This window comes from Hyperolius riggenbachi, chromosome 8, assembly GCF_040937935.1.
Source record: "Hyperolius riggenbachi isolate aHypRig1 chromosome 8, aHypRig1.pri, whole genome shotgun sequence".
NCBI classification, from domain to species: Eukaryota; Metazoa; Chordata; class Amphibia; order Anura; family Hyperoliidae; genus Hyperolius; species Hyperolius riggenbachi.
The window spans coordinates 150,041,882-150,113,970 of NC_090653.1; the positions used below are offsets into that span (position 1 = coordinate 150,041,882).

General features: G+C 43.0%; 1 protein-coding gene across 1 annotated transcript; it reads right to left on the minus strand.

Annotated features, from left to right (window-relative positions):
- Window positions 1-10,888: 10,888 nt before the first annotated feature.
- ZC3H12B (zinc finger CCCH-type containing 12B) lies at window positions 10,889-55,452 on the minus strand. The gene is given in 7 exon segments (XM_068247531.1): window positions 10,889-24,347; window positions 25,933-26,039; window positions 29,241-29,475; window positions 37,107-37,246; window positions 43,244-43,724; window positions 43,727-44,065; window positions 55,370-55,452. Coding segments are annotated over 6 exon segments (2,568 nt in total). The 5' UTR covers window positions 43,899-44,065; window positions 55,370-55,452; the 3' UTR covers window positions 10,889-22,914.
- Window positions 55,453-72,089: the final 16,637 nt, after the last annotated feature.

Below are 72,089 nucleotides of genomic sequence, written 5' to 3' on the forward strand. Positions count from 1 at the left end.
AGCCCGGGCAGCGAGCAAGGGGAAGTTTGGATCTCAATAAAAGGCGGACAAGTGGAGGTAAAAGCAGGGAGTAAGCGGGCAGTAATAGCACCAGCCTATACACCAAGATGCGGGAGAGAAGGAAGTGGACAGCCACCAGCGAGTGGGGCAGCATACCGAGGGAAGCTGCTATCAAACAGAGTAAGGGGATCAGGTGAGTCATGGCTCAGCCCTCCAGATGACATGTGCCTGTATTTATTCAGCATTTTCAGTGCATGTACACACAATTAGGGAATACTGGTGCTGTCTCTGTGAGTGCCCGCCCCCTTTTCCACAGCGCCAGATTCAGACTGTAGCTAGCTGCATGACAGTCTATTATGTAGTGGGCTGTGCAGAAGCTCCAACCACCCTTTCACTCCCAGGCTCGCATCTCTGGTTCTCAGCAACAGCTGCAGTTTGCCTTTTCCTCTCGGAAGCACAAGCTAATACAGGGACAAGTGACATCCTGCTGACACCAGTGGTATGCCAGGTAAACGGCCCCCTCTTCCTCCCCTCTCGCTTCCACTTGTCATTTTCTCGCTGACCAGCTTTGATCTCTGCTGCTGTTATCTCTGCTCACACCAGCAGCATCCCTCCTTCTTGTCTTGTAACCCTTCCACTGCTGGTCTTAAACTGATTACTCACCTAACTACGTAGAAAAATGGATCACAAAGACGTCAACAAGCGTTCTCCGATTGATCTTCCTGCCGGCTGGTACATGCGACGATGGCACACGAACGCAAACAAGAGTTCAATAGATCTTTCTACTTTGCGCAGGAGTTGTTGAAGTTTAAAGATCTGATCCTCTGTTTAAGACATTGTCACTGCGCATCTCAAATGTTTTTTATGTAATCGTGCTCCTGCACCCATGTCGTGATACCGAAACGATCACTTATCACTAAAAAAAAATCACCAGATGTCGGAAAAATTGTGTATTGGATACGGGCCTTTAGCTTTCTACACTGTCACACAGGTCAGGGCATCCTAATCATTCTGTAGCCATGGCTACTTAAAGGGACTCAGAGCTCAGTAAAAGGCAAAAATGTATACATACCTGGGGCTTCCTCCAGCCCCATCCACGTGGATCACTCCCACACCGCCGTCCTCAGTCTTCTGCAGTGTCGGCACCGGGACCCCGCTCTGCCGTCTGTCGGTTCCAGTCTACGCAGGAGAAGTGTGCTCTTTGTGTATCGCTCCAGCAGCTGCCAGAGAGATACATAGGGGGCGTACTTCTCTTACGTCAGACTGGCTCCGACTGATGGAAGTGCAGGGACCCTTTACCAGCGCTGCAGAAGACTGAGGATGGCGGCGTGGGAGCAATCAGAGCGGATAGGGCTGGGGGAAGCCCCAGGTATGTATACATTTTTGCCTTTTACTGAGGTCTGGTACACTTTAATAACAACTTATTTTTTATCTAGGGGCATAGTGGCTATTAAATATTTAATCTGATGAAAAAATGCATATAAATCGTGCGCGTGTGAGGGGTGCTGTTGGTCGTGGGGGTAGGGGGGGGGGGTGGCTGGTGATAGTAGGCCTAGGGCGGCAAAAAGCACAAATCCGGCCCTGGGAATATGCACAAAGGAAGGCTGATGTTTTGCAGATTGTGTTTAAGGTGGGGTTCAAGGAAACTGCGAAGTTTAAAACTATGCCAGGTTGGTTACATCAGAGATTGAGAGAGTATTTCACGAAGGATTCTCAGTGGTATGCTAATGCTGAGACAATGCGTATGATCTGTTTTCATATGTTTAATTCATTTTGTTTCTAAAACTCTGTGTTTTTATTAATAGGTAAAATACATATGATGCTGACATTCTGGTAAAACATCAGGTTTATTCATAATATCAAATTACTGGATAAGTTCAGCTCGCCTTCCCTTTGGGGTTGGAAGGGTTTGGGCTATGCTGAGGTTTAAAAAACAAAAAAATCTGAAACAGTCTGTATGCATGTTGGATTATTATAGCTCTGCACAAATGAACAAGATGACACATCATTGCATTCCAGCGGTTCTGGAACTGTGTTTAGCTTCTAAGGGCAACAATGGTTAATTTGCATATATTCAGCAGTGATGCACTGGGAGACATTTTAGAGCTCACTCCAACCTGAATTATCACAAATACTTTCTGTTTTAACCACTTCAGGACTCAGCCTTTACCCCCCCTTAAGGACCAGCGCTGATTTAGAAGATCTGTGCTGGGTGGGCTCTGCAGCCCCCAGCACAGATCAAACAACAGGCAGAACGACCAGATCGCCCCCCTTTTTTCCCCACTAGGGGGATGATGTGCTGGGGGGGGGGTTGATCGCTCCTGCCTGCGTGTGGGTGGCGGGGGGCACCTCAAAGCCCCCTCCACCGCAGGATGCCCCCTCTCCCTCTCCTCCCTCCCTGCCCCGGAGATCGAAGGCTGCACAGGAACGGATCTGTCCTGTGCAGCCTCTAACAGGCTCCTGCCTTTCATGTGACAGCGATCGCTGATCTAGTACAACGCTGCTACTGTTAGCAGCGTTGTAAAAATGTAAACAAAGCGGATTATTTCCGCTTGTGTTGACATTTAGCCTGCGAGCCGCGATCGGCGGCCCGCAGGCTATTCACGGAGCCCCCCGCCGTGAATTGACAGGAAGCGGTTTCCTGATTAATTAGCCTGCAGCCGGCGACACAGATGTGCGTTGCTGGTCCTGCAGCTACCACTTTGCCGACGCGCGTTATGAGTGCGCGGTCGGCAAGTGGTTAAGAAAACAAACTTTTGTTTTGCATAGCATTTTAGTAAGGGGGCTTTTAGGACCATTGTAGCCCCTTACACACTCCAATGAGTTCTGGGTCACCATGAGCTTGCTGGTTAGTCTTTAACTCTGGGAAGGGTTTCACCAAAATATCAGCAATACAGAGCTCCCTGATGATTCGTTTGTGAAAAGGAAAATATTTCTCATGGGAAAGGGGGTATCAGCTACGGATTGGGATGTAGTTCAATTCTTGGTTACGGTTTGTCTTTAACCACTTGAGGATCGTGGTGTTAAACACCCCCCCCCCCTTGTGACCAGGACATATATTACTAAAATGGCCACTGCAGCTTTAAGGCCGAACAACTCAGCACATGAGTGATCTCCTCCTCCCCCCCCCCCCCCCTTTCTCTGATCGCCCCCCAGGTGTTTGGTTTTTTTTTTTTAAACATTTATTTTATTAAATTTTTTATAAAATTTGCTTTTTTTAAATTTTTCTTATCCCTCCCTCCCTCCCCTGGCCAGCCAATCACTGCGATCGGCTGTGATAGGCTTCAAGTAATTAGACGGCGATTGCCACTCGGAGACTAAAGGCGTGGCGGGGCTCCGCAGCGTACATGCGATCTCCTGCTAGCCCCATAGACGGCCGTGGAGCGGTCCTGAGGCTGCCGCACTGCTCACGCCAATTGGTGTGGAGCAGTCGGCAAGTAGTTAAAGTGATATCAAGCAGTTGTTATTTGGTCAAAAGAGCAACATAGATCTGAAGACAACATTGGAGACTCTATTATGGAAGAAACTCAGCGACTGAACTGCGATCGGCTGTGATAGTGCTTTGCTCCCGTCTGACTCGAAGTGCTTGCAAGGCAGCCAGTAGAGCACACTCAGTAGGCAGTAGCCGTGTTAGGGAATGTTGCCCAAGAACTCCTTACTGAATAGGTGCAGGCTTACTGAATAGAAAGAGCTAAGATTGGCAGGGCCCTTAACCAGTACACCATCCATGTATCTATCCCAAGATGATGGTAGTACTGCACATCTGAAAAGACTTAAAGCACTTACAATGTCAAAATAGTGAAAAAAAAGTGAAATACCTTTCCAGATTCTTGATCTACAGAGGAAGCCATCCACGCCCTCCCATTCATTTCATCTTGTCCCCCGCTGTAATACCGGCCCCTCCAAGGGGTATTTAACTTTTTTCAATATTTTGACATCGTAAGTCCTTTAAAGGACAACAGAAGTGAGAGGAATATGGAGGCTGCCATATTTATTTCCTTTTTAAACAATACCAGTTGCCTGGCAGCCCTGCTAATCTATTTGTCTGAAGAACACCAGAAACAAGCATGCAGCTAATCTTGTTAGATCTGACAATGTCAGAAACACCTGATCTGCTGCATGCTTGTTCAGGGGCTATAGTTAAAAGTATTAGAGGCGGAGGATCAGCAGGACAGCCAGGCAACTGGTTTTGCCTAAAGGGACTCCGAGCCGCAGCTGCGATTTCGATCGCGAAAATAGAGAAAACTAAAAGGCGTGGGGCGACGATTTAGGGGTCGTCAGAAAGAGGAGAAAGAGAGCTTTAAAATGATATCCATCTTTCAAAAGTTACATTGTATTACACAGGACGAAATCGCAGCCGCGGCAATTTCAATCGTGAAAATAGCGAAAACTAAAAGGCGTAGGGTGGCGATTTATATATCATTGGAAAGAGGAGAAAGAGAGCTTTAAGATGATATGCATCTTTCCATAGTTTTTGCACTGCTTGGAGTCCCTTTAAAAGGAAATAAATATGGCAGCCTTCATGTCCCTTCAGTTGTCCTTTTAGATATATATTCCACAAGCAGTACAGTCTGAGTAAAGTGCTTTTGTTCTGTTGGGGTGTCAAAATAAACTGCTACTAAGGTGCTATTTTTATAAATTCTCGGTTCTGCCAAGATTTTGAAAGAAAGTCCTTTTAACTGAACATGTATGATGATGCGATCAAGAAAAACAAGCTTATTGTGTGGTATTTTTGTGATCGGGGATGGATTGAGACAATTATCCACTTCCCGAGCGTCGCATGTACAAATGGCGGCCGGGAAGTGGATCCCGCAAGGACCGCCGCATGTACAATTGGCGGCGGTCCTTGTACGGGCATGGGTGGAGCGATCGCATCATTCGTGACGCGATCCTCCGCCGGGGACTGGCTCCGCCCCCCTTGCGCTGTAACCCGCCGGCCGTTCAGAAGCGCCGGCGGGTTACTAGCACCTGGATCGCCGCATACAAAGTGTATAATACACTTTGTAATGTATACAAAGTGTATTATACAGGCTGCCTCCTGCCCTGGTGGTCCCAGTGTCCGAGGGACCACCAGGGCAGGCTGCAGCCACCCTAGTCTGCACCCAAGCACACTGATTTTCCCCCCCCCCCCTGCCCCCTGATCGCCCACAGCATCCCTCCGACCCCCCCCCCCCCCGCTGCCCACCCCCCAGACCACTGTTTGCACCTAATCACCCCCTAATCACCCATCAATCACTCCCTGTCACTATCTGTAAACGCTATTTTTTTTATGCAATAAAACTACCCCTGCTCCCTCCTGATCACCCCCCCACTCCTCAGATTCTCCTCAGACCCCCCCCCTGTGTACTGTATGCATCTATCCCCCTGATCACCTGTCAATCACCCATCAATCGCCCCCGTCACTGCCACCCATCAATCAGCCCCTAACCTGCCCCTTGCGGGCAATCTGATCACCCACCCACACCAATAGATCGCCCGTAGATCCGACGTCAGATCACCTCCCAAGTGAGGTGTTTACATCTGTTCTCTACCCTAAACACCCACTAATTACCCATCAATCACCCCCTATCACCACCTGTCACTGTTACCCATCAGATCAGACCCTAATCTGCCCCTTGCGGGCACCCAATCCCCCGCCTACACGCTCAAATTGCCCTCAGACCCCCCCTTATCAATTCGTCAGTGCATTATTTACATCTGTTCTTCCCTGTAATAACCCACTGATCACCTGTCAATCACCCATCAATCACCCCGTCACTGCCACCCATCAATCAGACCCTAACCTGCCCCTTGCGGGCAATCTGATCACCCACCCACACCAATAGATCGTCCGCAGATCCGACGTCAGATCACCTCCCAAGTGCAGTGTTTACATCTGTTCTCTACCTTAAACACCCACTAATTACCCATCAATCACCCCCTGTCACTGTTACCCATCAGATCAGACCCTAATCTGCCCCTTGCGGGCACCCAATCACCCACCTACATGCTCAGATTGCCCTCAGACCCCCCCTTATCAATTCGCCAGTGCATTATTTACATCTGTTCTTCCCTGTAATAACCCACTGATCACCTGTCAATCACCCATCAATCATCCCGTCACTGCCACCCATCAATCACCCCCTGTCACTGCCACCCATCAATCAGCCCCTAACCTGCCCCTTGCGGGCAATCTGATCATCCACCCACACCAATAGATCGCCCGCAGATCCGACGTCAGATCACCTCCCAAGTACATTGTTTACATCTGTTCTCTACCCTACACACCCACTAATTACCCATCAATCACCCCCTGTCACTGCTACCCATCAGATTAGACCCCTATCTGCCCATAGGGCACTCAATCACCCGCCCACACCCTCAGAACGCCCTCAGACCCCAGCCCTGATCACCTCACCAGTGCATTGCTTGCATCTATTCCCCCCTCTAATCACACCTTGAGACACCCATCAATCACCTCCTGTCACCCCCTAGCACACCTACCCATCAAATCAGGCCCTAATTTGCCCCGTGTGGGCTCCTGATCACTCGGCCAAACCCTCAGATCCCCCTCAGACCCCCTTCCGATCACCTCCCCAGTGCATTGATTGCATCTATTTTTCCCTCTAACCACCCCCTGAGACACCCATCAATCACCGCCTGTCACCCCCCTAGCACTCCTATCCATCAGATCAGGCCCAATACAACCTGTCATCTAAAAGGCCACCCTGCTTATGACCGGTTCCACAAAATTCGCCCCCTCATAGACCACCTGTCATCAAAATTTGCAGATGCTTATACCCCTGAACAGTCATTTTGAGACATCTGGTTTCCAGACTACTCACGGTTTTGGGCCCGTAAAATGCCAGGGCGGTATGGGAACCCTACAAGTGACCCCATTTTAGAAAAAAAGACACCCCAAGGTATTCTGTTAGGTGTATGATGAGTTCATAGAAGATTTTATTTTTTGTCAAAAGTTAGCGGAAATTGATTTTTATTGTTTTTTTTTCACAAAGTGTCATTTTTCACTAACGTAACAAAAAATAAAATCTTCTATGAACTCGCGGAATCGGAAATTGGCATTCCGACCATCCCTAGTTGTTGATCTGTTATGCACGCCCCCCTCCAGGCCCCTCTATGCACACTCCAATGTGTGTTATTTAGATTAGGCAGCCTCTCTGCTCTCTGATATCAGTGAGAGCTGCCTCTGAGGCTGACCAGGGAGAGAGCTGCATATAGAGTGACAGGCTGGTTGTTTCTTCTGAGCCTGCAGACTCGAGCAGGCTTTTTACAGCTTGTAAAAACAAGCTGTAACCAGGATAAATCATCCTGTGAGGCTGTGAAATGAGCTGCCTGGACTGTCACATGCTGAGCAATCCCAGTAACAGGTAGAGTGCTCGAGTCTGCAGGCTCAGAAGAAACAAACAGCCTGTCACCCTTCAGTGGATTAGAGCTGCAGCGGGAAAGAAGCTCTGCTGACATACTTCCGGTTTTGGCGGCCATTATTTTTGTTTATAAGCAAAGTTTATAAAATGATGCTTGATGCGGCAGGAAGCGGCAAAATTATGACAGAGGGTAATAGGAGATGTCCCCGAACACATAGGTATGGTTTTTTTATGCTACATTTTTTAAATACAGATTCTCTTTAACCTCTTGCCAACCGAGTCACGCCTATGGGCGTGGCTGGTGTGGCAGCCCCAGGAACGCCGATTGGCGTAAAGTCCTGTGGCTTTGTTTTGCAGGAGATCGCGCACAGGCTGTGCACGCATCTCCTGCTTGGGGGGCGGAGCTCCACCCCACCTTCAGTCTCCGAGCGGCTATTGCCGCTTGGGAGACTGTTAGACGGCGTCATCGCCGTCTATTTAAATGTACAGCGCTGCGATCGGGGACACAGCTGTCCCCCTGGGGGACAAGAGAGCTATCGGCTCTCATAGGCAGAAGCCTATGACAGCCGATCGCCGTAATTGGCTGGCTGTGGGGAGGGAGGGAGTGAAGTTATTTAAAGAAAGTGTTTATTTTTTTTATTAAAAACACTAACAATAATATTTATTAAAAAAATAAATAAAAATAAACATGGGGGGAGTGATCAGACCCCACCAACAGAGAGCTCTGTTGGTGGGGAGAAAAGGGGGGGGGGGAGAAATCACTTACGTGCTGTGTTGTGCGGCCCTGCAGCTTGGCCTTAAAGCTGCAGTGGAATATTTTACTAAAAATGGCCTGGTCACTAGGGGGGTTTAGCACTGTGGTCCTCAAGAGGTTAAGGATGCGGCTGCAGCCTTGATCAAGGTCAAGCAATCAATTTTGTAAACTACATGGCCCGTCAACAGTAATTATGTACAGGTAAAATACACAGTTGGAACAGTCTCACCATATCCAGAGGTATAGATGGCAATAGTGTGCTCTGATCATTGGTCACCTTGAGATACCCAGCTAGCCAAATAGCGGTGACTGCATTACAAGATTGACTGGGCTGATCAATCCTCCAGTTTGTGGTTGCTTTGACTTTGTAATCAAGATATTGCAGCTTGAGCTTTAGCGTTGATTGTGAGATGAGTTGGAAAGTCATGTGATACCTCCTGATACCCTTGGATTATACATTATTTCACAGCAGGCAGCAATTTTTCCTCTTTTGATGAACTTGGATAGAGTTTTTGGATACTAACAGTCAGAAATCCTCCATATATCACCAGTGCACATGACTGGGACTCTTTTTCTGTGTGGTGATCAGTTCTTTTAAGACAATCACCTTATGGTGCTATGTTTTAGTATGTTCACCTACTTCATTTAATTAGCTTAAGGAAGTATCTAAGTTTAATTTGTTAAATATCAAAAGGATACCTTCTTTTATAAGTGGTTTGCAATAAAAGTTTACCAGGGAAACCGCATTCTACATTGAGGTTTTAAAACTTTTATGAGCTCAAAAGGTTCTACTTTGAACTTCCTCCAGACGAATAGAGGTGGATCTCAAACAAGGAAACTTTCTTTTCCTCTTTTATTCATAACTTTAAAAAAATTAATCTGTATCCTCCGAGCAAAACAAAAAAAACTTTCAGAATTGCAGTATACCTAATTTGCTTCTCCATGAAGGAGTTTTGAGCCTGATGGAGCTATACATGGAATCAGAGCTGGCTACAGTAGGATTAAACCAGCAAATAAGGGTTTAAAAGTATTTTCAGTTTCTGATTTACAGTAAGACATAAGGCCTCATTTCCAATACAGGCTTGCATTTTATAGGTGAAAATTCATGTGAAAAAGAAAGCAAATGGGGAACTTTCCCATGCTTGCATTTTTGTAGAGGCTTCTGCCTTCCATGTACAACAATTTCATCCTCGTTTGCTACCTTTGTAAAACAAATCAGATTTCACATGCAGAGTCATTGGGAATTATAATGCGCGATTCATAGATTAAGTATCACGTTCCAAAAAATGCAGCAGTTGTGATAGAGCCAATAAACCTTAAAAAACATCGATGTTTACTACATGAAAAAAACAAATTCAAATTTAATGGAAACAAAGCCTTATTGCTTACATTGAAGACGGAATTCTTTTTAAAGGAGTAGTGTAGGTGGAAAAAAAGAGTTGAACTTACCTATGTATATTTAACATGTAGGAACTGGTATAGCTTTTCACTAGTTGCTACTTTTAGCAACAGATTTTTACAAAGATTTATCAAATAATCTGGTGGACATTTCACACCAATTATCCACAAAATTAAAACTACAAACTACTAATATATGAGATGAGCAACATTAATTAACTTGTTGCAATGGCACCTCTCGAGGGGTGATGTCAATGCTCTATGATCTGCAACCAAGTAAAAGAACCCCACTTTATCAGACAGCATGTGAACAGTCAGTTCTTGAAGAGGAGTTGCAAGCAGGATAATAAAAATGGCTATATTGCTGAGGTAAGAGCATCTACCCAAAATGGCAGGTTTTATGGGGTGTTATCAGAATGATGTGATGGAAGTACAACCACTAAATTGGCAACAGGGTTATGTGCCGCCAAGACTCACTGATGTACATGGGAAGCAAAGACTAGCTTATCTAGACAATCCCACAGAGAAGTTACTGTAGTAGCAGACCAGTTCCATGCTAACCCCTGTCCACCACAAAAAGCACCTACAATGGGAGCATGTGCTTTAGAATAGTGGAGCAATAAAAAAAAGTGACCTGATCTGAGTATTTAGGTCCTCTTTTACATCATGTTGACATTATTTTGATATAAACCTACATATTTTACCTATGTAAAAAAAATAAAATAGTTAATGTACATGAAAAGGGAGGCCAATCCATGTATGACAATAAAACTTATAAAAGCACCAACCCCAGGATCACTCATACAGAGGCACGCACGCACGCACGCACGCACGCACGCACACACACACACACACACACGTGATGGGCGGCAAGTTCAGCGGGGTTATCACTCCGATCATGGTTCCAGCGTGCTCCACAGAGTCACCTTATTGCATGCCAAAAAGGCAACTAGGGCTCTCAAGACTTGCCCTCATGGCTACAGATTTAGTGATCCATGATTTGCAACTGAGGAAAAGAATCCCACTGCCACCAGTAGTGATCACCTTTCCTGGAGGATCACAGGTATGGTTAAGAAGAGAACAGCTGTGATACCAGATAGCAGTATAGATCCTGGAGCTTTTCTTTCTGTGCTCCCATCTTACCTTCTCAGAAATGCACAGGAAATAGTGTTTAATTCAAAGTTCAAAGACCCGTCTCTTGGGTAGTAATAACACTGGTTTATTTGCATTAGTTTAGCAGATTTGAAAGGATAAAGCAGAGGAAAATGTATATTTCTAGTTTATGAGAAGCAGCACAGCTGCTTACTTTTTCATCCCTGTATTTGGGAACACATCATAGTCTGGCATAAAAAAGTGCAGGCAAGTCAAACTCTTAAAACACAAATGGGAATTTATTTCATATGTGAGAAAGTGCAAGGGTGACTTTCAACTTGATATACTTTTATAAATGCATACTTTCACAGTTTGCAGAAAGGTATGGGTTTAGAGATTCACTTCTAAAATTATATTACAATAAAAATACAAAGTAGTTCACTAAAATAAAAAAGGCAAAGCATCATATTTAAAGATACTCAATATAATGAATACATAAGTGGTAGTACAGATGAACATTTGGTATCCTCTGACAACAATATTAGGACAATACACTCAAATAATTATCAAATACTGCATAACTGCTTTAATAAACTTCACAAGCTATTAGTGCAGACATACTTTTAAGATGTGGTAAACGCTCAATATTTACTTGATATCAATTATCACCTTGCCCCACTCAATATTAGATCATGTCACATTTACAGTGTACCTGAAAGCAGAAAAACCTCATAAAACTGAATACTTACCTCAGTTGTGGGAAGCCTCTAAATAATCCAGGGGATTCCCACATCTTTCTTCACCCAACTGATCCAGTGGTGGGACCCTCTGAAAATATTCATCAAGAGCTTGTTGAATATGTTCTCACGTCCGTGATCTCATCAACCTACGGGCCAGTCACACTACGCAGGCCAAGTACAGCCCTGAACAGTAGCATGGAGCTGCTCATGCACAGCTTATTCCTCCATGAACGAGCAGCTCCATGCTATTGCACAGGCCATAGTTGTGCCTGCGCAGTGTGGCGGCAGTTGTACATAGATGGGGGAATGGATGCAAACTAGTAAAGGGTTCCGGCCCAGTGGCAGAGGGGTTGAGATGGACCATAAGAGGTTTCCCTCTAAGTGGGCGAGTATGTAACTTTTTTTTTCCCCAAAGTCACAAGTTCACTTTAATGATATTTATGAAACTAAGTTTATAGAATGACAAGCAGATTTACGTCTTGGTTACAAAAATCTCCTTAGTTTGAGCTTGTTATGCATTTCAGCTATTTTAAAATGGTTAACGATCTGCCCTGCTGTTGGCATTTATGCAGAAGTATCCTTAACCGTCCTTTAATCACAAAATAGTAATTTTAAGTACCAGGCTCAAATTAAGGTTGAACAAATGTAGTTTCAAATCAACCCTAGGACTATCTTTCAAATGAAAGCAATTTATGCTCCTCCTGTGCTACAGCTATTCTAGATCTTTTACAAAGACCCCAGCACTTCATATAACATGGACAAAACTGTCCAAAACCCTGTCTCTTTCATGACCTACAGTGATGGGGGCCATACAATGGCCAATAATGCTGTATATGCCATGACCACTGAGTTACTTCACAATGGACTTTTAGACTTTCCGGACATTTTCTGACCATGTCTATCTGTATAAGATCCTGATGGACACCACTAAAATATGTTTGTGTCCAAAATGTAATAAGATCGTTATTCACTTATTTCCCCATGTTAACTTCCATCAGGAATTCCAGTAAACCCAAAATTCTGATGAAATTTAGTGTCATCAGCCAATTGCTGGCTGTACACAAGAGTTTTCAATACAAAGATGAACTCTGTGCAGACAACACAACATAGACTATGTAAACTATGTATACTTGTACTTCTGTTCCAGCAGTCCATCCAGACAGTACAGCCAGCAGACTGCCCTACCATGTTGAGTGTGGGGTGAGAAACATTCCAAGATTGTACTGAATGGGAGAGTAAAGCAATTACTCCAGAGTGCTTGTGATTCAGCAAAAATTGCATCAATCTAGTGGGAACAGCAACATGAGCTTTTTATGAAAAAGTGCATGTCATAGTGATTCCACGCTTGCATGCAATCCAAAAACCAGACTGGGTTATGTATAGTGGGAACAAGGCGTTAAAATAGTGTATGGTGGCCTTCAGACTGGATCAGTCTTACAGTGCAGTGCTCCCTCCCTCACTGATGTACAGAGTATTATAGGAGAGCAATACAAGGTAACATACAGGTACTTAACCTAGTCAGATACAAAAAGATACGTTCAGCTTTATAAGGATGAAAAGCTAATACTGGCTTGACGTTACCTGGACTTCTGTAACAATACAAAGACCAATGAAGAAATAACAAGCCTTTAATAGCCAATCATCTATATTAAATGAAAGAGTGGATTGGCTGCTACTGGAATTTGCGCTTTTCCAACCATTGCACTTTTCCAACAAGGAAAGGTATGAGGCCATGGAGGGAGGACCGGGAAGGCTCTATGCTATCCAGAGCCTTTATTCTCTATAGGGAAGTATTTCAATCATTTTTTTGTGCCACTTCATTATTGCTTTACTAAAGTTTGCCATTAGGTGACAAATCCTCACCCAAGTCAGAAATTGGACTGCTAATAATGTGTTACTGAAAAGACAAACTACAGAGGGGTGTACATGGCCGCAGCAAGTGCTTCTTTTTATTATTATTCATATTTTATTTTTTTTTGCAACTGTGTGCACCGAACCTTTTTCCCCCAAATGGAGATACAGTATGGTTAGTTGAAATTGACACCCAGGGGCATTACATATTTAAATACACTATAAAGTACAGTAATGTAAATTTTAATGCGTCTGAATGATTCATTATTCATTACCTTTTCTATAGTAGGAACAAACGCTCACCACATAACTGCAGCCAATTTCTAGGCCAGATATGCAGGATTTCTCAGTCTACAATGATCACCAATGTTTTATATTTGGACAGAACTTTAGTAAACCAGTCCCAATATTTGCTTAGGATAGCCTTCTTTAGGCCTCGTACAACAGTAGGAGCACTGTCCCCATACGGTTCTGTACAGGTCAGTCAATAGCCCACAGGCTAGTGATGCGTTTTGTTGCTATGCAGGAGGACTAACAGCACAGCACACAACGAAGCAGTAGGGGCGAGTGGAAAAACTCTGCCCTTGGCCTAAGCTCGGCCTAAATGATCTGCCAGTTTGATCTCTCGCCCCAACAAATCACGGGGATCAAAGGTCGCTATAAACAAGTTATATTGTCAGCAGAAGTGGTGCTGGCCAGAAGCATCTAGTGAGTGCAAAAGGACACCTCCCCCTCCCCTTAAAAAAAAAAAAAAGCAATCGCTGTACAAATTTACTAGCAGAAAATTCATAAGTTACAATAAGATCTACAAACCAGTACTCAATGTACACATTGGTGCCCCTTAAAATAAATCTGCTTGAGCTTAGGCATATAAATATGAATTGAGCCATAAAAATTTGATTTTTAATGAACAGACATCTGCAGATACAGAAGATTACAAATGTAGACTCCATCCAAAATCTGATCTGAAACCATGCAATGAAGAAATCATACAATATATTGGAGACATAATTTGCATGTCTTGTATAAGCGATTATCACTGAGCAAAGCTACATTGACCAAGGCCTAAACAAGACTGCTCATTGGGAGCATATGATGTGCACTGAATATTTCCTGATACAAGTCTATGGTAGGCCGGTGATTTTATGCATATCCCAAATGAGGATTCCTTGCTCAACTATCAAATTCAAGCCCAAGCGACTTCCAGGTAAAATGTTTATTTTGTGATAAAGCACATGACATAACCCATACTGCTACACATCGTTCTGTAACAGAATATGTTCTTTCCTTGCTGTAGTGCGCCAAGATTTCCTGGAGAGAAATAAAAATCACACTGCTCCCGGCCACCACTGCAGATGTATACGCAGGGTTTATATACGGGGTGCGTCTCCTGCTCCTCTGATTGCCTCATGCCTCATGCTCATTGCCTACATTTGTGTAAACAAAAAGTATCTAACTCAAGTTCGGATGCGTCTGCAAAAATCTCCAGGGACTTTAAAGCCCTGTGTAACCTTTCCAATGCTGGTCTAGTAAAAAAAAAATGCTGGTTGCATATAATATACTGTAAATAATGTTTTAGAGCAAAGTTGAAATGCAGGGTTATATTCCGCTTTAAGTGTTCTAAGCTTAAAATGAAAATCCACTTTCTATGAAATTGCTACATATTCGTACTCCACCAGAGATTTTTAAATTACCATTAAAGTTTTTTTTTATGTAGTGAGTGTGTTGATGAGCAGACCACAGTATCCACCATTATGGTCAAAGATTACAAGGAACTGCAATAAGGTTATTATTTAGTCCTTGCCTACAGTGTTCATTCTGTGATAAACCTCCATAATATGCAATTGTGTGATATGGATCATTCCATGTAGCAGCACAAGCCTTTTCTCAATTCCAACAACAGTTGTTGATGTGTGGATACTGAGGTGGTTAAAGGAAACTACATGTTGAGAAAAAAAAAATGACATTACAATTCTCTGTGCTCTGTACTGTCTAGGATTCTCACTTGGCGCTTTTGAAATTGACTCACAGCTTGTTCTAATACCATGGGCAGAGTGGAAGGAACATCTCAAGCACACACTAGGTTTACTACTGAGAGCCTTTATACTTTACAGGAAACCAGAGGTCAAAATAAACTGATGAGAAAAAATTGCATCTATCCTCCTACAAATTACTTTTTCTATAATCCTACAGTTTTAGTATGTGTATATCAGCTAAAAGAATAGTACGGTATCTCAACTGAATAATACAGCTCTTCTCATGGTCTGAGTGTTCTAAGCCAAAATATATGAACCATTAACCATTTTTATCTATCCTCTGTACTTAGAAGCTATTCTCTGCCAGGATAAAAAAAAGTTTTATGGCTGTATTCCTTATCAGGGAGGGTTACGCTATAGTCTGACTTGGTCCCAACTTAAGATAAACTGTCAATTGGATACTTGATGTTTAACTCTTTCAGGCAGAAAAAGAAGAAAAGGAACACAGCATAGTCATTTATGTGTTTGGTACTGTGCATACACATCTATCTCATTGTGTTACCTTGAGTATACTTTGAGTGAAACTGTCCAAAAGGTGCTGCACCAGCAAAAAGGAAGGCAGCTCCTCTCTTTTTCAAGCCTGACCAGCCTAATGAACCAATTACAACATTTAAATTAAAAAAATTAGGCTGGTCAAGCTTGAAAAAGAGAAGAGCTGCCTCTCGAAACGTCGCCACTTGATCCATCATGATGAGCCTTGTCTATTTTTGATCCACTGATGTCCTGCTGAAACTTTTAATTAAAGCTATAGTTACTTATTTTGGAGACTGTACTGGATCTTTCTTTTTGCGGTTGCATTTTTGTCATGTAATTCTAGTAGGCCAACTCTCTTTCTTAGCACTGTCTGGACTTTCTGGTGCAGCTTAGTTACTGAAATACCACACATCCTGTAAGGAGCAATGAAACGGTCATTATCTAGCTCCTCAGATGAAAATGCTAATTCCTTAGCTATAATATTTTCTAAATAACTTACCCAATACATGTATACTGCAAAAATCTACACATTTTTTCCAGACGGGGTATTCTGAAAGTCAGCATAACTGCCAAGAAACTAGCAATATCACAAGGAAATCAGTAATAACTGCCTCCATATCTCTTATTATGACATGTGCACATTGGGTATGTACAGGAAAGTACACATAGGCCTTTAAAAGCAATATGAAGTGAAAATAAACTCGTGACATATTGATTTCTATGTGTAGTACGGCTAATAAATGCAACATTAGTAGCACAGATGAGTCTAATATTGTTTCCAGTACAGGAAGAGTTGAGAAACTCCATTTGTTATCTATGCAAGAGCCTCTCTGAGCTCTCCGACCCAAACTCGGTTGCTGTTTACTGGAGCACTTATACATCAAAGAAACAGTCAGAGACAACTTTAGATAACATTTTTACTGCAGGGAAGTTGCAAGGGTCATTAGCTATTAATGGTATAAAATACAGAGAGTTTGGCTTGTAATTGCAAGTATAACAGAATTATGCAATGTTAAATAAAGTTGTAGATCTAAAAATTTAAATATGACTCCATTTTCTTTGCTACTGATGTTCTATTTGTTATCAGTACTAAAGATACAAATCATTACATCATAAGTTTTTCTCCCACTTCAGTAGCACTTTAATCAATTCAGGTTTTCTCCTAGGCGATATTGTCACACCTTATCAATAAAATACCTTTGAAGACACCAGCAAGCAAGAAAATACTCAATCATTTGACAGTACTTTTCACTTCCTTTTTGGTACTTTTTCAGTTGCAGAATGCTGAAAAATTATTTTAAACAGAAGATGAAAAATGATCTCTTAGGAGAAAAAGTGATTTGAACATAGGCCATATGGAGAAAGGAAGGGAATGTGTCAGCATTTTCTCTTTCAACTGAAGTGGAGTTTCACTTTAAATAATTTAGTGGAGCTCCTTATTACCATAAATGTGTACATGTGAGGTGTTAATTGTTGTGGTAAGCACTCCTTTCCTCAAAGTATCACTTACCACAGGGTAAATTGCTGCAAATGGGAATGTCACTAATAGTACACACATTACTCAGTGTGCTCAGTGTTGACTCAAGTACAAGTCAACCCCTATACTTTTACGAAGTGAGTCAGACCTTCATTTCTAGACTTGTACTGGAGTATATACACTGTATATACACCATTTTATGCTCTTAGTCATCGGTTAGTCCACATATATTCTGCAACTGCATAAGAAAAACTCTAGTACAAGTTAAAATTCTTCACAAGCAAGAAATCACAAGAAAACAAACCATATTCATAACTCACATTTAACATGTGAAATGTTAACCTAATAATTATATGTACTTATGGCAGGAATTGTGCTGCCAGTTTGCCAATGACTGATCCAGTGCAAACACACAATGCAGAGTTAACACAAAACCCAGTAACTTACTGTACTTAAGTTGATTCCATGCAACAAAATCATAAAACAAATAATATAAAATAACACACCGCATGGCTCACGGTACAAACAATTGCAAAATACTGCTACAGAAGCATTTAAGTGGTATTTAATAATGTTTTTTGTTTTGCAGTGCACATGTTACAAAATACTACAAAAACACCAAGTGCCTGTACTAAGATTCCTACGTAGGAACATAAAGTCAATAAAAAGTGTACCCGTCACCTGTAACCTGTAGAGGCTGCCATTTTGTTCCTTGCACTACTATATAGGAGAATACGCTTTGGGCTTATGTGATAAAGTGCAAGATTAAGTAACACAATCACCAAGCCAATTTCTTTTAAATTTGACTTTGGAAAACTAAAATCCAATTGCTAGCTGCTGTGGGTTACTGCATCAGGCAGATATTCTGCTTTGCACGTTAAAGGAGAACTCTGATATTTAGCTAGTGTAACAAATAAGGGTACTTTAATACTGTATATATCTTTTCAAATAAGTTAGCCTTCCATTAGTTACGGTTAACTGCAAATGTTTTTAATAGGCTACATAGTGCCTTTCTAGTCAATTGTGTACTACCTTCCCCAGAAGGTAGTCAGGTCTGATCAATTTTATCATCTATACACCAATAGGGGATAAATTGTGGCCTGAAGCAATTACAAAAAAATAATTTAAGGCAACATTTATTCCAGGCACTTTGCAATTATTCTCATATATAAACCTCTCTTTACACAACAGGGCGGCCTCCACTATATGAGGGAGATGGGTTCACTTTAATAAATATAAGACAAGTTACATCATGTCATACACAGAGTACCTGTGCGTTCTGTACATTATCTGACTCATTGCTATATACATTTATATATAGATATTTTTATATAATAAAGTGAATTTGAAAAGGTCTTGTTTCTTTATAAACTACATTGCCAAGTCATTAAGGAGTTATTTAACCTCCTCACTGCAGCCGAGTCCTGGAACTCCGCAGGCTCGAGGGCAGTGAAGTGGCTTCCACACCATGGACTACAACAACGTGACACATAGTGTCACAAACATAGCAGTGAAAAGGCATTGCTGTAACTATTCTACACTTTTTTTGTTTGTGTATATTTATATTTTTTTTAAATAAGGATAAATATATACATTTATTTACATGTACATTGTCCTCAGTTTTTAATACAATCAAGAAAAAAGATACAATTTGTATCAACAAACATAAGGTCAATTCTGGCTCTGCGAGACGGATATTTCGGCTGTCCAGTTTCGGTTCTGGATTACACTTACATTTGAACTCATTTTATATTTGAATGTCTTATTTTAAGAGACTAGAGCACTTTCTTTTATACAAAAGTGCCATACCTGTCTGTCAAAAGAAAAAAATGGACTCACATGCATTACATTAAGTAATACTGGTCTTTACTCTCTTATAAACCCTATTCTTCCAGCCACTAGAGGACAGTCAGCATCTCGATTGCAGTAAATGGACAAAGTCTATCTATATTGTAAGCCCCTCTAGTCAGTGGAAGAATTGGATCAGTTTTTGTAAGATGACAATGTTAACAGTGCTGGGTTCAATGAAGGAGAAGAACAGGAATAACACTATATGCACACATATGTTTAACTGAATGTTTCCCTTCAAATGTGTAATTTAATAGTAAATGATTGCATTCTTATGCTAGGTACACACCATACAATTTTCTGGCAGATTTACCTGCCAGATCGAATATATCCAACATGTCCGATCTGAATTTCGATCGATTTTTTTTGATTTTCCAATTTTTTTTAACTCATTTTTAGATCGATTTTCGTTCAGTTCTATGAAAATGGACCAAACAAACGATCGAAAAATCGGTCGAAATTCAGATCGGACATGTTGGAAATAATTGATCTGGCAGGTAAATCTGCTAGAAAATTATATGGTATGTACATAGTGTAATGGTTAAGGGCTTTGCCTCTGACACAGGAGACCTGGGTTCAAATCTCGTCTCTGCCTGTTCAGTAAGCCAGCACTTATTCAGTAGGAGAGCTTGGGCAAGTCTCCCTAACACTGCTACTGCCTATGGAGCGTGTCCTAGTGGCTGCAGCTCTGGCGCTATGAGTCCTGCAGGAGAAAAGTGCAATATAAATGTTCTGTGTTTGTACCTAGCATAAAATATTAATCTGTATTGGTGTCAGAAGTCTGGAGGTTTGAATCAGGTGAGTTAAAACACTGGATACATCTCAATGAAATTAGTGCTTGGCTCTTTAAGAGCCACAAGAGACATTTAAAATAAGAAATGTTTATCAGTGGTCAACAGTATTAAGTTTTGATGGAGCCTGGGTGTTTGCTTTACGGTACCTTGATTCAAAACAAAGGATTTCACCCACTCTTTACAACTATTAAAAGAGCAGCAGCTTGTGTACATACTGTATTTACATATCACTTCTAGTTAGGATGGGTAGATAGAAAATGAATAATAGAATTCAGATTCTTTGTTTATTGCAGCAAATACTTTGCCTATAATAATTTCTACCTCTTAATGACAACGTGTGTCCTTAACTGGCAGAGGAGATTTGCTGAGGGGGCTACACCAACTAAAGACTTCAGTAAAGTTGCACAAGCTGCAACCTGCTGATGTGATCATCTGTGGCCATGATTCACAATAAGGACTTCTAAACATACAAAAAGGGAAGGCAATTGATTGGCACTGCTGGAGGCTGGCAATGCCCGGTTCTCAGATACCATCCAAGTCTACCATGTCTCTTTGTGCAATGCTGCCGAGGTCTGCTCTGTCCTTGCACTGGAAATGCTTTCTGGAGGACAACGCCAGTCTCCAGCACTGGTTGGAAACTTCTGCTGGGATAGCCTTCCTGAGGACTCTCTGTACTATTTACATTTAACTGCAGTATTTGGGACAAGAATGCATATTCAAAGTTCCCCCAATACAGCTTTTACTTAAGTCTCTAGACTGAAAGTGTCTGATATGTTACCCGCAGCAACCAGTTTCTCCATTTAAATTTCCTATTGTTTACTACAAATATGAAAGAGAGAGGCTAGGTGGCCAGGGGTAAAGCAGTTATTTTATTGGAGAAACAGTACTTGTACCTCATGCTTTTTGAAAAAGTGACTAAAGTTATATGTAAGCAATCTTGGAGCAGCCGAACACACATTCTCGGAAAGCCAGAGAAAACCCTGACGGCAGCCTGACGTTCCGTTTGTTTCACAGTAAGAAACATTTAGGCAGTTATCACCTTCTCATGAAGAAACAAAAGGGCAATCAGTTCAGCCCTTCTTCGCTTTCATGAAAAACCAAAGTCGACTAAAGCCCAAAGCACTGGCTAGGGGTCGACTTTTAAAACCTTAAAATACTATACAATGGGTTTATTACAAAATTAAATAAGAGATATAGTACTAAGGGTCAGCAACCTGAGTACAGCATAAGACAACCAACAAGAAGCCCAGTCTGGCAAAATGAACTGCCATATGCCCCACTGACACATCTACATACATAAACCAACCATATTGAGCAGAAGTGCAAGAACTTCATTACTTAGTGGTAGCAGAGAATAAAGCTAACATCTCCAAACGAATCCAGTACCTGCTGGAGAGGAGTAACAATGGTAGTCACGCCTGAATGCCAAGCAACCAGAAAGGCCATATACTGACGGGGCTCATGGAACTAGATGCCTCTCTGGTGAGTCACTTCTGACATTTATAAAATTACTGAAGAGAGGATAATACTTAGCAAGGCTACAACAAGATCAGCATAACAAATTGTATAAAAAATGTGTAGTTTCCGTTTCCAGGATTATACCACAAAGAACCATTTTCAGCTGCACATGATAGAAATCTTTCACTAATACACGGTCATACCTCAGAGTCAAAAGGATCAGTAAAACTAGCTATACAAGGTACTTTATGTAAAAGAGCTAAAAATAACATCCAGCAATAGAATAAAGGTTCCATATCTTTAAAAAACTAGAGAAATCCTCATTATATGTAACTGTTGTGCAGCCTATGGTTCTAAATAATCAGCCTTATTAGGCTACAGAAGGCTTATTACATTTTTTTAATCTACTAATCTATGTGATTACTGGAACAAAAACTGCTGTAAGTGAGCAAATATTAACCCAAATGCCATATTTTCTTTCACAATGCTTGCAAATATCTTTGAATGTTATCAAGAGCTCTTACATCTTATACCACGTAGGTTATGGCATTAAATGTCAGTGTTCACCATGCGTTTTACCTACTGTGAAATGAATAAAGTTTTCACAAATCAAAGTTTCATGTCTAATGGGGTCATGCTGGTAGCCACAGCTCCAAATAAATATCAATGCATCCAACATATTTGAAAGGATTTTTTATCTGGAAGTGGCCGGGAATGTGTGCCAACAAAAGGCTGCCATGTCAGAAAATACGCAAAGCCTTTCTTTGCCACAAATTACCACATGCACTTTGCCCACCTTGAAACTTAATGGCCTCCTCAGTATACTGGGCACCAGTAAGAGATAAGATTTAGAGGCATATGGCAATTATGGAACATTAGTGAGGTACTACTGACCTGTGACCTGACATGTCAAAAACAGTGCAAAAAACTAAACTAAACCAACTCCTATCTTGTGCAAATATGATCTGTAGAACATTTAAGAACTACAGCGTGGTAATATATATATATATGAACTTTGTAAAATACATAGTGATCCAAGTGTCCAACGATGCATTGTCCTTGTGCAATGTAAACCATTCTTTCAAGCACTGACAGTAAACTTGTTAAACAACAAAAAATAACTACCTATATATACACAGCTGTACTGATTAAAACCGCAAATACACATGTAAGCATGCAATATAATTGCTAACAATATGAACAGGTGTTTTTAAGTGAACAGCTGAACTTAACATGATAGAAGCAACCTATGTGCTTTGATGACATGCTGGCATCTCCAGCATTGGAGAGACTGACTGGCCCTTCCATTCTCTTTATTAAGAATAGGAATGAGCAACTTTGCCTTCCACAAAACTGAGGTTTGACCTGTCAAACAGGTTAGCAGGGATAAATATATCTATACAATAAAATCTGCACTCTTCTGGGAATGCTTTTAAAATATTGTAACGTTCATAGTTAAAAAAAATAAATAAATTAAAGTATGTGAAGTTCATAAAGTTTTAGTGGTGGCAGGAACAAGAAAAATGACCAACAGGTCATAGGAGAAAGCTAACTGTGAAAAACACTGCCAGGTTTGATTCAGGCAACTTGATCAATAGATACTATTGTCCAGGCATAATAGGTTGAAATTAACAGTGCTGCTGACCCGATCTTAGCTTTGAAACAATAACTGCTGCAAGCTGCTGGGCATCACTCATGTGTGGGTTCTTCTCCATGACAGAGAGGACCACTGCTGGAGGAAAGATGTTGCACAGATTTTTATAAGTTTGATACTGATGCTCTGGAATAATGTGCTGTTCTCTATGTTCACTGACCATGGTTGGCCAATGAGGAGACCTCCAAATCTGCTCCATCTTTTCAGGCATACTTCTCACCATGACTGGTTCATAGCAAGGTTGCATCAGACTATTCAATGGGTAAGAGAGGTAACTATAAGTGTCAGTGGGGCAAGGTAAAGGATCCCAGCTAGCATGTTGCTCACGACACAGTGGAGGTCTTCTTTGCCGCATGGGGTTGCTTTCATAAAGACGGGAGTCTGATATGCTATCCATTCTAGTCATCACCAGTGCTCTACCAGGCTGAGCATTGGCAGCAGGGTGCATATTCTCTGGTACTGGGTAATCACCAGGACAACTGGACCTTGCCCCAACAAGTGGATGTTGCATATGTAGAGCCAAATGTGAAGAGGACTGTTTGCGTAAATTTTGCATGGGTTCCTCCTGACCATAGCTTTGAACTCGTGTTAATGCTTCATGGTAACCATGTGAAAATGGCTGCAGCCTAGTCTGTGGATGTTGTCTTTGGGGTTTCATATTATCTTCAGAACCTGGATCAGAGACACCCAAATAAAGGTCACTGTAAGAAGAGTAGGGGTCATTGCTTGTGCGGCTTAAGCAGCTGTCTGGACATGGGCTGGAATTCCTTGAGAAAGCTGCTCGGTCTTGCTCAGAAGCGTAGTAATCAGAGTTGTGCATGCTACTGATACTCAAATTAGAGAAATCACTAAGCATGGAATAATAACCATGGTCTCCCAGAGAGTCATATTTTGGGTACTCTTCATTGTAACTGACAGAATTTCCATGGCTGTTGGTGACCAGTATTGGTGGATAGTGGACACTAGTCATGTGGTCCAAAGAGGATTTCTGGTGGGAGAACTGTGATGATCCAGGCACAGGGCTGCTTGCTGAACGTGTGTTCAAAGCACTGACAGCATGACTCTTGGGAGGTGGCAAGGTTGGCACACTCAAGGCAGACACAAGTGATGGTACTGAGTTGGCCTCTGATTTGCGGGCTGCTGAAAGCCTCTGTTCTGGTTCCAAAGCCACAGAACGAATACTTGGATCAGATTGTCGTTTGGGAGCAATTCGTTTTGTTTCTATGCACCCGTCTCCCTTGGAAAGAGAGAGCCCAGTCCCACATTTCACCAATGCACCTTCGCTCATTGTCTTAACGGCAGACAGTTTTGCACTTATCCTCAGTTCATCGGCCACTGAGCGCAATGGCTGGTTCGCTCTCTCAGGATGGTAGTATTTACATTTGTGCCCATATGTGCATTTCTTCCCTACAGAAAACAAAAATATAGATATTACAATCATGCAGCACAATAACTTTTACTTTAACTTAAATTACTGACATGGTACCAAAGCAAAGATTTCCACATTCTGATTGCCAAAACTGGTCACTCCGAGCCAGTGCGCCAAATGCCTTGCAAGAAACTTACCCTTGCACAATTCACTATAGGATAAATAAATATGATACAACATAAAGCAAAAATTTGCTGTATTTTGTGTAACGGTGAAACAACACGCTGAATTTTGTCACACATTGCATCCAAATCCCCATTGCCCTACATTGGCACAGCAGGGAGACTCATTCATATTATCATGAGTGCCGCATCCATCTCAGAGACAGACACCAGGCACTAGTGGATACGTAGCATTAAAAGTGATCATTACTCAATGTCTGGACTAATCCAGCAGTATTTGGAAGTTAATCTAGTGATACTTTGATTAGTTTGTTGCATTTGAAAACAAAGTGTAGCAATTCCAAACTATGATTGTTATACATTCTTGCAACATACAGAACAGAACTAATGTGATGGTTTTATTTCCTCAGCAAAAGTGGACTTTCACTTTAAAGTATCTCTGCAGCAAACCCATGTAATAAAAATATAACACGTAATGAAAAACTACATAACAGAGGTTACCTCCAGTAAAACCCACAAGTGTTAACGTCCATCAATTGCAGAGATTGGAGCAGAAGTAATAAGGCAATGTGGAATTGAGAGCCGAGCTCCTGAGCTTTCCTACTGCTCCATCCATCACCGTAAAGAGCTAATAGGGAATCTTCCTACTGACACTCCTAGCAATAGTACAATCTGTTTTGTCATGCCATTTACACTGAAGGTAACCCTAAGGGCCCTTTTCCACTAGCGGCGATTGCGATGCTGAATCGCAAAACCGCAAATTGCTAGTGATTTTTAAATCGCTACGGATTGCCTAGTAACATAGGAATCACGGTAGGTAATTTGCACTATTGCAATTTGTTTTTTACTTAAGCGCAATCGCGCTGCAGAGCGATTTTTGCCTTGATTTTGCTATGCAGTGCATTGCAAAATCGTGATCGCAATCTCCGGGAAAATGTGGTACTTTGCTGAATCGCAATTGCTAGCGTTTAGTGCAAACACTAGCGATTGCTGGTGGTAAAGGGCCCTTTTCCACTAGAGGCAATTGCAATGCTGAATCGCAAAATTGCAAATCGCTAGGGTTTGCTACACAACATAGGAATCACGGTAGGTAATTTCCACTACCGCGATCGCACAGCGGATCGATTTTTGCCGCGATTTTGCTATGCAGTGCATTACATAGCAAAATCGCAATTGCTGGGAAAAATTTGGTCTTTGTTGAATCGCAAACGCTAGCGATTGCTAGTGGAAAAGGGCCCTCCAACTTGTACTATAGCATATCTTCAGTTTATACTGCCCTGGTTTAACATTAGGGTCTTTCTGCCAGTAGTGACCCTTTTTTTCTTTTTATGAAGACCTAAAAATACCAAAGTAAAAAAATCCAAATGCCAAGCCTACGATCTGACACCCAAGAGAACGTCAATAAATGACAGCACTGATACAATCATCGCAACTTGCTTACCATAAGGACATGGCTGCTTCTTATGCTCGGGAACAACAGGCTTTTTACGCAGGAAATTCTCCAGACTTGGGCCATGCCTCCCTAGTGGATCATCCGGAGGCATAAATCTAGGAGGAGACAAGGTCAGAGTGAGAGGAGACAAGGTCACAACAAAAAGGACTACTGTGTGCTTTCTACTCTGAATCACATTCTTTACAAGATAACAGATTCATGTTTAATGATTCCGACAAAATGTAATGTAAACGTTTTTACTTTTATCCTACATGTTAACTTTCTGTCCTTTGAGGGAAATCTATGGAAAAAATCATGACGACCACTGCTTTGATTCCATTGAGAGAGGTTCACTTGAAAGTTTATTTGAAGGTTGATACTGCACTGCTATAATATGCTGTTACTAAGCTGACCCCCAGCTTTGGCGTTCTACCACAAAAAGATGCTAAAATGTCTACAAATATTAAAAAAAAACCAAAAACTTAAGACTAATAAAGACCCTACTATCATGGCCACTCCCCTTAGAAAGCATCTTTGACAGTAAAGGCAGTTGGCTCACTGAACCGCTCAGTTATAGCTTCAAATTATAAAAAAAAAAAAAAAAAAAAAAAAAAAAAAAAAAAAGAGTACTGCAAAGGAACAAATGCGAAACCACAAGGCGGTAGAATGGCAGGCAAGGAAACCTACATCACGAAGGAAGGCTGAGAAAAAAAAAAAAAATGAATGTCTGGTTCACTGACACATTCAGTACATGGCAGGAAGTCATGGTGGAAGCCATACAAACCACTAAAAACGGCAGTATTGGAGGAGATTAAACCAATAAAAGAAGCTATTGACCATTTGACAACTAGAATAGAAGCGCTAGAAGCAAGTGCCGATGAAAATCAGCACAACATTGAGATTCATCAGCCTACACAATAAGCAGGTACGTTCCCGGTTTAGTAAAATCGATGACCTTGAAAAGAAGAATGAACAAAACAAAATTAGGGGTCCCTCATCCAAGATAGTACAAATGAATTGGAATGTAACATTCAATCAATTTTTTTAAGGTTTTTAAGGTTTAAGGTTGGTAAACTACAAAGTCCTTGCAAGATGGTATCTCATTCCAACTAGGCTGACTAAATTGGATAGAAAAAACAACGTATGCTGGAGATGCCATATAGTACCTAGATCATTCTATATGTGGTGGTCCTGTCCTGTTATACATAGAAACATTTCGCAACTTTAATACATCCTTTAACGCCATCCTGTCCTTGCTGGGTACTATGGACATAGATAATGATGGAGACGCAAGTAACCTGGCAGTGCCTGCAGCCATTGTTGCAAAACGCATCACTGCAAAATACTGAAAAGAACCAACAGCTCCTAAACTGACAAACTTGATGGACCATATGTCTGGCTTTCTGGCATTGGAGTCGGAGGACACAATCATTGACAAGCAAATAGAGAAATGGAGAAGGTGTTGGACCAAACTAATCAGCAATAGATAAAGTGAAAGGATGAATAGCGCAAAATAGGCTGATAAGTCCCTGGGAAACTAGGTGGTGTGAGACAACCAGACAAATTAAGCGCGCAAGAGTGGACAGGGGGTGAAAAAGACCGTAATCAATGGTACTTGTGGGAAGGTTTGGATATACTATGTATGAATGCTAAATGAATGAGTGATCACCAAAATAATCACAAATTCTTTCAAGCTAAGGAGCTGCACACACACTCCACTGGAGTCACCACAATTAAAAAAAGACACACCGAAGAGTAGAATTTCTCATGCGGCGGTGCTGGCAGTAGGGTATGCCTGGCAACGTCTACATAAAAGTGGCCAACTCGGTTTGATTCCCTGTGAAGGGTGCCCATTGTGCTTCAAAGCCAGTTTTCAATGCCGCGGCACACAACCATAATATGCACATTTTAGCAGAATCAGTTTCCTTGCAAGACAAAACGGAGATTGCGCCAGTATCTTTTAGGTGACTCTTGATGGGTCTTTGAAACAGTTTAGGATAAGGGTATAGTACTCACTGGTAATTTCACATTTTGCTGTTATTGTTCAGTTGTTCAGTTCGGTTGTAAGAATGGGGACTAAATTCAGTTGCAGTGGTTATTCATTGTCCATTTAAAATGAGCTCAGGGTTGTAACACAGGAGTGTAGCATATCTTTCACAGGCCAGTAAAAGAATATTTCCTATCATTACTAAATAAACATTAACTGCACAAAAGCCAATGAACTGAGATGGGAATTTCAAAGGTTTACTTCCTGCTGATACAAGGAAGCATCATATGTATCATCTATCTGCCTAAACAAGAGAATTAAATTACAAAACTGCTTATCAGTTATACAATAGAATCTCCAAAGACATAACAACACAAGTTGTTTATAGTAAACTCTGATATACAGTAGTAAACCTCTGGATATAGTAAACTCAGGTCCCAGCAAATGTCTGTATAAATATACAATGTATGACCAATTCTGATATAGTAAACTACTGTTCCTGGTCCCTTGGCATTTACTATAAAGGGATTCTACTGTAAATGTTATACAAGGTTGTTAGCTAAAGTAGAGTTATACTTTAAGACAGAAGTTCTCAACCTTGTCTGTTGGTCATGTGCAACAGGACAAAATACAAATATTGCACTGGTATCAGGACCAGTTGGCTGGATAATGATAAGCATCTAATGTAATTGCGTCTGTATACCTGTAATCTAGAGATCTTGGATGACAAAACTAGTCAAACAAATGCCATTTTTTTGTAGTTGGGCCGATTTGCACACTTTTTTTTGTTGCACGCAGCTCGCACTTTGCTAGCTGCGTGCATAACTCAGACAGGCAGCGCTGAGGGGTGGATCGAGACTCCCTCTGACGTCACGACGTCGGTGACGTCATCCCGATCATCGCCATGGCGACGGGGGAAGCCAAACCAGAAATCCCGTTCTGAACAGGATTTCCTGTTTGCTCTGATCGCTGGAGGCGATCGGAAGGGGTGGGGGGGATGCCGCTGCACAGCGGCTATCATGTAGCTAGCGCTAAGCTAACTACGCGATTTAAAAAATAAATAAAAAAATGTAAGTGCTGCGCTGCCCCCTGGCAGTTTTAATAGACCGCCAGGAAGGTTAAACCCACAGAAAACATGGGAGAACATACAGATTCAAGACATACAAACTCAGCCTTGGATTTAAGCTTGAGACTCTAGAGTTAGAAAGCAAGAGTGCTAACCATACAGTCGCTGTGTGGAACATTAAATACACTTGATTATCCTTATGTGTTTTGATACTCTACTTGAATTTTGTAAGCCAAAATCCCTACTGCAAAACGCCATACTTACTTATCATTCACAAATGAATACATAAGAAGCCGCTCTTCAATGAACTTCTTCCACTCTGGCTTCTCATTCTGGAGGTCTCTGTAATTATCGTTGGATACAATAATGCCATCAGAATCAAACGACAACTTGACTATAAAGCGGTCATCATAGCACACCACTCGGCGGCCTTGCACCCTGCGAGATGGAGTAAACACAAGAATCTTCTCTTTCTCCAGCTTCCTGAGAACCTCCTGGTCTGTAGATAGAAGAAGAGATGGTCTTACAAATAGTTGCACAATCCTACAACCTTTCACCTTCCTTTACGAGTCTTAGTAAAGGAAACAAAAATCAAATATCTGTATTACTAGTCCATGATCTATTCTGCTGACCTACTAAAGCACAGCATGAATATGTAGACAAGGTTGTTCTTGCAGAGATCTTCCATAAACAAAATATTATATCTACTCGATGTGAAATCAAGGATTTGAGATCAACACGGCTGACTAGATAAAGAGAAGTTAACTCTAAAGAATATTACAACAGTTTTGAGAGAAGGCATTTTGTTTAAGACTTTAAAAGTGATGATGCAGACTAGGAAGAAGCTGTTGGACATCTGTTCCCTGCTGTGACATATTGTGCCTGTGCTTGGTCCATGATTTTTACAATTTATTTTTTTTTTATTTTTTTTTAGATTCAATAATTTTTTATGGTCAAATGTCCAGTCTATAAAAAAAAATGTTGACTAGTGCATGATAGCCTTTACTCTATTAAACTTATGAGATAATGCAGGGAGAAATTTAAATTTTCTTTCTCTCTTTTAAAATCTAAGCATATAGACCAGGGGTCTCAAACTCAATTTACCTGGGGGCCGCATGAGGCAAAGTCAGGATGAGGCTGGGCCGCATAAGGAATTTCACAATCGCGGCGCATTGCCACCTCTGTCCGCCCCTCTCACTCTACCTTCACAGAGAGGGGCGGGGAGAGGCGGCGATCCGTGCGGCGATTGACATCAGGAGGGGTAGAGCTGAAGCTGAAAGGTCTGCCCCTTCCAGGAAATACCAGCGGATTGCTCCCCGGGCGATTTGGGGGCTCTGCGGCCCTCGTTTAGCGGCGGGGATGCGGCGGATTACTTGGAAGCACTGAAGAGAACTATAAGGAAGCTTTTGCCAGCGAGGGCCACAAAATATTGTATCGAGGGCCGCAAATGGCCCGCGGGCCGCGAGTTTGAGACCCCTGATATAGACACTGCTAGGTCGCTGCAAACACTTAGGCTGTTTTACACTACATGTGGTGTGCTGCATTTTGCTTATGATCATTTACATGCTGCTAAATGTAAGGACATCTGCAAAATAATGGAAACGGTAGGAAACCTTTATAGTAGTGCAGTCAGACTGCGATCTGTCGGTCCTGCTGGATTTTTGGAGGAGTGTGTGCCTTTGTTCCTGAAATCCAGCGCAGAATGCAATCACAAATAAAGATGCAAGGAAATCGCACTGTGTTTGCAATAGCGATTTGTAGTATAAACCAGCCCTGAATGTCAATTTTCTGTGAAGCCAACTATGATGGCAATTACCCTCTCGATACACGTACACTCACACACACACACCCTTTTCCTTCTTTAAAAATACAGATTTGCTTTACTATATGGTAAGAACAGGGAGGGGGGTCACTTTTTAAGGAAATTGTTACAAACACTAACTAGTAAAATAAAGATACAGACAGTTACCTCAGATTCTTATGCCTGGTGCACACCATGCAATATACCCTCAGGTTGACTGGTCCATCAATTTTCCAATCACTTCTGTACAACATCGATCAGAAAATTGATTGGAAACCGGATCGGACCTGTCGGAAATTATCTATTTGCCCTTGCCGAGGGGAAATTGCACGGTATGTACCAGGCATTATATCTGGCACTGATGAAAAAAAATCCTGCTTTTACCAGTATTCACAGCAGCCAAGGTTTCAAGAAAGATTTCATAATGTAATACTTACATTAATTATACACTATACAATTTCCACAAAGGTTATTTTTATACTTAATTTTCATCTTAATTTACTACTCCTCATCCATTTTTTCAGCTACAATGTATGACTTCTTATTTCTTCAGGAACATGTTCTTCATGCTGTTATCCTACTGTGTTTCTTTTGTGTAATTACTTAATGTGTTACTGTGCTGAACACATTGGAGGAAACACTACATGCAGCATTGTGACATACACCGCTGCTAGATGAATGTTATTCAGATCTGTCACGTATGACTGATGTTACACCAGCTCTCCATTAATCTTCTGTCCTGTGAATGGGATTCGTCCTCTCACATATGTATTGGAACAGCACAATTTATTACCTCTTCATTTTTAAAGCTACCATTACTGCTATTGGTAGGTTGGTATGTCTATTATTTTTAACGCAAAAGAAATACCTTAGTTAAGCAGTTAAAGCGGAATATAACCCCGCATTTCAACTTTGCTCTAAAACATTATTTACAGCATATTATATGCAAAAAGCATTTTTTTTTACTAGACCAGCATTGGAAGGGTTAAACACAGGGGTTTAAAGTTCTGTGGAGAGATATGCAGAAGTTCAGATTGTTACATTCTACTTAGTTAAAGAGTAACTGTTAGCCCCCAAAGTGAAATTTAAATCTCTATTGCAATGTTTTATTTAGTATTTAAGTGAGCCAAAAAGCCAATGCAGAACTTAAAAATCAATCTAATTTTTTTACTATGTAGCCTTTTGCCCAAGCTCCGGACGCAAAGCCGCATATCAGATACTGATGAGCATGCAGAGCATGCCTATGTCTGCCCGACCCCCCTCTCCCCCCCAGGACCAGGTGCCGATATATTCTCACAAACAGCTGACCGCTCTGACACGGAGAGAGAGCGGGAGCACTTCCAGCGCCGCCACCGCAGAGCAGCCGCCGCCGAGTCACATGTGAGAGAATCACATGTGAGAGAGATGCACGGCGGCGGCGCTGGAAGTGCTCCCGCTCTCTCTCCGTGTCAGAGCGGTCAGCTGTTTGATGTGAGAATATATCGGCACCTGGTCCTGGGGGGGGGGGGGGGGGGGGGGGAGAGGGGGGTCGGGCAGACATAGGCATGCTCTGCATGCTCATCAGTATCTGATATGCGGCTTTGCGTCCGGAGCTTGGGCAACAGGCTACATAGTAAAAAAATTAGATTGATTTTTAAGTTCTGCATTGGCTTTTTGGCTCACTTAAATACTAAATAAAACATTGCTATAGAGATTTAAAGGGAACCTTAACTGAACAGGGGGTAAAGAATTTTACTTACCTGGGGCTATTACTAGCCCCCTGCAGCAGTCCTGTGCCCTCGGCGCCGCTCTGGAATCCTCTGGTCCCCCGCTGTCACTTAGTTTCGTTTTTGACGACTCACCAGTCGCCGGCCGCCATGCGTATTATTGGACGCATACACCAATGCAATTAGCGCTATTGCAGACCACAATGCGTACAAAAATACGCGTTGCCGCATTCCGCACGCGTAGATATATAGTATTTCCCTTTAAATTTCACTTTGGGGGCTAACAGTTACTCTTTAAATGTATCTATTGAGAAATCTTACACACTCTTTGGCTGTCCTCCAGCTCCTTCTCAGTCAGAGAGAGTGAGTCACATGCAACACTTAGATACATTTATGTAAACAAAATGTATCTCTGTCAGCTTCGGATGCATCTGCAGAAATCTCCAGGAACTTTAAAGCACTGTGTAAGGCCTAGTGCACACCGAGCGGTTTTTGGAGCGATCTGCCAGCCGCATCCGCCTGTAAAAACGCTTGGCTAATGTATTGCAATGGGATGGTGCACACTGGCGGTTTGAGGTTTTTGACAAGCCGCAAACGCGCCTCCTGCTGCACGTTTGCGGTTTTCGGAAGCGTTTCGTCCTCAATGTAAAGTATAGGAAAAACGCAAACCGCTCTGAAAAACGCTACTTCAGAGCTGTTTGCCAAGCGTTTTTGTTACAGGAGGAGTTCAGTAAAAGCTTTTACTGTAACAATATGTGTAATCTGCTACACAAAAACACACCCAAAACCGCTAGGTATGTTTAGAAAACCTCTCTAAACATGCCTAGAATCGCTCTGAAATCAGCTCCCAAAACCGCTAGCATATTGCGGATCTGCTAGCGGTTTTGGTGTGCACTGGGCCTAACCCTTCCAATGCTGGTCTAGTAAAAAAAAAAAAAAAAATGCTGGTTGCATATAATATACTGTAAATAATGTTTTAGAGCAAAGTTGAAATGCAGGGTTATATTCCACTTTAACATTTAAAGTGACACTGAAGCGAAAAAAAACCCTTATAATACAATGAATTGTATCTGTAGTACACATAATAGTTAAAAGATTAGCAGCAAAGAAAAGAGTCATTTTTAGTTATAAAGCTGTTTTTCTATAACTGCATCATTCTCTAATATTTGTACTTTACAAATTACATTCTGTATTTTAAATGATAAAACAGAGCACAGCTAATGAACCTTTGAACTTCCTGGCAGAAAAACGTTAAGAAACAAGAAACAGTGAGAGACAGGTTGAGATAAGTGCTTCAGAAAATGGCATTGCTCTCTGACTAATTAGTTGGAGATGTCAGAGAAGCACTGAAGTTTCTTAACTCTTCCTGTACTGGAAACAATGAGATTCATATCTGTGCTACTAATGATTCTATCACTTAAGGTGGGCACACACGATACAATAAAATGATTCGATTTTACGATAAAACCAATCGGATCGCTTTAAAAAAAATCGAAAGCTTTTTTTTCATTCGACTGAAAAATCCGATCGGATTTCCAGTTTTCTTCAATTTTTATTGATTCGGAATGCCAGATATTTTTCTTCAATCTTTCTAAAGATTGTATGGTGTGTTAGATTGCCAATTTATTAATATACACACCCTAGCAATTTTGTCAGTATCCAATAATTTTTTATCATAATTGGTGAAAAGAATTGAACATACGTGTGTGGTACATTGTATCATTTCAAATATATGACCAGTCAGAAAAATTTATTGCAATTCTTAAATTGATCAGATATTTTAAAAAACTGTATGGTGTGTGGCCACCTTTAGCTGTACTGCACATACAAAATCATTATCTCATGTTTATTTTCACTTCAGATTTTAAAGTGACTCTGTAGCGAGACCATGCATATTAATCCATAGTTCTATTATTAAACGCTACTGTCCCAGGATATGTGTTTCTTAACCTGGCCATATTTTCTAAATCTTGCAAGTCAAGTCAACTGCTGAATGAGTGTGACAGCTAAACTTGCTGACTCGCCATGTGATTGCTCCTTACCCCCTTCTTTCTGATGACTCATGCTGTATGAAATGGAGAGCAGACAGTATATGATATCAGGAAAGGACTGACTACCCTGCAGGAAGTTTTCATATGGTTGAATTCGACAAAATAAAATATAAAAGGAAATGGTACCAGCACTAATTGTTACTGAATAAAGGGGAGGCTTGCAATCGATACATAAAGCTATGTGCTTGTGGTGGTTGGGGTCATGCTACCAGATGTCAGTCACAGAAACAATACTGTATTAATATACAAAAGAAAACCTTCCTCAGTTCACATACTGTTATTGCGTACTCAAAATATACAAGCGTATGGCAAGATAAATGGCTGGGTGACGGGACTCAAAGCCATCCCATGGGAACGCTACGGTGTTACACTGATTGGAAAACCCACTGGGCCCTTCCCAATCTGTAATGGGATAAGACAGGGATGTCCCGTCTCCCCTGTTATATATCTTATGCACGGAACACTTTGCAGAAGCACTGCGTCAAAACGTCAATATTAAAAAGGTGTACGTACTTGCAATCGGAAATCTAAATTAGCACTTTATGCAGATTACCTGCTTCTGTTTATCACGGAACCATATATTACATTACCAAACTTCATGAAGGAAGCTGAATTGGGAACTTAGGTAACAAAGATCAATTTACTAAAATCAGAAATTTTAAACATGCCCTTGCCACAGCATAAAGTTGACCTTCTGAAATCCTCCTTCCCATTTAAGTGGCGACATGATTACATAAAATATTTGGAAGTAAACATACCAACTGACCTCTCTGAACTATACAGGTTAATTTATATCCCTCTCTTTTCTACAATTACTGCAGATCTTGAACGATGGAATAAACGTAGAATTTCTTGGTTGGGCATAGCCAATGTATTGAAAATGAACATCTCGTCCTGACTTTTATACATTTTTTCAAGCTCTCAATTAATGTCCCCAGAGAATTCTTTTTTAAACTTAATAGTTCCTTAACTAGATTTCTGTGGGGAGGGATAAAACCTCGTAGCAATTTTAAACTACTTATAAGAGCCAAAGAAGAAGGCGGTCTGGGTCTTCCCTGTTTAAAACGATATCACTTGGCAGCCCAACTTCTTCTGATCATAGACATGTTCTATGGCAATTCCCAAAAGCAGTGGGTTTCTTTGCTAACGACTGAATCCCCTCTTCATCCCAAAGCACTTCTTTGGACTCAGCGACACCACAGACCAGTATCAGATACTCTCCCATTTTGGTTGAGAGAGAGCTACTCTTAGATTGGGTTAAAGTGAGGTTGGAATATAACCCCATATAATCAACTATCCCCAGCCCTTTGACAAATATTCTAGATAATATTCACTTTGGCATATTCATGAATGCCCCTTCATTTTTAGGTTGACCAAGGACAGATTGGCCTCAGATTAGACACTACTTACATGGGAGGGCCCTGGCCACTCCGGAGACCTGGGCGATGGGAGGTGGTAACAGGCACCCCCCTAACTGGCTCATAGTTATGCAGTTTCAAATATTTTATAATGAGCTACACAGATCGGGTAATATCCATAGAGATCTAAGCTTTTTTGAACAGCTCTGTTCCCTGAAAAACCCACTGGGCATAGTAGGAAGTGAAAGTCATCATTAAGGAAATCTATCCCCAGAGAAAGGAATCCTTATCATTCATCACAGTGACGAAACAGGTATCCCATAGAGATTTATCCCCTACCCTTCCTTAAGGTAGCCATACACTGGTTGATTTGCCAACAGATTCGACCAACAGATAGATCCCTCTTTGATCGAATCTGATCAGAGAGGGATCGTATGGCTGCCTTTACTGCAAACAGATTGTGAATCGATTTCAGCATGAAACCGATCACAATGTGTGGAGCTGCTGCCTGCTATACATTACCTGATCTGGCCGGCGCGACCCCCCCTGTCTCCGCTGTCTTCTTCTCCACGCTGGTCTCCGGTCCAGCTGGCTGGCTTGCTTCACTGAACTTCCTGTCCAGGGGAAGTTTAAACAGTAGAGGGCGCTTCTGCCGGGACAGGAAGTTCAGTGAAGCTGCAGCCTGGTGCGGAGAAGAAGACAGCGGAGACCGGGGGAGTCGCGCTGGCCGGAACATGTAATGTATCTCTGCTGTATTGCGTCGGTCGGGCATTCGAACGCCGCTATCGACGCACTCCCGACCCGCCGGCGATCGAGAAAAATCTTCTGCACGGACGTATCAACCGGAATGATTGATTTCGGATGGAAATCAATCGTTCTGTCAGTGTTTGCGCGACAATTTCACAGCAGATTTGATCACAGTGATCAAATCTGCTGTATATCTGCGGTAAAATCGTTAGGTGTATGGGCCCCTTTAGTGACGACTACAGATCATCAATGAGATTCAGCTAGTCAAAGTTTGCTTGCAAATATCAAGCAACCTAGAGCTAAGTAGCTGCACAGTTTCAGGCTACATGTCACTTGCATACAAACTTGCTTCATTCATCATCTTTAGTGACAACCATAACATTCTGGCATTTACCTCACCACGTGAGTTAGTGAATGTTCCATATGGCTCCAGTTAATTTTAATAATCATTATATACGGACTCTTACCTGTAATCGGGGCATCAGGTCGCGACTGCTCCTTTCTCCACGCTGGCACAAATACAGTAATATCTTTGTGGCCCTTCTCTAAAAACCATTCTACAGCCAGTTGTATTCCTCGGCAGGAGAAGACCTCTTTATTGCCATGGCTGGGACACAAGAACAGACAGCAGTATGAAAACAGTGAAACATCTACAACAATTAGGTTAACAGTATTCATGATATCCATATTTAGTACAAGAACTGAAGTTATGTTAAAATTAAACCCTGGCAACTAGATTATCAGATCTTTCAACATGTTGCTTCTAATAAAGAAGGTCTTCTTTGCTATAAGATTTGAGGACTAATGAAAAACAATGTGCAGGGTAATGCCAAAATGAAGAAAGCCGCTTCATCCTCACTGTCTATCATTAGGTTCCCACATGGCATATAGGCATGGATACCCACAAACGCAGGATCAAAGGTAGGCACAAATTATGAACTTCCTGCTCCTCTAGTGATGGTTTCTGCTATGGCTTCAGCTAATCGCATCCATCAGCAGAAGCCATCACTAGGGGGAGCCGCAAGAGGAGACAGGTCTGTGATCACTGGGAGCCGCTGGATTAGGCAAGAAACTGCCGCTAACCTGCTAGTGACACCCGGGGAGAGGAGACACGGGCGGGGAAGGGGAGGGTATAAGGTGCAGGGACTTTTTCTCCCCATTTTTTGAGGGAAAAAAAAGTGCGTTGAGCGAAGCAGCAATAGAAAACTATCTATTCATACATCAATTACAACACTGCCCACTTGTATTACTAATTTAACTTTTCAATTTAGGTTTAACAGCAATTATGCTTCTTTTGACCTCTAGAGACACCACGACTTATGAGGATTTGTTCATATTTAATCAAAAGAAAGATTCATTTGTGTGAGTTCTACTCTATTAGCACCAACAATAATTTCTTAAAGGATTAGCATTTGGGATTATAACTCAACACTGTGTGTACATAGAATTACAGTTCCTTTCAACTGGTCATATAATTAGGTGTATAAGTAAGCTACTCCTTGCATAGCTCAGAGCAATTGATTTTACTACTCACTACTGACACAGCTGGTGCTAAATGAGCTAAGCGATTGTCCTAGCACGGGCAAGACAAAACAGGGTGTGAGCAAGAATTTGCTGGATCAGAACTGGAGTTTGTACACTGCCAGAATACAAAATTCACATCAGTACCATTAAAGCACACCAGACTTGAGAGGGTTATAGAGCCTGACATTTATTTCCATGTGAACAATGCAAATTGCCTGGCTGTCCTCTAATTAATACTTATAGCCATAGACCATGAACAAGCAAGCAAATGTAATTTAAATTTAACTGAAATGTGACTAAATTTGCCACATTCTTGTTTCAAGTGTGCAATTCAGACAACTGAAGACAGAAAGATCAGCAGGATGCCAGGCAACTGGTATTCCATATTCCTCTCACTTCAGGTGTTGTAACCCCCCACAAAAAAGTGTTGAACTTACCTTGGGCTTCTACCAGTCCCCCGCAGACGTCCTGTGCCTGCGCCGATGTAAAACGATCCTCCGGTCCCCGCTGCGACTGCTTTTTGTGACTTTAATGTCGCAGGCTATACTCCGCCTGTGCGGCCCCGGATGTGTGCATCCTTGCTCCCGGTGACATCAGCAGGAGAAAGGACGCGCGTGGCCAGGGCCGTGGAGGCGCAGCAGTTTTTGACATTAAAAATGCAAGAAGTGGAACAGAACCAGCAGAGGATCGTTTTGTAGAAGCCCCAGGTAAGTTCAACTTTTAAAAAAAAATTTTTTAGGGGTTACAGTACTCCTTTAAAGTAAACAGAGCTTCCAAGACAGGGTAGGAAATAAAACTGGGGAAAAAACACAAGTCAAAAGAAAATTCTGAGCGACCTGGTGCCTGAGTTACATCACTGCAGTTCCTGTACATACACTGTGGTTCAAGAAAAAAAAATAATACTGACTCAAGTAGGAAAGAAGGCTGAGGGAAACACTAACAACCAAAGTAATTTACAGAAGATCAGTATCAGCGCAAATGTGATGGCTGCTATCAAAATCACCTAATAAAAGCAATCTTCTCAATTCCAGCTTTTAAAGGACCCATAGAAATATACAGCATTGAAAGCCTATTAATTACTTCTAAACCCATACAAACATACATGCTTAAAACAGATCTCTCTTTTACAACTGGTATTGTGGATTATATACCGTTTAGGAGACAAAAAAACCCTGTCCAGTGGACACTTTGGGCTTGATTCACAAAGCCGTGCTAACTGTTTAGCACGGGTGTGCTAAACAGTTAGCACGTGAAGTGCCGTTTGCAGCACTTTGCACACGCAAAAGTCCGCGAACGGCACTTCACGTGCTAACTGTTTAGCACACCCGTGCTAAACAGTTAGCACTGCTTTGTGAATCAAGCCCTTTGACTTTCGCCATTTCAGCTTGTCTATTAGGATGATCAATTATATGCAAGTATTTCTGAATTTATGCAAATTTATGTAAATATGTATGCAAATCTATGCAGCTTGAAAATGGACTAATCAATGTAAACCTGGGTGGGACTTAATCGGTCCATTTTTCAAGCTGCATATATTTGCATAAAAATGTACATACATTTGCATGAACTCAGAAATATTTGCATCTTATTAATCATCCCTACTTGTCTAGTATCTAACAAGTGGTGAGTATTCCACGGGTAACACATTCATGATCGGATGCCTCCTCTTTATGTGGGATCTGAAAATAGTCATTTAACTTTTACAGGCCCCCCAAACTTAAAAAGGAACTGTAATCAAGGATTCATCCCAATCAGCAGCCGATACCCCCTTTCCCATGAGAAATATTTACCTTTTCTCAAATGCATAATTGGGGGCTCTGTATGGCTGATATTGTGGTAAAACCCCTCCCACGGTGTTATGTCAGCACCTAGGTACAGTACTGACATCACACTGTGGGAGCCTTGTTGCATTGTGGGAAATAACAGCTGTTTCCAACTGCCAAAAAAGCAGCATTTCCTTCCACAGACATCACCTGCCAGCAGTAAAGATGTCGCCATGTGATAAATTTCAGAATGTAAATTAGCGAGAAATTTTGCAATGGGCAAACACTGACTAAATAATTTTATAAATTATTGTAAAAATTAAGCACTTTTTTCATTACATTATTTTCACTGTAGTTTTGCTTTAACCTTGGCCCTTTTTTCAGAAAATACATATGGAGAATATGTATTTTCTGAAAAAAGGGCCAAGGTTAAAGCGAAACTACAGTGAAAATAACGTAATGAAAAAAAGTGTTTAATTTTTACATTAATTTATAAAATTCACTATCATAGTAGAAACAGGTGCTGATAACAGGTGCTGATTACAATATCTATGGTCAGATGTGAGTAAAACATTCTTACTGAACAATTTCAGAGAAATTCATAAACCTGGCATCTGAGTCCCATTTAAGAAGGGGACCCCCAGATGCCAGCCCCAGGAGAGAGGAGTATTCTCAGAATGCATCCATTAAAAAATTGCAAATGTAGATAAGATCGCATACCTAACATAGGGTCTGTTGACTCATCTGTTCCTGCGTTCTGTGGAATTGACACAATTTGTCAGTTTTTACAACAAGTAAAGGTGGCCATAGACCTGACGATTATGGGCAGATTCAACAAAGAGACAAATGTATCTCTAATTGAATCTCAGAGATAAATTTGAATGAAATCTTCAGGGAATTGGCTGAGCCCGCCGTTGCCCCCCAATGTATAAATCTGTCCCCCTCCCCAGTGTGTAAATGTATACATTACCTGTTCGGTAGCAGACCATCTTGCCGGGCAGCCACACAGCGGCGTACATGCTAACGGCGCATAGCGTCTGATGTCAGAACCCAGCGAGATGGACGGTCATCACGTGGAGGCTGACACAGGACAGGTAAGGTATAAATGCACACACTGAAATCGTCCGTCGAACCGCCGCACACCAGACCAACCAACTTCGGCCCGACATCTTGCGGCATGCCTGATCGACAATACAACCAATTTCCGTCCCGAAATTGGTCACATTGTCAGTGGGGCATGCACTTGGCGGCACCGATTTTTATCCAAATCGATTATAATAATCGAATTGGATGGTCGACCACCAAGTCGTCCAATGTATGGCCACCTTAAAGGGAAGGTTCAGGAAGAATAGAAGTAAAAAAATCTACTTACCTCGGGCTTCCTCCAGCCCCTGGCAGCCGTCATATGCCCTCGCCGCAGCTCCGGTGGCTCCCGGTCCCCTCCAGTGCAGGTGCCAACCTCGCCAGGTCGGCAACTGCTTGAGCTTCAGTATGCGGCTCACTGATGTCATCCAGATTGTACTGCGCAGGTGCAGAGTTATTGCGCCTGCGCAGTACAGTCCAGATGATGTCAGCTCAACTATGAGAGCTGCTGGCGCATGCACATTAGGAATCTTGCGCCGGAGGGGACCCCGGGCCACCGGCGGAGAGCAGAGTTGAGGCGAGGGCACCGGACGGCTGGCAGGGGCTGAAGGAAGCCCCAGGTAAGTGGATTTTTTTTGTGCTCCTTGGAGGTGTCCTGTAAGAACCAGCCCTTACTTGGCTCACATTACAGTAAATACTGAGTTTGGTAAACTTCATAAGCAATCATTCCTGGTAGTTCTGAAATGATTACAAAAGATTTGCATTTCAGATGAGTCAATCTACAGTGAGAACCTTTAGCAATAAATTCAGAACTACCTGGAATGATTGAGATGCTGCATGCGACTTCAACTGCATCACCATTATTTTACAAGCCTTATAACAAACCTCACTATCTGGTCTGATCTAACACAAGTCAAAGATCGAGATTGTCAATGACATGTTAATATTCCTGGCTTGCATGCAAATTTATTCAGGTGGAACCAGGCCAATCAAAATTAGCAGGAAGTGAATCTGATTGGCCCAATTACATGCTAAATGCAATTTGCATTTAAACCAGAATTATTTGCATCTCACAGATTATCTTAATTTGCAGACTCGAGTCAAACATTGGATCCATGAAAAAAATACATATATCCAGGCACATCGCCTCTAGTTAGGACATTAAATCAATTATTAAGGAAAGGGAGGTGCTGAAGGGGGTGTGGCTAGAAAACAGCAAAATCTATTAACCCTTCACACTCTCGCATGCAAATGTTCAAACAAATGCATTCACAGATTCACTCATCCAGGCACAACTGTTATCCCTACAGCTAAGTTAAAAGCCGGGGTTTTAGTTCACAGAAGAATGCATTCTTATGCTTAGTCACCTATACTGCGCAGAAGTACCCAGGTAAACATAGGTGTCCTAACTCTGGCCCTGTAACATGCATAGTGCAGACATGCAAACACATTCATTGCATCAAACCCATCGATGGATTAGGAGCACACATCCTGATGTCCTCTCCTGGGACAGACAGTGCATCTTACCAATCGCACAAAGGAGCTAACGTTGTGTCCATGTGCATACCTGTAACATGCATAGTGGCTAGGGTCTAATTCAGTGCACTCCCTCCTTCCCCTGTATGTGTTTGTCAGCATGCACACAGCTTATGCTGGTGTATGTGCATGGTGCACATGGACACATAACGTTAGCTCCCTTGTGCGATTGGTAATATGCACTGTCTGTCCCAGGAGAGGACGTCAGGATGTGTGCTCCTAATCCATTGATAGGTTTGATGCAATTAATGTGTTTGCATGTCTGCACTATGCATGTTACAGGGCCAGAGTTAGGACACCTATGTTTACCTGGGTACTTCTGCGCAGTATCGGTGACTAAGCATAAGAATGCATTCTTCTGTGAACTAAAACCCCGGCTTTTAACTTAGCTGTAGGGATAACAGTTGTGCCTAGATGAGTGAATCTGTGAATGCATTTGTTTGAACATTTGCATGCGAGAGTGTGAAGGGTTAATAGATTTAAACATTAGATCCATGGTACGTTTTAGTTCTGTGTGTACAAGTCCATTTCTACCACACTAACATTACAAAGCTGCAAAATGTCCACCAACAGTAGATCTATATGATTTCTTTAAAGTAGCACAGTCTGATCTTCAATAAAGAACAAACACACTTCTGTGCATTTTCTATGTGTAATTATTACTTCCTTGTTGGATTTGTGTGCACAAGTATACTAACCTCATTGCAACATTACTTCCATCGATAACTATAGGCCTGAGGTTTTCCGTATTGTCAAGAATTTCATCTTCTAAAGAGAGTTCAGGACTGGAGATCTCTTTGGTACAAGGTCCTCCTCTAGGTACAAGGTTGCTACTCGCGCTTCCTCCACTGCTCTGTGCTTCTGATTCACCCTTATTACCCAGCCTCACCAGCTCAGCAAGGACATCATTAATAAGAGCATCTGCTCCCAGCTTGTTGAGGACAGCCTGGATTTGATCCCCAGTGTAGCCCAGCTTTAAAGCAAAGTCCATTTTTGCTTGGTATTCTTTGTCTAGGCTGCTTTTAGAGTCTTCCAATTTTGGATGATGTTCAACGGGAACTTGAATGCTGCTCTGAGAAAAGCTGGGACGGTCCAAACATGGGGATCTGCAGAGCTGTCTGTGTGGCTTGTTGGAAATGTCCATACCCTGAAATAGGGTGCTGACATAGCTACTGATGGCACTTTTTTCTCCCTGTGTTCTGCTTCACTCTCAGAGCTGGTCCATTCATCAGATTCCCCACTGCAGTCTCCCAGATCTTGTGAGTACTCCATCTCACTTGCACCCGCCCTGTCTTCTTTGGACGGCCTCTTCTTTTCCATTTCCAGTTTTCTGACCATGGACCAGGCAGTCATCACGTTTAGCAGACGACTAGAGATCACAAGGCTCCCCTTTTTCTTTTCCAGCACAACCAGTTATGTGGATTTAACAGCATCTTCAAGCGAAAGCAAGGTGCTTTCCATTTCTGGAATCCAAACCCCTGAGGAGTATACTCTGAGAAGAAGATGGGAAGAATGGCTTCCTACAAAACAGAAGAACACATCTATATGAAAACTAGTTAAGATTTTGGATAAGAACATTAAATACGTTTTGTTATACAGACACTGCAAACCTACGAGCTAAACAACCATGGTCATGTTAAGGACAAACCACACAATAGTCTTAAAAGTTAATTTTTTTTTGTTTCTCTTACAAATATCCACAGTAAAATGTGTTCTCCAGTTTGATACAAGGGTTCCATTAAACAGGAAGTGAAATCTTAAACAGGAAGTGAAAGTTAGTTCAACTTTAAAAAAGTAAAAAACTATGATAAAATTTGTGACCCATACTTTTCAAAAATGTTTTTCTTAAATGTACCTCACATCCCCTTTTCTGCCCAGCTGTCCTGCACATGCTACATTGAAGTAGAATTACAGTCAAAATTTTCCTCCAACAGATCTGTCTCACTAGCAGGAATACTAAACAAAGACTATTTATGAAAAAAAAAAAAGTGCCTGAAATGGTTAAAACTTCACTTTCTCCCTGGAGCCATCTAATTTCTGACTGTGGAGAAGATTGTGGCAGCAGCAGAGAACACTGTTTACAAACAATCCAGGTATTTTATTTGAATGTATGTGTTAGAATTTAAGTATTATATGACTGAGGTTAGTTAAAAGACTTGATTTGCAGAGTATGCCTTTAAAGAGGATTTCTAGAAGCACTGAAGAACAGTGTGATACGGGAACATCCAAGGCTGTATCAGAGATATCCAGTACAGAGGCCAGACTAGCTGGCGACGAACAACAGATATGAGCCATTGTTATGAAAATATTCTTAAAAGAACATTAAACAAATGGCCTCTTCAGAACAGGATAACATTTCTTAGAACTAGGTGATAGTTCGGGCATGCGCAGTAAAGACCGTACCTGTCATATCACAAGGTTTTATCAGCCAATAGCAGGCGATGAGCTCCTGCTCAGATGATGTCACATTTAACTCTTTAGTGATAGGTACTAAAGCAGCTGATGGGCTCCAGAGAGCCACTTCGGACTACTGTTGCTTCTTCCAATGTCTGGCTGATAACTTCCACCCTTTTACTTTTATTTGTAATGTATTGTCATATTATCTAACTGTATGCTGTATGTAGTCCTACGGGCTACGTAGTGTAGATGTAAAAAATGGAACCAAGAGCTGTAACGCAAAGAGGACTTACTACAGAACAATTGCTTCGTTGAGTAGGAATAAGCATCTGTATATCTGTTTACTGAATAAACTCCTTGAAACTATGATGACGCCTAAGAAGTTCTATCTCCTATGCTGTTGCTGTGATGAGAATCAAGTTATCACACTTCCTGTGAGTTGCAGCTCTAATGAGTTGCTGGTGCCGGAGCAAAAGGCGTAGAGTTGTTGTCAATAGCAACCAATGTATAGATTCTTACAGTATGAAGTGAGGCAGGGGTCACTTGACTACCAGTTTTCTGTGTGTGTTTTTCTGCATGAGTTTTCTGACAGTGCTGCATTGCTGGAAGTTTTTCTGCATGTGAAAAACATATTCAAGTGTGAACTAGCCTATTGATTACCATTGGTGACAAACGTGACCACTACCTGAGAGATGTAACTATCCCAAGCAAAGTGTTATTTGGCACACTGCAGATAAAAATATCAGGGGTACATGCAATCACTACTCCCACACTTTCTGCCCTGCCACCTGAGAGGGAATTGTGAATTCAACACTGATATTACTTTGGAATAAACTCTGGTGGCATATCTAGAACACAAGTTTTTGTTAAAATGTTGTACCAGGCTAATTCTATGTTAACAATTCTAGGAAGAGAATGATAAAGATAATAGTCTTGTTACCTATAAACAGGGCTGTGGAGTCGGAGTCGTCGATTTCATAAACTGAGGAGTCGGATGATTTTTGTACAAAATCCACGGCCCTGTTAAGTATTAGGCTAAGGAGTCGGAGACATTTTGGGTACCTGGAATCGGAGTTGGAGTCGTGGTTTCATAAACTGAGGAGTCGGAGTTGGAGTCGGAAGATTTTTGTCCCGACTCCACAGCCCTGCCTATAAATCCAATAACGTAGCTGAAAATCTGACTGTATACAACAAATTCTTAAACTTTGTGTCAAGTAAAGCTTTGCACAGGATACAAATGCTTAACTATTCTTGCAAAAATTACCTTTAGTAATCATTTCTAAGGACAGCGTTAGGGATAATGCTAGTATATGCTTTTCAGCTACTCTGGGCAAATTAAATTTAGGGTCTTTTCCTTTTCTTAAAAAAACAAAACGAAAAACTAACAAACAAAAAACAAACACAATATTAACACTCACCGCCCCAACACAAGAAAAAAACAAAACAAATACCACTTCAAGGGAGGGCACTATAATATGGGAAAAGAAAAAACGCAGTGATACGGTCAATTTCACAACAGTAAATTCAAATACGTATTTCGCCGCATGCAAGCCAGATGGGGAAATGCTGCCTATTGTCTAAATCGCATCGACAAGCCATTTGGATGGCATACTGGTGTCTAACCAGTATGCCATCCAAATGGCTTGTCGATGCGATTCTGGATGGCATGCTGCAGTTTTCATACGCCTCCGAATACCTATAGACTTGCATGGCAAGGCTATAGCGATTCAGCTGCGGCTTTGCAGCCGCACGGGTGCCGCATTAGATTCAGAAATGGAAGCAGCATCTTTAACCATTTAAGCCTTTTGGACAAAGCTGCTACGTCCAAAAGGCTGCTGGCCCGCTGCTGACTGAGGTCATCTTGTGGCTGAATAGTAAAACTGCATCTATATACTTTTTTTGTTTAACCTCTGAGCGGTATGCCCGACACTGTGTCGGGCATGCTGCTTCGGAGGTTTTGCTGGCCTCAGGTGTCCCCCAGTGTAAATCTAATAGGTTTAGTGCTAGATACATTGTAATAAAGCCACTAGACTAGCTAGTATAGGTGGCCGGCACTCCCCCTATCGCCCGCGATCCAGCCACTTATACATTACTTAGCCTGGCTCCAGCGATCACCGCAGCCTCCCCACACAGCTCCGCTCTTCTCTAGGGGGAGGATAGGGGCTGCGCATGACGTCATGTACGATCCTCGCCATAGAGAAGGAGCTGTGTGGGGAGGCTGCGCGATCGCTGGATAGAGACTGGGTAATGTATATAGCGGCTCTATTGGGGGGGGGGGGGGGGAATCAGGGGGTGAGCGGGGGGGGGGGGGGGTGGGGTCACCTAAACAAGCTAGCCTAGTGCTAGCCAACTTGTAATAAAACCACTAAACCTATTAGATTTACACTGCCGTGTAACGCTCAGGAGGTTAATGAACAGACCCACACTTATATTTAAAATTAACTGTTTACCTCCCACACTCTCCCAAAATTACCCAAATAAAATTAATAAAAAACAAATTGGGGGAAAAACAAACACACACACACACAAACACACACAAACACACACAAACACACACAAACACACACACCAAAAAATAATTACCTAAGGGTCTGAACTTTTTGAATATGCATGTCAAGAGGGTATATTACTATCATTTTTTAAATTATAAGCTTGTAAATAGTGATGGATGCAAAACTGAAAAAAATGCACCTTTATTTCCAAATAAAATATTGGCGCCATACATTGTCATAGGGACATAATTTGAATGGTGTAATGGCCAGGACAAACGGGCAAATAAAATACGTCAGTTTTAATTATGGTAGCATGTAGAATTTTAAAGATATAATGGCGCAAAAACTGAGAAATAATGAATTTTCTCAATTTTTTTCTTAATATTCCCATTAAAATGAATTTTGAATAAAATAATTCTTAGCAAAAATGTACAACTCAAAGAAAGCATAATAGGTGGTGGAAAAAACAAGATACAGATCATTTCATTGTGATAAGTAGTGATAAAGTTATTGGCGAATGAATGGGAGGTGAAAATTGCTCGGATGCATAGGGTGAAAACAATTAAGGCTGAAGTACTGTTCAATGAGGTACAATGGCTCCTAGGATTTGTCCAGCAGCCCTGCACTAGGTGGGTACACACTTAAAGCCTCTTGACGTTCCCCTTTAAAGTCAAATTATCTTAGTTGTGGATAGTAAGGAAAATGGCTGGAATATATCTTGCTTATATCAGAATTTCCATCACTTCCTGTCCAGATAGGAAGTGGTTATAGCACTCCAAAGTGACCCCGTTTCCACGATATGCAAAATGAAAATATTAATTACCTGGCTAAATTTATCACAACACACTCACATCTGCTCATCTGAAAAATCTGTCTCAGTAAAGGTGCCCATACATGGTACAATTTTCTCTATTTTAGTTGATTAAACAGGAAAATCATACGTTTTTATTGTACCGTGTATGGGTACTATCAAAAGTACCAAACACAGAATAATTGATTTAGAACAGCTATATAAGATTTATCTACTTGGATTTTTTCTGCATTTCACACACAATATCATAGCTGAACGGTGATTATTGTTGCACAACCACAGTAAAACAGAAGAGAAACCTAACAACCAAAATCCCCAGCAAAAACCAGTTTAACCACTAGTTGAGAATTTCCCATTTTACCTCTCTGAGTAAAAAAAATAATACAAAAATAAATAAAAGCAAAACAAAACACTCACTCAAATTCATGCCCTCAAAAACAAACGTCACACAGCTGACTATAACTACCAGCCCCTTTAATCAGAATCAATTACTGGAAAGAATCACAGCTTCACTCCACTTATTGAAATCCTTGACATTTTGCGCCAAGATATGTCTTACAGGAGATGCTAATGGAACAAAGCTTTGGCCCCTCTAAGTTGGTCATTAACCACTTGGCAATAACATCTGCCAATCCATTATCGCATACCCACAAGCCTCGCTCTGTACAATTACAGGACTCTTCAATTTGTCCTTTACATCTGTTGAGTATTTGTGAAACCATGACAAAACAGGTAATTGATAAATCTGGATATTCCGTGATGTCATCCTCGAGTTATGTGATTGTGATATACAAAAGCTACAATGACGCGAGGTAGAATCTGCAATTACTGAACACAGTCACAAAACACAAAGAGGAAGGCATATTTTCAGTTAAAGAGGCACAGTAGTGACATATAGTAGAATGCAGTAAATTATTCAGGATGCTTTTACCACAATTTTCCTGGTTTCAGCATCAGTGACACTTCCTATAGCTATATATTGATGTATATTGTTATGTAGCCCTGCCCTTCCAGTGATGCTTGGCCTAGGCTGATTAAATATGCAGAATCCCTCACCACCGCCACCCCGAGAGCATTTTGAGAGACAAGAAGGTACATTTTCTACTGCATTTAGAACTCTCAGTAATTAAACATTCCGCAGAGATCACCTGTCAGCAGTAATGAGGTCGCCAATTGTGATAAAATTCAGAAGGTAAATCTGGTACAGGAAAGATTTTACAATGGGTAAACACTGGCTAAATCATTTATAAGTATTAAAAAAAATTAAAATAAGCAATTTTTTAAATTACTGTACATTATTTTCAGTACAGGTTTTCTTTAAAGCCAACTACAGTACAAATATGTTTGCGGGCCTTTTTCCACTGGCAATCGCAATCACAAACACCAGGGATTGCGAATTTTCATTAATTTTGTTATGCAATTGCAATTTTTCATTTGCACTGCATTATCCCTCTTAAAATCGCTCCAGAAAGCAATTGCAATTTGCAAATTGAATCACTATAGTGGAAAATACTTCTCATGATTTCTATGATAAAGTAGCAACCCTGGCGATTTAAAAATCACTAGCGATTTGCGATTTAGCTGTGCTGTGGAAAAAAGGCCCTAAAAGTGTTAAGGTATTTTGATTGCTGTCCACACTGGGGAGATTCTTCCCTCACCTCTTATCCCTGGTACCATACGAGAGCTTTTTCCGCACTTACTGCCCCTGGGACTTTGATGACATTAAAGGGGAACTGAAGTAAGAGGTATATGGAGTCTGCCATATTTATTTCATTTTAATCAATACCAGTTGCTTGGCATCCTGCTGATCTATTTGGCTGCAGTAGTGTCTGAATAACACCAGAAACAGGCACACAGCTAGTCTTTTCAGATCTGACATTAATGTCAGAAACACCTGATCTGCTGCATGCTTGTTCAGGGGCTATGGCTAATAGTATTAGATGCAGAGGATCAGCAGGAGGGCCTGGCAACTGGCATTGCTTAGATGGAAATAAATATGGCAGCCTCCATATCCCTCTCACTTCAGTTATCCTTTAATATAAGCACAGGTAGTCTAAAGCTACGTACACACTTGCAATCCCTGAAACCCTGCAGGTATCGGAGCTCAATCCTTCAGGTGAAAGTTTGTGGCCGAGTTCTATACAAAACCCAGGCCAGTGACAAATCTGCTGCGATGGAGGGATGACGAGCTGTGTACAACAGAATGGCTTCCCACAGGTGGGGCAGTGGTGAGAAAAATGCGTTTGGGTGCTTTTCAGGCATTGCTAAGTATCCGGCAGGCCGGGTCTTTAAGCGGTGTCATCCAGCTGCTGTACAAACACCAGATGCATGCATGATTCTCGCCCAAGGCAGTCTTTATCAGCTGCCTCAGTCAAGATTAAATCTAGTGTGTGTACATAGCTTTAAAGACAGGAAATAAGAGAGCAACCTACCTCTACGCAATCTCCTCTCTGACAGCTTCTAGAAACCTAAAACACATTTGTTTCACACAGCTGTAGAATGTACTGCCTGCTTCTTGAGAGCAACAACCTTGTGTTTTCCAGATTCTGAAGACATTACCTGAAGAACATATGCTTGTTTAAAGAGGAACTCCAGTGAAAATAATGGAATAAAAAAGTGCTTCATTTTTACAATAATTATGCATTAATGATTTAATCAATGTTTGCCCATTGTAAAATCTTTTAAATCCCTGATTTACATTCCGACATTTATTACATGGTGACATTTTTACTGTTGGCAGGTGATGTAGCTGCAGCTTGCTTTTTGGCAGTTGGAAACAGCTGTAATCAGCTATTTCCTACAATGCAACAAGGTTCACAGGCAGGAAACTGCCAGGAGTACCACGGTCTTCAAAGTTTCTTGTGGGAGGGGTTTCACCCCAATATCAGTCATTCAGTGCCCCCTGATGGTCTGTTTGTGAAAAGGAATAGCTTTCTCATGTAAAAGGGGGTATCAGCTACTGATTGGGATAAAGTTCAATTCTTGGTCGGAGTTTCTCTTTAAGTGGCATTAACTTTAGATGCTAAAGGGTTATCTGTGCCTTTGAGCACCTCTGAAAGGGACGGGTTTACTCTAGAAGGGAAGAGCAAGGTAAAACCGTGAGTAAAGCTTCGTACAAGGCATACAGCCCAGTGGGGACCTAATCTCACAGGCTACATTGCTGGGCCGAGACTGTACAGACTTGTCGCCAGTCTGCAGTCTAGCAACGTGTTCTGTTGCTATGCCGCCATGCTAATCGCTGGTCGAGGAGGCTGGTGGCTGCTGTGCACATGCTTGATTCTTGGCAGAGGCATTTGTTCTTGGCCGAGTTTTATCTAGCATGTATATACAGCTTAAGTGCTGTCAACTTTCACAGCTCTTCACATACAGACTGAATAGCAAAAAAGATAAACAGCTTCTGGAAACAGGATAAGACGCTCAAATAAACCAATGTGTAGAATTTCAAAGAAAAAAAGATATATATATATATATATATATATATATATATATATATATATATATGATATATAGATATATATATATATACATACATACATACATACATACATACATACATACATACATACATACATACATACATACATACATACATACATACATACATACATACATACATACATACATACACACACACACACACACACTTTTCCCAGCGTGGAGTGCACTATAAATTATTTTGTTTCTATGTTCTGTCACTCACAGTAGGTAGTAAAAAGCTCATGGGGATTCTCAGTGTTACCTTTATTTTATACAAAAGCAATCCCTAGAAAGGATCAATACAAAGATGACTGGGGCCTTTTCTACTTGATCTCACACCGTTTTGGCAGCTGGATTGAACAACTGCAGTTCAGTAAGCACTTTTATAAATAAAGAAATAACTGAGAACCCCCATGATGAAATGGACTAGTCCAAAACCTGACAGATCTGTCAGATTTTCCCTACCTACTGTAATGGTGGCCACTAATGATCCAATATTTTTCATCCAATCTTACCATTTCTACGTAATATAATGCTGGGCATACATGGGTCGATCCGGCGGCCAAAAAGCCGCCGGATCGACCCCCGCCGGTGCTTCCTTATCAGCCGCTCGATTCCCTGCCATTGTCCGCCGGCGGGAATCGAGCGGGCGCAGGTCGAGCGGCTTGATCGGGTCAGCTGAATATTATCAGCTGGCCGATACACGGTACAGAAACGTACCGTGTATCCCCAGCATAAGGGAACTGCCTAACTTATCCATTCAATATATTCACTTGATTTACCCTGCTACTACAAAAATTTGGTAAAATTGGATGAAAAAGATTGGATCATTAGTGGCCACCTTAAGTGACAGCAACATAGGAAAAAGGTAATTTATGGTGCATTTTGCTCTGGGAGAAATGTGCATTCACATGGATGGATTTTACGATAGTGGTCCTATAAAAGGAATCTGAAGCAAAAATAATACTGCTATTGACTAGATATAGAGCCAGCCTCTTCCCGTTTCCTCTAACAGAGTAATGTAATTAGATCCCCCCCCCCCCTCCACCCCCAATGGAGCGCTATGTAGCATCCCTCCTACAAAGTTTGTCGCTTTAGAAGCCACTTTACTTGAAGGTGGAATAATGATTATCAGAGAAATAAAATTAGTAAAGCTGTGACACTGCCCAAAATGATACAATATTATAGCAAGCAATGTAAGCTTTTTGTGGTTGGGTGCTAGTCATCTTTAGGGGACCCAGCAGGAAACCTCAATAGGGAAATTTAGCTAACGTGATTGGGCGACTGGTACCCTCTCAACTGCTAGGTTTCCATTAGGTTGTAGTAAACTACGCCCAGACTGTTTAGCCAATCACAATGCTTTGTGCTGTAATTGGTGAACTGCTCCCTATGAGGTTTCCTGCTGTGACCCCTAAAAGGACTGTTAAAATCTGACAGAACCAACAGGTTTTGGATTTAGTCCATCTCTTCATGGGGATTTTCAGGGTTTTCTTAACCTCCCTGGCGGTAAGCCCGTGCTGAGCACGGGCTATGCCGCGCAGGGGGATTTCTCAGGCCCTGCTGGGCCGATTTGTACACTTTTTGTTTTGCAACACGCAGCTAGCACTTTGCTAGCTGCGTGTGCAGTCTGATCGCCGCCGCTCCGCACCGATTAGGTGCCTCCGCTCGCCGCGCCGCCCCCCCCCCCCCCAGACCCCGTGCGCTGCCTGGCCAATCAGTGCCAGGCAGCGCTAAGGGGTAGGCCGGGACTCCCAATGACGTCACGACGTCGATGACGTCATGCCGCCCGTCGCCATGTCGACGGGGGAAGCCCTCCAGGAGATCCCGTTCTTTGAACGGGATCTCCTGATCTCCGATCGCCGGCGGCGATCGGAGGGGCTGGGGGGATGCCGCTGAGCTGCGGCTATCATGTAGCGAGACTTTGTCTCGCTACATGAAAAGAAAAAAAAAAAATTTAAAAAAAAAGAGTTTGCTGCCCCCTGGCGGATTTTTTGCAAACCGCCAGGAGGGTTAAGCTGGCCACTAATGGTCCAATTTCTAGCGAAAAATCGTTCGAGCGATCAGAAATTCTGATCGGATTGGTTGTAAACAATCTCCATTGGTGGACACAATCGATTATGAACGAGTGAAAAAAATGTCGCCCGAATGAATTTTCGTCGAACGAAAATTTGGATTTTCTTGGTGGTCGTGATAGATAGGAAGCAAAGATTGGTTAGTTGATGGTGTAGTGAACGATTTTTCGTCCGATCAGAATTTCTGATCGCTCGAACGATTTTTCGGTAGAAATTGGACCGTTAGTGGCCAGCTTTAGTTTTCAAACGCATTTCCTGAACCGCAGTTTAACTGCCAAAACAGTAAGATACCAGCCAGCCTCCCTGTTCACTTGCACATTCTTTTGTCAGTTACACTTAGCAACTGTGCAGGAAATGCTTTTGTAAATAAAGAAAAAACCCTGGGAATCCCCCATGAGAGATGGGCTAGTCCAAAACCTGTTGGTTCGGTCAGATTTCAACTGCTTTTTGTTGTTGGAGTGGTCCTTTAAACTAGACTAGCGCCAAGCAATGTAAGCTTTTTGTGGTCTATATATAAAAAAAAAAAATCTTACTGGGCTCTCGTCGATCTAGCAGATTCCAAAGCAATAGAATAACACCTTCTAAAACTGTATTCCAAGCTAAAAACGACATTGGTATAACTCACACTTCTCCATATATGTTCACAACAAACATACAAATAGCACAATTAGGATAGAGTGGTAGGACAGTAAGTAACCATTCCACACGTGTCCCCCCCCCCCCCCCAGGCTTCTATGCGTTCACAACTTGCCCAGATCTGGTGTAGCTGATGCTCAAGTTTTAAAAGAGCTGGGCAAGTGGGAGGCACACTTGTGGATTACTGTGCGACCACTCTATTCATTCCATTTGTGCTCGTTGTACGTTATGATCTCTGACATTATAGAGGGATCACTGGCAATACTGTGTGTACAATATAAAGGCATCCCAGGTTAATATAGTGGGTACAATAAAGAGATCTCTGATGCTAGTCAGTATATTACTAATGGATCTCTGGTAGTACAGTGTGTACATTATAGAGGAATCACTGGTAGTACAATGTATACATAATACAGGGATCACTGGTAGAACAGTGTATACATAATATAGGGATCTCTGGTGGTACAGTGTGTACATTATATAGAGTCTACGACATTATAGATGGATCTCTGGTAATACAGTGCATACATTATAGAGAAATCTCTGGTTATACAGTGCATAGATTATAGAGGGATCGCTAGTTACATAGTGTGGGCATTATAAAGGGATCTCTGGTAATACAGTGTGTACATTATAGAGGAATCTCTGGTAACACAATGTGTACATTATAAAGGGACTTCTGGTAATACAGTTAGTACTTATAAAGGGATCTCTGGTAATTCAGTGTGTACATTATAGAGGGATCTCTGGCTATACAGTGTGGACATTATAAAGGGATCTCTGGTAATACAGTGTGTAGATCATAGAGGAATTTTTGGCAATTCAGGGAGTACATTATAAAGGGGTCTCTGGTAATACAGTGGACACAATAGGCTGCCTATTCCTGATATGTAATTGAGAGATTCTGTAGCATAGTCTGACAGGTAGCAGTAGACTCACCTGTGCCGCTGTGCTGCTCTCTGATCCCCTCTCCCAGGCAGGCAGCAATAAACTAGATCTGCTCTCTGCAGTCACACACAGGGACGGCTTCTGGGAGGAACAGGAAGCTGTCATTGTACAACCCTCCCATCTTCCCAGTCCTCTCCGCATCGTGCAGTACAGCAGCCAGGAGGCGGTGCAGAGGCGGAACCCAGCAGAGACAGACGCACATGAGGCTCAATCACAGAAAACGTTACAGCTCCTCAGTGCAGCCAATGGATTTTGCACCGAGACACAGGGGTCCTGTGCCGGTTCCGTAACCATTAGTTGCCATATCGCTTCCTGCTGCTGACCGACAAACCGCGACATGACCCGTGTCCAAAGCGCTCTGCTCTACCGGGATGTGCAATGGGGGGAGTTCAGGATTAGCATGGGCTGACATAACACAGCTGTACACCTCCCCTGACCCCGCCTTTTACTGACGTAGCGGGAGAGGAGCCGGAGTTGGGAATTTTAGTGATCACACTCGTGACCTAACCGAGTTTTCCCTAATTAGAGGTGCACACATGATCGTTACGCAGGAAAACCACCTTATCTTCATACAATGCTACAGGGAGAGTACTCACTTTCACCACCACAGTACAAAACCATGAGAGCTGGACAAACCTGTCTGGCTATTTTTTTGCTGCTGTGTGTGTTCTCTGTTGTTTCCAGGTGGAAATAAGAGGTACTGGTTCTTGAATTGAAAATTGGACAATTGTGTTTAAATGGTAAACAGAACATTAGGAACAGAATATAATCAAAATGTTATTTTCCATTTAACAGCTGAATTTTTAAGAACAAACTGGTGGTGACGGAGTGATTGAGTGGGTGATTAGAGGGGAGAACAGATGTAAATAATGCACTGGGGAGGTGATCAGGGGGGGTCTGAGGGTGTGGGCGGGTGTTTGGGTCCCGCAAGAGCAGATTAGGGTCTGTTGCTGGATAGTGTAATGGTTAAGGGCTCTGCCTCTGTCACAGGAGACCAGGGTTCGAATCTTGGCTCTGCCTGTTCAGTAAGCCAGCACCTATTCAGTAGGGAGACCTTAGGCAAGTCTCCCTAGCACTGCTACTGCTAGTGTAATGGTTAAGGGCTCTGCCTCTGTCACAGGAGACCAGGGTTCGAATCTTGGCTCTGCCTGTTCAGTAAGCCAGCACCTATTCAGTAGGGAGACCTTAGGCAAGTCTCCCTAGCACTGCTACTGCCTATAGAGCATGTCCTAGTGGCTGCAGCTCTGACGCTTTGAGTCCGCCAGGAGAAAAGCGTGATATAAATATTATTTGTCTTGTCTTGATCTGATGGGTAGCAGTGATGGGGTGATTGATAGGTGATCAGGGTGTGATTAGAGGGGAGAATAGATGCAAGCAATGCACTGGCGAGGTGATCAGGGGGGGTCTGAGGGTGTGGGCGGGTAATTGGGTGCCCGCTGGGGCAGATTAGGGTCTGATCTGATGGGTAGTTGTGACGGGGTGATTGGTGGGTGATCAGTGGGTGATTAGAGGGGAGAACAAATGTAAATAATATACTGGGGAGGTGGTCAGGGGTGGTCTGAAGGTGTGGGCGGGTGTTTGGGTGCCCGCAAGGGCAGATTAGGGTCTGTTGCTGGAAAGTGTAATGGTTAAGGGCTCTACCTCTGTCACAGGAGACCAGGGTTCGAATCTTGGCTCTGCCTGTTTAGTAAGCCAGCACCTATTCAGTAGGGAGACCTTAGGCAAGTCTCCCTAGCACTGCTACTGCCTATAGAGCATGTCCTAGTGGCTGCAGCTCTGACGCTTTGAGTCCACCAGGAGAAAAGCGTGATATAAATATTTGTCTTGTCTTGATCTGATGGGTAGCAGTGACAGGGGGTGACGGGGTGATTGATAGGTGATCAGGGTGTGATTAGAGAGGAGAATAGATGCAAGCAATGCACTGGTGAGATGATCAGGGGGGGGGGGAGGTCTGAGGGTGTGGGCGGGTAATTGGGTGCCCGCAAGGGGCAGATTAGGGTCTGATCTGATGGGTAGCAGTGATGGGGTGATTGATGGGTGATTAGAGGAGAGAACAGATGTAAATAATGCACTGCACGTTCAGCAGCATTTGCCCAGACATCCTGCTCACCAATCTGACGCTGCTCGGAGTAGATCCCACCCTTCGAGCATGGATCAAGGACTTCCTGACAAACAGAACGCAACAGGTTAAGCTCGGCAACTGCTATTCCAGCGTTAGAACCACCAATACAGGGGCTCCACAAGGCTGTGTACTGTCACCACTATTGTTCTCCCTCTATACCAGAGGTGCCCACACTTTTTCGCCTTGTGAGCTACTTTAAAAAATTATCAAGTCAAAGTGATCTCCCTATGTACAATTGTAGGAGCACACTTGTATATACAGAATGTAAAATTAAGTGGGGTCGGGATCTACCATGAAGGCCTTCGCGATCTACTGGTAGATCACGATCTACCTAATGGGCACCCCTGCTCTATACCAACAATTGCATATCATCCGCGGACTCTGTGAAAGTCATCAAATTTGCAGACGATACCACCATCATCGACCTAATTGGCACAAATGGAGAGCATGAGTACGGCAGCGAAGTCGAGAAAATCTGCAACTGGTGCAGAGACAATAACCTAGTACTCAACGCCTCAAAGACTGTTGAACTAGCCGTAGACTTCAGGAGGAATCCTCCCCCCCCCCCCCTCCCACCAGTCCTCATTGGGGGTACCGAAGTCTCTAGGGTGACATCTGTGCGGTTCCTTGGCACAACTCTTACTAACAACCTGAAGTGGTGGCAGAACACCACCAAAATTCAGAAGAAATCTCATCAGAGGTTGTTCTTCCTGCGCCAACTGAAGAGATTCGGCATGCCCAGCGAGCTGCTGACCAGCTTCTATACTGCCACTATAAAATCCATCCTCTGCTCCTCAGTCATTGTCTGGTACACGGGCGCAATGGCCAGCGATCAACACAAACTGCAGAGAGTCATAACTGACGCAGAAAGAATCATCGGGTCTCCTCTTCCACCTCTTGATCTCCTCCACTCTGCTAGGATGATGAAGAGGGCCACTGCGATCTCCCGTGACCCCTCCCACCCAGGCAGTCGCTACTTCAAGCTCCTCACATTGGGCCGCCGCTACAGTACTATAACATGCAAAACCACCAGACAGAAGAACACCTTCTTCCCCCAAGCAGTTCGGCTGCTGAACTCCAACCTCCCCGTCAGGCCCGCCTACTGGCAGGCCCTAACGGGGTCTCTCAATCAGTTCTCGTCCTCGCCCTCGTTCTCACTGCCCAGGGTCTGTACGGGGGGGCCACCATCATCATCATTATTACTATTATTATTGGACTGTTCCTGCATGGCAGGAAGAAACAGTAATCTGATGACCCGGGTCTGTCACTTGTGAAGGTCAGACCTATACCATTACTGTAGTGCTAAATTGTTGTGTTGTGGGTCTTGTCTTCCTATACTATGTCTATGCCATGTGTACCACAAATAATTCCGATTATAGCTCTTGCTGTATTTGGCGAAATAAAATGATTCTGATTCTAATCAGGGAGGGGTCTGAGGGTGTGGGCGGGTGTTTGGGTGCCCGCAAGGGTAGATTAGGGTCTGATCTGATGGATAGCAGTGACAGGGGGTGATGGAAGATGGATAGGTGATCAGGGTGTGATTAGAGGGGAGAATAGATGCAAGCAATGCACTGGCGAGGTGATTAGGTGGGGGTCTGAGGGTGTGGGCGGGTAATTGGGTGCCCGCAAGGGGCAGATTAGGGTCTGATCTGATGGGTAGCAGTGATGGGGTGACAGGGTGATTGATAGGTGATCATGGTGTGATTAGAGGGGAGAATAGATGCATGCAATGCACTGGTGAGGTGATCGGGGGGGGGGGGGGGGTGTCTGAGGGTGTGGGTGGGTAATTGGGTTCCCGCAAGGGGCAGATTAGGGTCTGATCTGATGGGTAGCAGTGAGGGGTGATTAATGGGTGATTAGAGGGGAGAACAGATGTAAATAATGCACTGGGGAGGTGATCAGAGGTGGGTCTGAGGGTGTGGGCGGGTGTTTGGGTGCCCGCAAGGGGCAGATTAGGGTCTGATCTGATGGGTAGCAGTGACGGGGTGATTGATCAGGAGCCCCCAGGGGGGCAGTTTAGGACCTAATCTAAAATATAGCGTTGACAGGGAGTGATTGATAGGTGATTAGGGGGTGATTGGGTGCAAACAGTGGCCTGACGGGGTGATCGGGGGGGGGGGGGGGGGGGGTCTGAAGGGTGCTGTGGGCAATCAGGTGGCAGGATCAGTGTGTGTGTGTTTACTAGGGGGGCTGCCTCCTGCCCTGGTGGTCCCTCGATCACTGGGACCACCAGGGCAGGAGGCAGCCTGTATAATACACTTTGTTAGCTTAGCAAAGTGTATTATACACTTTGTATGCGGCAGATCGGGGGTTAACAACCCGCCGGCGCTGCTAATTGGCCGGCGGGTGGGCGGAGCCTAATGCCGGTGGATGCGCTCACGTTTGTGCGCGCGATCCCCCGCTACTCAGTCCCCCAGGTACCGCCGTCTAGTCATGCATACCACAGAGATTTTATAAGAAAAATATGTTGTTTTATAACTCAAACCAAACTGGGCCTTCCTATCTTGGTTCAATTTTCTTCATGTTAACATTTCAAAATAAATATATACATTTAAAGCATGGGAATAAAGTTTAGAGTCAAACACATTTTAGTACAGAAATACATATATTTACATAGAAAGAGGTACAAAGTCCTGAAAGAGGGACAAATGAGGGAGAAAGAGGGACAAGGCTCCCAAAGAGGGATTGTCCCTCCAAAAGAGGGACAGTTGGGAGCTATGCATCATCGTAACATTTGAATTTAAAATAAAATTTTTTTTTTTTTTTTTACTAAATAAACACACACAAGGTAGTGATTAAAAAGCATTCATACACAATTATGGCATGTTTCTAACACCTGCATATGTGCCAAAAGGTACTTGAGATGAGGTTACCAAGAAGAGGGGGTTCTTAGATACCATTTTTCATACAGGGGTACATAGTATAATAATTCCGAGAAGCACCTGCCATGTACTGTATGTGCCCTGTGCAATTACTGAAGAATACTGTATAACATTTTATGAAAAAAAAGAGTGACTATTTTACTGCTGGGTAACGCAACGGCAATTCAAGTCAATGGGACCTTTTACACTTACCGCGTCACGGTGCGGCAAAAGTGTTCATCCTGCTGCACAGCCTGCTGCACGTTACCTCAAGCACCATGCTTAACGGTTATAAAAGTCAATGGGCGACGCAGTAAGTGTGAACGATGGAGAACTTTGTATCGCATTGAGGCTCGGCCCTTCATGAATCCCAGTGCCATACTTCCTGCCCAGCAGGGAGTATGTCACTGAGGGGAGACGGCGGCGCTATGCATATGAACCTGTCAGAGCACTCTGCCGCAGGGTCATATGAAGAAGGTTTTGTGTGGTGCAGTGATAATGTGGCACACTCCCCTGGCGTGTGATCACTGCACCGGCATAGTATAAAACTGGCCTGAAGGACAAGCTAAGGGATTATCCCAAATCATTTTTACATGTGGCATACACATAAACGTGTATCTCCTTTAAAGTGATCCTATAATTGACTGCTGTAATGTAAACAGGCTACATACTAAACGTACATACGCTGACTTGACAGCCCTGTGTTCTTTGTGTTGTTTTATAATTTAGTTTTAATAAAAAAATTAAAAATACTGCATTAATGTTTTAAAAACATTTTCCCAATAGCAGAAGTGTTTAACTTTGCTAGCTGCGTGCATTTCTCAATCGCGCCCGATTCGCCGCTACCCGCCGCGCCGCCCCCCCTCCTCCACACCCCTTGCGCAGCCTGGCCAATCAGTGCCAGGCAGCGCTGAGGGGTGGATCGGGATTCCCTCTGATGTCCATGACATGTCATCCTGACCCGTCGCCATGGCGACCGGGGAAGCCCAGCAGGAAATCCCGTTCTGAACGGGGTTTCCTGCTTACTCTGATCGCCGGAGGCGATCGGAGTGGGTGGGGGGATGCCACTGCTCAGCGGCTATCATGTAGCGAGCCCTGGGCTCGCTACATGATTTAAAAAATTTTTTTTTATAAAAGTGCTCTGCTGGCCCCTTGCCGCGGGAATTGGACCGGCAAGGGGGTTAAAATACATCCCTGAATTCAGGCAATACATGTGCTTGGCAGCCTCACACAACATTCAGCATGCAAGTGCCGCGCCTTCACCAAAAGACTCAATAGTGAATTCTCGTATTCCAGGACACATTTACAAAGTTGCCCATTGCACCACTGTATTTGTTTAGTGAGTCACCCCCGGGGAGTCGCAGGGAGGGGTCCCCGTCATATCAGCTGGGAAGGCTCTGCAGCTGCTCTGACCAAAACCCATCCAGCTTAGAAATGTTTACTTCCTTATGAATTACCTTGTTAAAGACTAGAAGTGGGTAGCTTTTGTCTTAATAACAAGCTTTTTTATATACGGTATCTATATATATATATATATTCTGATTCTAATTAGATGTAGCTATTTTAGAACCTATGTGTATTTTCTGTTGTGAATGGCTCATATTTCTTAGTATGCTTTGTTCAGAGAATAATAAACATGAGATACAGGAAACATTAGCTGTGCTGTGTAATGCACAAATCTACTCAATTAATCAGGTATGAGGGACTAATAAAACCATAGAACTGCAACAACAACAAGTCCAAACACAGATTAGCAGTTTAAAATGTTACTCTAACCCAAACTTTCTATTTCATGAGGCAAGCATAACTTTTACCAACATCTGAGTTTCAGTTGAAGAGACTTTGGCCTCAATTCACTAACCTTAAAGAGAACCTGTACTGAGTAAAAATATTTAAAATAAACACATGATGTAGCTGCAAATGAATATTACAGTTACCTTGCCTTCAGTTCCTCTCAGAAGCTCACCATTTTCTTCTGACAATAATCCCTTCCAGTTCTGACAATATTTTGTCAGATCTGAAATATATCAGTTGCTGTCAGTAAAATATCAGTTGCTGTCAGTTATAGCTGAGAGGAAAACTGATGTACCAGGTAATGTCCATGTTTCCCTGTGGCTCAAGTGGGCGATGTTACAGTTTAACTGTGTGCAGACCAGAAAGCTGTTATGGGTAAAGGCCATTTTCAAAATGGAGGACGGAAAATTCCCTTGATCACAGTGAACAAATAGGACGCGGGAAAGGAGAAAGACACTGAGGAGTAGACTACATGGAAGGTAAGTATGACTTGTGTATGCTGATTTTGACTTTTAATTTTCAGTTCAGGTTTTCTTTAACTCCTGTCTTGAATAACTCTTCTGAGCTGTTTTACAGTTATCACCATGGTGATATAATCGTGATAACTGTAAAACAGCTCAGAAGAGTCATTAAAGGGGTTCTTTCGCGAAAAAAGTAGGCAGTTAGAAAATGTGACAGATGACAGGTTTTGGTCCAGTCCATCTTTTTAAGGGGGGTTCTCAGGGCTTTCTTTGTTTTCAACAGCATTTCCTGAACAGCAGTTTAACTGCCAAAATAGCAAGATACCAGCCGGCCTCCCTAATCACTTGCACACTATTATGTCAGTTAGATTTTGCAACTGTTGTTCAGGAAATGCTGTTGAAAACAAAGAAAGCCCTGAGAATCCCCCTTAAAAAGATGGTCTGGCCCAAAACCTGTCATCTGTCACATTTTTTAACTGCCTACTTTTTTCGCGAAAGAACCCCTTTAAAGACAGGAGTTAAACTTAGTGAATTGAGGCCATTAACTCACTTTCTTCTTCAAGAACAAAAAACAACCCACCCCCCCCCCCCCCCAAATAAGAAATTACTGTATTTTTTGGACTATAAGACTCATTTTTTCTCCCCCAAACGTGGGGGTAAAAAAAGTCACTGTGTCTTATAGTCCAAATGCAGGGAGTTCCTGACTTGTGGACACCTGCCAATATGAACCTCCAGCGCACCGCAATGTCAGGGACTCCTTGTACTGTGCCCATGCAGAGGAAGACACAGGGGGACACAAAGGGTCGTAGAGAAGAAAACAAGGAGGACAGAGGCGGACACAAGGGGGGCAGAGGAGGACACAGGGAGACACAAGAGGTATAAGGGGGCATGATGTACAAAGTGGGCATAATCCACAAGATGCCCCTTCACTATGGATGCACCAGGTTTAGTATGTTTCTTCCCCTGGTTTTTGTCCTCTAAACCTAGGAGCGTCTTATAGTCTGCAAAATATGATACTTAAAATTCTTTTACGTTTATTTTAAAAGTAATGATTTAAAAAAGACTGCATTAATAATTCCTTTTTTTTGTATAGTGCTTTTCTCCTGTCGGACTCAATGCGCTTGCGAGGCAGCCACTAGAGTGCACTCAATAGGCAGTAGCAGTGTTAGGGAGTCTTGCCCAAAGAAATCCTTACTGAATAGGAAGAGCCAAGATTTGAACCCAGGTCATCAGAGGTAAAGCCCTTACCCATTACACTAACCAGCCACCACAATAAGATGTATACTTGTGTGGCCAAAAAATGTCTTGTTCATATGCACATTTTTCCAGTGCAGCTGATCGCTGTATAACTGTCAATCCACTGCATCATATGCATTCCAATATAATTATTCAAAAATGCAGTAGGAGGAGAAAAGTGCCCCAATTATTCAAAAATGCACTGGGCAAGCTAATTGAAAAAGCTGTTTACCTCCAGCTAGAAGCCAAAATCCTACAAAACAACAGTTATGACCTATTCCAGTCTGGCTTCAGGAAACACCACAGCACTGAAACTGCCCTCATCCAAATATGCAACCACCTGCTCATGGCAAGAGACAGAGGAGAGTGCTTGATCCTCATACTGCTAGACCTTTCTGCAGCCTTTGATACAGTTGACCATGACATCTTGATAAACAGGCTACAGGAATACTGCGGCATTGATGGCATAGTTCTTCAGTGGTTTCAATCCTTCTTGAGTGGCAGAACCCACAAAGTGTCTATGGGGCCCTTCCTTTCCACCCCTGTATCACTTAAGTATGGGGTGCCCCAGGGCTCAATCCTCTCTCCCCTGCTTTTCACAATTTACATGTTACCGCTTGGAAAACTAATCCAAAAACATGGCCTGACATACCACTGCTATGCAGACGACACCCAACTATATCTTTCCTTCAAGCCTAGTGTGACAGACCCAACGCTAACTATAAACGCCTGCTTACGTGAACTACAGCAATGGATGAATGACAACTGGCTGAAACTAAATGCAGACAAAACTGAAGTCCTTCTGATTGGAGGGCAGAGCATAATAACAAAACAACTTAACTTGCAGTCTTCCCCACTGGGAATAGGAGGCACGGATCTACGCAGCTCTGATCATGTGCGTAGCCTGGGAGTTCTAATTGATGGGTATTTAAACTTCAGAACTCAAATCTCTGCTGTGGTGAAATCATCCTATTTTCACCTGAAGAACATTTCAAAAATCAAGCACCTCATCTCCCCAGAAGATCTGCCAACCTTAGTCCATGCCTTCATCACATCCCGACTGGACTACTGTAATGCTCTCTACACCGGCCTTCCAAAAAAGGTCTTGTACCGCCTACAGCTGATTCAGAATACTGCTGCCAGACTGCTAACCAACCAACCCCGTCACTGCCACATAACGCCAGTCCTGCACTCCCTTCACTGGCTACCTATAGAATGGAGGGTGTTATTCAAGATCGGCCTACTGACATTTAAATCCCTGAATAATCTAGGCCCTAGATACATGAAAGATATGTTGCAGCTACATAGCAATCCCCGCATTCTCAGATCCACAGGTTCTAATAATCTAGTCATACCCAGAGTCCACTTGGAAACTTTTGGTCCCAGAGCCTTCTGTCATGCTGCCCCTACATTTTGGAACTCCTTACCTCAACAGATCAGGACAGCTCCATCCCTGGACGTGTTTAAATCCAGACTGAAAACCCACCTGTTCAGTTTGGCATTTGCAGAAATATAACTTTTGTTGTGTGAATACTTCATCCTACTACCAATTACTGAATTTGAGAGAGCCTAAGCGCTTTGAGTCCTATGGGAGAAAAGCGCTATAGAAATGTTATTGTATTGTATTAATTATTCAAAAATGCAGTGGGGGGAGAAAAGTGCCCCTGGGGGGTATTTACCTCAGGAGGGGGAAGCCTCTGGATCCTAATGAGGCTTCCCCCATCCTCTTCAGCCTTCAGGATGCAGTGCTGGCAGCCCCCGGACAGCATGCGGCAAAATTTACCTATCTGGGCCCCTGCACATGTGCAGTACAAGCTTCCCCTTGGGCTCCAGTGAAAAAACCAAGCCTGATCGGGTCCACTCTACTGTGCCAGCACGGGAGCGCGGATAGGTAAACATTGCTGCGCGCTGAAGAATCTACTGCACCTGCGCCACCTAGTTTGTCGGTGGATATTTGGGGGCTGCCAGAGCTTACTCCCCAAGGCTGAAGAGGACAGGGGAAGACTGTGAGAAAACGCAGAAAAGCCGCCGAGAGTACTCAGAGTAAGGCGGCTGATTCCGCATTCAACATGGCAGTTGGTGCGCATGGGCCTGCATCCACTAGCCTGACGGAGCACGCATGGGCCTACCACTAGCAGTACGGCTGAACGTGGGGAAACCACCGCATGCTCTGACAGCGGTGCGGCTGGCCCCGCGTTCAAACCTACAGATGCATTACAACACATGTCTGGTGTGGCTGGGACTGATAGTCCACACAGGTTCAGAAGGACGCGCGCGCTGAGAGACAGAGCCTTTATGGCAGTCAGAAGGGTGTCAGCTGATCTAGCCGATCAACTGACAATTCTATCAGTTTTCATTGGTCCAGCACTTAGGGGAGGCGCTGGAGAGCGCGTGGGTGTATATACTGGGTGCTGGTCATTTCTCTGGTGTCTGGCGTTGCGATCACTACGTGGTAGCACTCAGACCTTGTCAGTATCTGTGATATTATCTGTGTTATTATCTAGACCAGTTCCTAGGTGTTGATGATCAAGGACCTCACACCTCAGTCTAGGGAAAACTATATTATCTGTGTTATTATCTAGACCAGTTCCTAGGTGTTGTTGACCAGGGACCTCACACCTCAGACTAGGAGTTAGCTTTACCATCTAGTTATACTCAGACCAGTTCCAGGGTGTTGATGATCAAGGAGCTCACACCCAAGACTAGGCATTGTTGATTATATGTTATGACCTTCTGCTTTCCTGACTACTCTTCTGATCTCTGATTAGGTACTTCACTATATCTGATACTCTGTTGCCGAACTCGGCTTGTCTTAGGATTCCGCATCTGTCTCTTGTCTCTGTCCTTGATCTGTCTGTATGTTGCCGACCCGGCTTGCCCGACCTCGAGAGCTATCTCCTCAGTCTAGAGATAGCTCACAGACCTGTGGGTGACACCCTTCCTTGGTGTCACTCACACTCTGTCCTTCCTACTCCTAGCCTGACCCCTCCCTCGGGAGAGTCTCAGGCTTGCGGAAGGAACGTGTTACTGTGCAGTACTCCTTACTGCTGTGCACCTGCTCCTCAGGTGCAGTCCTCAAAGTATTTCTGTTGCACCAAACACTCTTATCACCCAGGTGTCCAGAGGTTAGAGATATATCTGATTATCGGCGATACTGCAGATCACCGGTAATCAGACCCTCTCTGTGTTACACCGATCGTTACAGAACGCCAGACCATAAAATGCAAATGGACGCACACACCGACCGTCTGGGCGCACTTACCACTTCGGTGGATACCATCAACCAAGTGCTGGGTAATCACCGGGCGTTAATTGACGCTTTGTCCGGGTCTTTACAAACCTTCCAGACGGCTGTGGATGAAGTGTGATCTCCTCCTAGCACAGACATACGCATGCCTGTACCTGAAAAATTTTCTGGTCACAGATTTGATTTCCGAAATTTTAGGAGTAGAGTGTTATCATACTTTGAGTTGAGACCTAGATCTTCAGGAACTATGGCCCAAAGGGTCACATTTATTAAGACTTTGTTACCAGGCGATTCTCAGACCTTGTCGTACAGTCTACCCACTGGAGACTTAGCCCTAACCTCTGTAGATGAATTTTTTAAAGCAATGGCAACAATTTACGATGATCCAGACATTGCGTCGACTTCTGAGCGGAAGCTCAAGGCAAGAGTCCGGTCGAGGAGTACGCTGCTGAATTCAGAAGGTGGTCAGTATCAGCCAGGTGGGACACCTTTGCCCTGTTAGATTGTTTTTTATCAGGGTTGTCAGATGAGGTCTCTGATCTTATGTTAAGTCAGCCTGAACCTAAGACCATTGATGAGGCCATTTCATCGGCCATCAGGATCGACCGTAGGCTACGCTATCAGAGACAGACCCGGGGTAGAAACCATGTAAGGATGGTGTCCTACGCTGCGCCTCTGGTGACTCCACCTCCTCCCGTTTCACCTCCACCCGAACTAATGCAGATTGGTTGGTCAAAGTTGTCCCAAGTGGAGCGGAGACGCAGGATTTCAGAGCAGTTATGTCTTTATTGTGCAGAGGGGGGTCATAAAGTACAGAATTGCCCTAAGAAATCGGGAAACGCTATTGCCTAGGAGTAGTTGGGGGTAATACCCTAGGCGCACAACTTTTACCCCTAGATGATAAAAGGTTGCTTCTTCCTTGTACGATAACATGGGAGGATAAATCTGAAATCACTGAGGCCTTCGTTGATTCGGGCTCAGCGGCTAATTTTATGGATTACGAATTTGCTAAGAAATTGGGTATTCCGCTCACCCCGGTAACGCCACCTATCCAGGTTACGGCAGTGGATGATTACCCCCTGCAACGTAGCCGTCCTCTGTCTCAGACACCAGAGGTTGGAGTCACTATAGGGGTGCTGCATAGGGAGAAGTTGTTTTTTTTTGTATTACACATGACAACCTCCACTATCATCCTTGGCATGCCTTGGTTACACCTTCACTCCCCTCAGATTAATTGGGCCACTGGTCAGCTAACAAGCTGGTCAGACCATTGTTTTCATCATTGTTTAGTGAGGGTAACCTTGGGTCAGACCAGGATCCATGTGGAGGGAGTACCAGAACAATATTCTGAATTTTCAGATGTGTTTTGTCCCAAAGCTGCAGAGAAACTACCTCCACATCGCCCTTTCGATTGCCCCATCGATCTCCGATCTGGTTGTATGCCCCCTAGAGGTCATCTCTACAATTTGTCTGGGCCAGAAAAAGTGGCCATGCGAGAGTACATCCGTGAAAACTTAGCTAAGGGTTTCATTCGCCCTTCCCGGTCGCCTGCCGGAGCAGGTTTCTTTTTTGTAAAGAAAAAAGACGGAGGCCTTCGGCCATGCATTGATTACCGAACCTGAATAAAATCACAGTAAAAAATCGCTATCCATTGCCTTTGATAGACGGTTTACACACTCAGGTCACCAATGCTAAGATTTTCTCGAAATTGGATTTGCGGGGTGCATACAACCTGGTGTGGATCAGAGAGGGCGATGAGTGGAAGACGGCCTTTAACACACCCGATGGGCATTACGAGTACCTGGTGATGCCCTTCGGGTTGTGTAACGCCCCGGCCGTCTTTCAGGAACTCATTAATGAAGTATTCAGGGAGGTGTTGGGTAAATTTGTTCTGGTATATCTGGATGATATACTAATCTTTTCAGATAACCTCTCTGAGCACAGGGCTCATGTCAAATTTGTGCTGTACAAGTTAAAACAGAACATGCTTTATGCTAAATTCGAGAAATGCATTTTTGAGGTAACATCTGTCAATTTTCTGGGGTACATAATTTCCACCTCGGGCCTTTCTATGGATCCTGCCAAAGTCTCTGCTGTCCTGGAGTGGCCTCAGCCAGTGGACTGAAATCTCTCCAGAGATTTTTAGGATTCACTAATTACTATAGAAGGTTCATAAAGGGGTACTGCACGGTCATAGCACCCCTCACCAGTCTCACAAAGAAAGGGGCAGATACCAACCACTGGTCACCCAAAGCTCTGGCTGCTTTCTCCACTTTGAAAAAATTGTTTTGCTCTGCGCCCATTTTGAGACACGTCGACACCTCCTATCCCTTTATTGTGGAGGTGGACGCCTTGGAGGTCGGGGTAGGGGCTGTGCTGTCTCAGCGTTCTGGGTTGCAGGGAAGATTACACCCGTGTGCCTATTTCTCTCGTAGGTTTTCACCGGCAGAGAAAAACTACGATATAGGCAACAGGGAACTCCTAGCCATTAAATTGGCCTTCGAAGAATGGCGTCATTGGCTAGAAGGAGCAGAACATACGATTACCGTTTACACTGATCACAAAAATTTGGAATACATTGAGGGGGCTAAGAGATTGAGTCCCCGTCAGGCTCGGTGGTCACTGTTTTTCTCGAGATTCAGATTTGTAATTACGTACACTCCGGGTAGTAAAAACATTAAAGCGGATGCTTTGTCCAGATGTTTTGAGCCAGAGACAGCACAGCCCTCAGACCCAGAGACTATTATCCCACAGAGAGTAGTGTTGGCAGCCACAGAGACCTGGAAAAAATCAATGGAGACGTTAAGTCCCTTCCAGTAGGATGTCCCTGAAGGAAAGCCTGAAGGGGTGATGTCTGTACCACTGCCATTTCGTCCCCAGATATTGCAGATGTTCCACTCCCACAAAAATGCTGGACATCCTGGGGCCACCAGAACACAGGACCTTGTTGCTAGGTGTGCTTGGTGGCCTTCATTGGCAACTGATTGCAAGGAGTATGTTAGAGAGTGTGCAGTATGTGCAAAAAGCAAACCCTCCCGTCTGGCACCTGTGGGAATGTTGCAGCCTTTGCCCACCCCGAGTGAACCATGGACCCATTTGTCCATGGATTTTGTGGGTGAGCGTCTGAGGGCATGTCGGTCAATTGGGTGGTAGTCGACCGTTTCAGTAAAATGGCCCATTTTGTGCCCCTGAAAGGACTCCCCTCGGCCCAGGAGTTGGCCGATCTTTTCATCATCCACATTTTCCGGCTACATGGCATTCCGGAAAACGTTGTGTCAGATCGGGGAGTCCAATTTGTTTCTAGATTATGGAGGGCATTTTGTCATCAAATGGGCATGGAACTGTCATTTTCGTCGGGCTACCACCCACAGACCAATGGTCAGACTGAAAGAATTAATCAGTCATTGGAACAGTTTCTAAGGTGTTATGTTGCGGATGCGCAAAATGATTGGGTCAAGCTCTTGCCGTTTTCAGAATTTGGGCACAATAATTTGAAAAGCTCTTCCTCTGAATTTTCTCCGTTTCAGGTGGTAACTGGAAAGTTGCCTAAGTTCTCCCCACTGCCAGTGACTTCCACTCCGTTTCCAGCTTTGGAGGCTTGGCAACAATCATTTAAAGAGACTCCGTAACAAAAATTGCATCCTGTTTTTTATCATCCTACAAGTTCCAAAAGCTATTCTAATGTGTTCTGGCTAACTGCAGCACTTTCTACTATAACAGTCTCTGTAATAAATCAATGTATCTTTCCCCTGTCAGACTTGTCGGCCTGTGTCTGGAAGGCTGCCAAGTTCTTCAGTGTTGTGGTTCTGCTATGAACTCACAATTCCAGGCCCCTCTCTGCACACTGCCTGTGTGTTATTTAGGATTAGAGCAGCTTCTCTCTTCTCTCTTATCTTTTACAAGCTGGATAAATCGTCCTCTGAGCTGGCTGGGCTTTCACATACTGAGGAATTACAAACAAGGGCAAAGCTGTTTGCAGGAAGAAAAGGAGCAGCCTGAAACTTCAGTGCATGGGGGAAAGAAACACACAAATGATCTCTTGAGATTCAAAAGGAATGCTGTATACAGCCTGCTTGTGTATGGATGTATTTTCTATGTGTGGACATACTGTACATCAACCTACTTCCTGTTTTGGTGGCCATTTTGTTTGTTTACAAACAAGCTTTTTAAAACTGTTTTTAACCACTTTTAATGCGGCGAGGAGCGGCGAAATTGTGACAGAGGGTAATAGGAGATGTCCCCTAACGCACTGGTATGTTTACTTTTGAGCGATTTTAACAATACAGATTCTCTTTAAGAACATTTGGGGGATTGTGAAAGAAAATCTAGAGAAGGCCTTTCAGAGTCAGAAAGGTCAAGCTGACAAGAAACGCTCCTTAGAGTGGAAGTTCTGGCCAGAAGACTTGGTCTGGGTGTCCACACGTCATTTGACCCTGAAACAGCCCTCGCCCAAGTTAGGACCCAGATTTGTGGGCCCTTTTCCAGTGACCAGGAAGATCAACAATGTTACTTATGCCATTGATCTCCCTGCCAGCATGTGTGGTGTAAGATCCTTTCATGTGTCCCTGCTTAAGCCAGCAGTTCATGTGGGTTCCACTCCTCCTCCTCCTGTGATGGTAGATGACCAACCTGAGTACGAAGTAGAAAAGATTTTAGACTCACGTGTTGTACAGAACTCAGTGCAGTATCTAGTTCACTGGAAAGGGTATGGTATTGAGGAGAGAACATGGGTACCTGAGTGTCGCATGCATGCGGATAAATTAAGAAGGGAGTTCCACGCCTTATATCCTGAGAAACCGGGTAGGAACTGTCCGGAGTCCACTCCTCGGGGGCGGGTTACTGTGAGAAAACGCAGAAAAGCCGCCGCGAGTACTCAGAGTAAGGCGGCTGATTCCGCGTTGAACATGACAGCTGGCGCGCATGGGCCTGCATCCACTAGCCTGATGGAGCGCGGAGAAACCGCCGCATGCCCAGTAAACAAGGCGGCGGA